The 72,089-nt window shown below is 48.1% G+C and overlaps 1 protein-coding gene across 1 annotated transcript; it reads left to right on the top strand.

Annotated features, from left to right (window-relative positions):
- The first annotated feature begins 6,501 nt into the window (after positions 1-6,501).
- LOC149440236 (uncharacterized) lies at positions 6,502-59,245 on the top strand. The gene is made up of 7 exons (XM_089658870.1): positions 6,502-6,635; positions 20,117-20,419; positions 23,608-23,884; positions 40,406-40,521; positions 49,262-49,293; positions 49,502-49,636; positions 58,934-59,245. The coding sequence occupies exons 1-7, from the start codon at positions 6,593-6,595 to the stop codon at positions 59,060-59,062; spliced, it is 1,035 nt and encodes a 344-aa protein (XP_089514996.1). The 5' UTR covers positions 6,502-6,592; the 3' UTR covers positions 59,063-59,245.
- The last annotated feature ends 12,844 nt before the right edge of the window (positions 59,246-72,089 follow it).

Raw genomic sequence — 72,089 nt, forward strand, 5'->3', positions numbered from 1 at the left:
GCAACATTTTGTGGACTGATGGAAGTAAGATTGTTCTTTTTGGGTCTAGTGGGCGGAGACAGTTTGTCAGACGACCCCCAAACACTGAATTCAAGCCACAGTATACTGTGAAGACCGTGAAGCATGGTGGTGCAAGCATCATGATATGGGGATGTTTCTCATACTACGGTGTTGGGCCTATTTATCACATACCAGGGATCATGGATCAGTTTGAATCCATCAGAATACTTGAAGAGGTCATGCTGCCTTATCCTGAAGAGGAAATGCCCTTGAAATGGGTGTTCCAACAAGACAACGACCCCAAACACACCAGTAAACGTGCAACATCTTGGTTCCAGACCAACAAGATGGACGTTATGGAGTGGCCAGCCCAATCCCCGGATCTTCATCCAATAGAAAACTTGTGGGGTGACATCAAAAATGCCGTTTCTGAGGCAAAACCAAGAAATCGAGAAGAACTGTGGAATGTGGTCCAATCATCCTGGGCTGGAATACCTGATCACAGGGGCCAGAAGTTGGGGGACTCCATGCAACACAGATGTACAGCAGTTCTCAGAAACAGTGCGACTACAACCAAATATTCATGAAGTCATTCAAAGGAAAGCAAAATCTTCAAACATTTCTCAGTTTATATAGTGAATGTTGGAGTTTGTAAAGAAGAATACAAACACGGCCATTTTTTTGAACCGTCTAATATTCACTTTTCTTCCATTTTTTTTAGAGGAACAACACAAATTTGATGTATTTTTCTTCATGTTGTGATTTGGAATAGAATGTGTCGTGTTCCCAATGCATTTGTGTGGATGGAAATAAAAGTATTAGAAGGATTTTCAGCTTTAGTCACTTTTTTCATCACACGGCTATTATTTTGAACACAACTGTATATGTACAAACAAAAATACACATGTCGGGGGGGGGGAGGGGGTCTACACACAAAAACGTTGATTGCGGTACGTATGTTACATATCGCCGTGTGCGCCGGAGTGAGACCGATAATTCTAGTCCGGTTAAACCGATGGCCTGTAGGGGGCAGTGATGATAGATATTGGGGAACAAAGTTTGTAGCCATTTCACAGGCGCACGCAATTTTAACCACTTCAGCCTCAGTTCCCTACTCATCCCGGTGAAGGGGTTATACCGGATGCCTGCAGCTATTTTTTCAGCTAGCGATGGGCCCTTTCATTGCTAGAGCCACTTTTGCATATTTTTTGCACAGGCCTGAAGATGACACAACCCTCCCCCCCACCAAACATGATATATTTTCTGAAAGAAGACACCCTAGAGCACGGGTGTCAAACTGGTGGCTCTCCAGCAGGGGCGGACTGACAACTCATGGGGCCCCAAGGCAATAGGGGATCATGGGGCCCCTGTGTCCTTGCCCAAATTCAAAGAAGCCTATGAAAAAGGTACCAAGGGCATCTTATGGGGCCCCCTACTGACCCCAGGCCCTCAGGCAGTGCCCAAGTTTCCAAATGGTCAGTCCGCCCCTGCTTTCCAGCTATTGCCAAACTACTCATGAGGCATTGGAAGGCTGACGGTTACAAGCATGACTCCCAAAGGCAGAGGCATGATGGGACTTGTAGTTTCAAAACAGCTGGAGGGCCGTCAGTTTGACAACCCTGCTCTAGAGAATAAAATAGCGGTAGTTCCAATTTTTGTACGTCGTACGATATTACCGCGAAGGTTTAGGAAACGCAAAATTTCAGGACAAACCACACCAAAGTAATCTTTAGGGCAAATAAATGCAATAAATTACCCACATTGTTGGTAAAACATAAAAGACGAGGTTGTGCCGAGTAAATAGATACCCAACATGCCAAACCTTAAATTTGTGTGCGCCTGTGAAATGGTGACAAACTCAGTCCCCTATATTATCTATAGGTGACGCTTTGAAAGCCCCCTACAGGTCATCGGTATAGTATACGGGTCTGCTGCTAGAATTCTCGCTCTCATCCTGGCATGCGCGGCGATATGTAACATATTGCAAGCGATGTTTTCATATACAACACCCATACGTTTGTATATGTGTATTTGTGGGGGTGGCTCAACATTTTTTTGGGGGGGGGAGGTAATGTGCTTGTGTGTAATTTTATTTTTTTGCAATTAAAAAAAAATTTACTTTTTTTTCATCACACAGGGAACATAAAGTCCCATATGTGATGATTTTTAGGTGACAGGTTCCCTTTAATGAGACATCAGGGTCTCAGGGCAGGGCATTATATATATATATAAAATCACAGTATCTCCCAGAAGTGAGCCCCCCCCCCTCCCCCGGACTGTATACAATGTGTGTGTATATATATATATATATATATATATATATACACAGTATCTCCCAGAAGTGAGTCCCCTCCCCCCCTCACATTGTTGTCAATATTCGATTCTCTCTTTTCATGTGACAACACTGAAGAAATGACACTTTGCTACAATGTGACGTAGTCAGTGTACAGCTTGTATAACATGTGAATTTGCTGTCCCCTCAAAATAACTCAACACACCGCCATTAATGTCTAAACTGCTGGCAACAAAAGTGAGTCCGCCCCTAAGTGACAAGGTCCGAATTGGGCCCAAAGTGTCAATATTTTGTGTGGCCGCCGTTATTTTCTAGCACTGCCTTAACCCTCTTGGACATGGAGGTCACCAGAGCTTCACAGGTTGCCACTGGAGTCCTCTTCCACTCCTCCATGACGTCATCACGTAGCTGGTGGATGTTAGAGACCTTGCGCTCCTCCACCTTCCGTTTGAGGAGGCCCCACAGGTGCTCAATAGGGTTTAGGTCTGGAGACATGCTTGGCCAGTCCATCACCTTTACCCTCAGCTTTTTTAGCAAGGCAGTGGTGGTCTTGGAGGTGTGTTGGGGTCGTTATGTTGGACTACTGCCCTGCGGCCCAGTCTCCGAAGGGAGGGGATCATGCTCTGTTTCAGTATGTCACAGTACATGTTGGCATTCATGGTTCCCTCAATGAACTGTAGCCCCCCCAGTGCCGGCAGTACTCATGCAGCCCCAGACCATGACACTCCCACCACCATGCTTGACTGTAGGCAAGACACACTTGTCTTTGTACTCCTCACCTGGTTGCCGCCAACTTGACGCTTGACACCATCTGAACCAAATACTTTTATCTTGGGGTCATCAGACCACAGGACGTGGTTCCAGTAATCCATGTCCTTAGTCTGTTTGTCTTCAGCAAACTGTTTGCGGCTTTCTTGTGCATCATCTTTAGAAGAGGCTTCCTTCTGGGATGACGGCCATGCAGACCAATTTGATGCAGTGTGTGGCGTATGGTCTGAGCACTGACAGGCTGACCCCCTCCCACCCCTTCACCCTCTGCAGCAATGCTGGCAGCACACATACGTCTATTTCCCAAAAACAACCTCTGGATATGACGCTGAGCACGTGCACTCAACTTCTTTGGTCAACCATGGCAAGGCCTGTTCTGAGTGGAACATGTCCTGTTAAACCGCTGTATGGTCTTGGCCACTGTGCTGCAGCTCAGTTTCAGGGTCTTGGCAATCTTCTTATAGCCTAGGACATCTTTATGTAGAACAACAATTCTTTTGTTCAGACCCTCAGAGGGTTCTTTGCCATGAGGTGCCATATTGAACTTCCAGTGACCAGTATGAGAGAGTGAGAGCGATAACACCAAATGTAACACACCTGATCCCCATGCACACCTGAGACCTTGTAACACCAACCAGTCACATGACACCGGGGAGGGAAAATGGTTATGTGCCATTGCCAGAAAGTTTGCTGTGTCTCCCAGCACAGTTTCAAGAGCATGGAGGAGATTCCAGGAGACAGGCAGTTCCTCTAGGAGGGCTGGACAGGGCCGTAGAAGGTCCTTAACCCATCAGCAGGACCGGTATCTGCTCCTTTGTACAAGGAGGAACAGGATGAGCCCTTCCAGAGCCCTACAAAATGACCTCCAGCAGGCCACTGGTGTGAATGTCTCTGACCAAACAATCAGAAACAGACTTCATGAGGGTGGCCTGAAAGCCCGACATCCTCTAGTGGGCCCTGTGCTCACTGCCCGGCACCATAGAGCTGGATTGGCATTGGCCATTGAACACCAGAATTGGCAGGTCCACCACTGGCACCCTGTGCTTTTCACAGATGAGAGCAGGTTCCCCCTGAGCACATGTGACAGACGTGAAAGGGTCTGGAGAAGCCATGGAGAACGTTCTGCTGCCTGTAACATGGTTCAGCATGACCGATTTGGTGGTGGGCCAGTGATGGTCTGGGGAGGCATATCCATGGAGGGACACACAGACCTCTGCAGGCTAGACAATGGCATGCTGACTACCATTAGGTATGGGGATGAAATCCTTGGACCCATTGTCAGACCCCACGCTGGTGCAGGGGGTCCTGAGTTCCTCCTGGTGCAGTTGGTCCTGGGTTCCTCCTGGTGCAGTTGGTCCTGGGTTCCTCCTGGTGCAGTGGGTCCTGGGTTCCTCCTGGTGCAGGAGGTCCTGGGTTCCTCCTGGTGCAGACAATGCCCGGTCTCATGTGGGGAGAGTATGCAGGCAGTTCCTGGAGGATGAAAGAATTGATACCATTGAAAGGCCTCCATGCTCGCCTAACCTAAATCCAATAGAACACCTCTGGGATGTCATGTTTCGGTCCAAACCTTCTCTGTGCAGCATCCCCCCTTAGCCCCCTCTAATACTCTCCTAAGCCCCCTCTCAATCCACTGATGTGCACTGGAGTCTCAGTTGTCTTGGGACATTGGCTCCCACTGCTGTCAATCACAGCCAGTGAGCCAATGAAAAGAGAGAGGGGGTGGGGCTGAACCACAGCTTCGTGTGTGAATGGACACATGGAGCAGTGGGTGCCCCACAGCAAGCTTCTTGCTGTGGGAGCACCCGACAGGAGGGAGGGGCCAGGAGCACCTGCAAGGGACCTGAGAAGAGAAGATTCCGGGCTGCTGTGTGCAAAACCATCACACAACAGGTAAGTATAGGCATGTTTGTTACTTTTTCTTAAAAAAAAAAAAAAAGATTTTAGGATCACTTTACGCCTTGACATGTTGGGTATCTGTTTACTCGGTGTAACCTCATCTTTTTTACCAAACAATTGGGTATTATACTGTGGTTTTTGTGCGCTAAAATTGACTACAGTGTATTTTTTCTCAAAAAAGTTCACTTCGCAAATACCGTGTGACATAAAAAAATTTAAATTCCAGCACCCTCCATTTTATTCTCTAAGGCCTCTTTTTTTTTTAAAAATGTACAAAATTCTGGGGGGTTTAAGTAGTTTTCTGACAAAAAAATTCTGATTGAGCAAAAAATGCTGATGAGAAGTGTCAGAATTGTCCCGGAGTTGAAGTGGCTGAAGTGACTACGCCTTGACATGTTGGGTATCTGTTTGCTTGGTGTCCCCTCATCTTCTATATTGTACAGACATTGGGTAATATATTGTGGCTGTGCACCCTAAAACTAACTTTAGTGTATTTTGTTCAACTGAAATTTGTCATTGCACTAATATTGTATTCTCTAGGGCACAGGTGTCAAAAACAAGGCCTGAGGGCCAAATCCGGCCCTCCAGACCATTTCATGTGACCCTCAGACTTCTGCTGCAGCTGTGGCACTCCCTCGTCTCCACCTTGTCTCAGCAGTCAACAGAAGAGAGGAGGACAGATCTCCTCCACCAGATCCTGCTCTTCTCCATGCAGCCACAGAGAGGCTCATTTCTGCAACTCTTGATCTCAGCAACTGGCAGCAGAGAGGAGGACAGAACTCCTCCTACAGATCCTGCATGTCTCTGTGCAGCCGCAGCACCCTCTTGTCTCCACCTCCCCTGCAGACTTCAGCAGCTGATTCCAGCCCTCCTTTGGTCCTTCTCCAGACACTGCACTTTCTTCTTCACGGCTCTGCCTCCAGCTTCACTCTAGCAGCAGCACAAGGTAAGGGGGGTGCACTGTGATGTAAGGGGGGTGGGGTGCTCTGGACATCTAGTGTTACAGATACAACTGGACCTTTGAGGGCAACAATATTGCTGATGCGGCCTGCCATGAAATTGAGTTCTAGGGTGTCAGTATATAAGGTTTTAAGTAAACCTCAGGCCTAAAATGATTTTTTTTAAAACGGACGCGAAAAAAAAAATGGCTCTGGCAGCAAAAGGGTCAAAATGAAGAACTTCAAGCAAAAGAAGATGGCGTGGATTTCTGGAGTGAACATTGTCCAGCATAAAGGATTAAGTGTAGATTTGATAATTGCTCTCTATGTATTCCTGGGATCTGAGGTCTGAGGAGGGAGCGGGCAGGAGGGCCCCCTAGGCAGAGGTGTACGGACCATGGAGGGGCCCCATAGGTGGCTACGGCGGTGGTTCCAACTGTGTCCTCTCTTGTTTGTATCCTTCACTTGAGAAAGGCTGTTCTTCGTTCTCAATGACTCCTCCAAAAGGGGAATTGTTTTGTCTTGTTGGTGTGACTCACAGGATCTTTCACAGTTCCTTTGTATATTTTGTAACTCTACCCCCACCGCACATCCTGTGTGGCCGCGGGGTGGTGTATCATGAGATGTTGTGTTCTGGTGGACAGAGTACGTTCTTCTCTCCTAGACGGGTCTACAGACTGATCTCTGAGGGACAACAATGGAGAACCTTCCCTTCCTTTCCCTTGTGCTGTGTGTATCAGGTGAGTCTCCACTCTGATCTCTTCATTGTTCTCGGTTCGGTTAGATTGCAATCTGTGTAAAAAGGAAGAATTTGGGCTTTAGAATGCTACAGTCACAGCACCAAATAATACCAGAACACTGAGGGGTCCAATCTGCTGTTTAGCTTTTTACCAGCCATATGTAATGGTGGATGATGAAGGAATTATATTTTTAGCACAGACTTATATTAGGAGGATTTTTCGACGTTGGCATTACCTAAATTCTACGATCTCTACACTTGGTATGCCAGATCCATCAGCATCGCGTCCAAAATAATTACAACACCTCCTGCGCTCAGAGACCCAGATCCGAAATCAGCGGGTGGAACAATACATGAAAGTTTGTCCAATAGCCGATCAACAGTTGTGCTCAGGGGCGGACTGACCCTTTGGAAACTTGGGCACTGCCCGAGAGCCCAGGGTCAGTAGGGGGCCCCATGAGATGCCCCTGGTACCTTTTTCATAGGCTTTTTTGAGTTTGGGTCAGGACACAGGGGCCCCATGATCCCCTATTGCCCGGGGGCCCCATGAGTTGTCAGTCCACCCCTGGTTGTGCTGCTCAACCAAAAAACCATATAAGTGAAAAACAGAAGAGTGAAGGACTTTAGAGGTGCTTGAATCCCCTCAGGATGAAGATGACTCTAATACATTGGTTTTCTTAAAACATTGTTTATTACATATATCAACATATAAAACATACATATTCTCCCAAAGAGTGAGCCTTTCAGCCTAGTGAGTCCCATAACCCACTATCCAGGGATTAACAGTACCGGACCATCAGTGTGGCAGATGGAGGTCCAGGACGGTGGCCTGATGTATGACCCCGGCGCGTTTCACCAGATTGGCTTCTTCAGGGGTTCAGAAAAAGGGAGATACTGTAGGTAAAGAAGGGATCAGAGTGCAACGTGTTCAAAGAGATATTACATTTATACCAAAACAGAAAAAGAAGTAACATCATAATCAAACTCTGTTACATTGACACAAATCTAAATATTAATGATGTTATGAATCGCCCATGCCAACAGTCGCTCAGACCGACAAGGCTTGGCTCTGAGAGGATGAGAGGAAGGTAAGACAGGGCAGGGCAAAGCCGGGAACCCCCCGGGGGAAGAACCAGGGTACATATAGAGGCATGCACACCACGCTGCCCAAAGAGGTAGAGGTTCCTATGGCGTAGCTATTCTCCTAGGGTTGGAGATAAAAGATATGAATGTCTCCAATAAACATTAACATACAACCACCTCCTGGCCCTTCCAGGTACCCCAGGTGAGACAACCACACCAAAAGCCCATTTTTTGTATTGTTGTACCTCCAAATCATGAGGATAACTGATCTCATAGAGATGCAAAAGGGGTTAATGTAGAGCTTGATGGACCTTAGCAGGATCTTTCAAAAGGTTAGTCCACCCTTCAAAGACAGACCAAAGACCACATTCAGATAAATAGTATCACTCTGTAATAAAACCAGAAAGGTAGATCCACTCAGACCCAGCTCTAATGAACAGAAGTCAAAGCCCCTCATCACACAGTCCAGCTTGTACACCACCAACCTCTATTGCCCTCTCGTGAGCGCCTCTCTACCATATCTCAACATCACAGAAAGGTAGATCCACTCAGACCCAACTCTAATGAATAGAAATCAAAGCCCCTCATCACACAGTCTAGCTTGTGCACCACCAACCTCTATTGCCCTCTCGTGAGCGCCTCTCTACCATATCTCAGCATCACAGAAAGGTAGATCCACTCAGACCCAACTCTACTGAACAGAAGTCAAAGCCCCTCATCACACAGTCCAGCTTGTACACCACCAACCTCTATTGCCCTCTCGTGAGCACCTCTCTACCATATCTCAGCATCACAGAAAGGTAGATCCACTCAGACCCAACTCTAATGAATAGAAATCAAAGCCCCTCATCACACAGTCCAGCTTGTGCACCACCAACCTCTATTGCCCTCTCGTGAGCGCCTCTCTACCATATCTCAGCATCACAGAAAGGTAGATCCACTCAGACCCAGCTCTAATGAATAGAAGTCAAAGCCCCTCATCACACAGTCCAGCTTGTGCACCACCAACCTCTATTGCCCTCTCGTGAGCGCTTCTCTACCATATCTCAGCATCACAGAAAGGTAGATCCACTCAGACCCAACTCTACTGAACAGAAGTCAAAGCCCCTCATCACACAGTCCAGCTTGTACACCACCAACCTCTATTGCCCTCTCGTGAGCACCTCTCTACCATATCTCAGCATCACAGAAAGGTAGATCCACTCAGACCCAACTCTAATGAATAGAAATCAAAGCCCCTCATCACACAGTCCAGCTTGTGCACCACCAACCTCTGTTGCCCTCTCGTGAGCGCCTCTCTACCATATCTCAGCATCACAGAAAGGTAGATCCACTCAGACCCAGCTCTAATGAATAGAAGTCAAAGCCCCTCATCACACAGTCCAGCTTGTGCACCACCATCCTCTATTGCCCTCTCGTGAGCGCCTCTCTACCATATCTCAGCATCACAGAAAGGTAGATCCACTCAGACCCAGCTCTAATGAATAGAAGTCAAAGCCCCTCATCACACAGTCCAGCTTGTGCACCACCAACCTTTATTGCCCTCTCGTGAGCACCTCTCTACCATATCTCAGCATCACAGAAAGGTATCTCCACTCATTCTGAGCTCGAATGAATGGAAGTCAAAGCCCCTCATCACACAGTCCAGCTTGTACACCACCAACCTCTATTGCCCTCTCGTAAGAGTCTCTCTACCATATCTCAGCATCACAGAAAGGTAGATCCACTCAGACCCAACTCTAATGAATAGAAGTCAAAGCCCCTCATCACACAGTCCAGCTTGTACACCACCAACCTCTATTGCCCTCTTGTAAGCACCTCTCTACTATATCTCAGCATCACAGAAAGGTGACGCCTAACCTGTGTTATATAAGGGACAAAATTGGGTTCCTCCTCCCCTCGTGGCAAACCACGCTGATTCCGATGTATAACACCAAAAAAAGATCATATCGGTGTGTAGAGATATGCCTCCGCGCATGCACCCCATGAAGAGGTGGCGGGGCAGGTCAAACCGCCCCAACCTCCATAAAGGAGGGCAGACACCCACCACAGGACCCCTTCCATCTCCTCCATGAAGACAACTAATGCAAGGACTGGCAAGCCCCAAAAAGGGAGCCGCCCAGAGGAGGTGGGGCAACATGATCCCCACCCCGCCAAGAATCCTCTTTACAGCCCAGCATCAATGGGAAGAACTACAATTTGAAGTTCACTATGAGGTGTGACAAGAGGTGGGTCACTTTTTTGGATATTCAGATTCTAGTTGATGGAGATGGTTATTTAATGTCAGATCTGTATCGTAAACCATCATCGGCTAACACGATCCTTCATGCTACCAGTGCCCGTCCGGCATCCCTCATAGAGAGTATTCCATATGGTCAGTATCTGAGAGGAGGAGTTTATTGTTCAGGCCAATGCATTACAGAAACGTCTGTTACAAAGGGGGTATAGTACAAAATGCCTCAAGAGGGCATATGAAAAAGCTCAATCTAGATTGCGAGATTCCCGAATTCACGCCTCTAGAAAAACCTCTCAGGTTAAGACAACACGCGTTATTACGCGCTTTTCCCAACATCATACATCAGTATCCCATATTTTAAATCAGCACTGGCATCCTCTAAGAGAAGACCTGGTGGTAGCTAAATATGTTAATGATAGGCCTCAACTGACCTTTAGAAGGGCCAGGTCCCTTAACCACTTCCCATCCGGCCCATGTAGATAAACGGCCGGACAGGAGCAGTGCTGGAACGGGTTGATATTTATAAATGACGTCTGCATTTACTGCCTGTGCGTGCTCCCTGGGAGCCGGAGGACACAGCGGAACACTGATCGCTGTACGGGACCTCTGTGTGAGGTCGCGATCATGTAATCCCTGATTGGCCAATCAGTGATCACATGAATAGTAGTAAGCAAGACGTCACTTCCTGACATCATGGCTTACTACCAGGGGTGGAATGACAACTTATGGGGCCCCCGGGCAATGGGGGGTCATGGGGCCCTTGTGTCCTTGCCCAAACTCAAAAAAGCCTATGAAAAAGGTACCAGGGGCATCTCATGGGGCCCCCTACTGACCGTGGGCCCTCGGGCGGTGCCCGAGTTTCAAAATGGTCAGTCCGCCCCTGCTGATTATGTGTGAAATCTGTGAATGATCACAGAGATCACATGGTACAGGGCTATTCACAACAGCCTGGTACCATGTGACAAGCTGTGACCAATCACAGCTCTCACAGTATTTCTCAATGGCTGCAGGAATGCAGCCAGAGAGAAGGAGAAATGATTGCTTACAGCCTTTATGGCTGTAAAAGCAATCAGTGTAAAAAAAAGAAAAAAAAATCTTCATCACCCCCCACAAGTAGAACGGTGTCACTATGGTAACACTGTACTGCTAGGGTGACAGTATGTAAAAATAAATAATATAAAAAAATAAAATAAATATGTAAAACAAATGTTTGAAAAATTATTTTTGGTTATAAACTAATATGGGTTATTTTTTTTGTACTAAATAGATAGCTGAATACATTTTGGCCAAGATTTATGAAGAAGGATTATTTATTTGCAAACTTTTATAAGAAAAACTCTTTTTTTTGCAAAATGTTTGGACTTTTTCATTTTTATAGCAAAAAAAAAAAATCCCAGCTGTGAATAAATACCAGCAAAATAAAGTTGTATCTGTCTAAAAAAATTCCAAAAAAATTCATATGGGTACAATGTTTCAAAGTGCGACAGCGCTGGAAGCTAAAAATTGGCCTGGACAGGAAGGGGAGTGTTCGGACTGGAAGGGGGATGAAAGTGTTCGGACTGGAAGGGGGATGAAAGTGTTCGGACTGGAAGGGGGATGAAAGTGTTCGGACTGGAAGGGGGATGAAAGTGTCCGGACTGGAAGGAGGGAAAAGTGTCCGGACTGGAAGGGGGGGAAAGTGTCCGGACTGGAAGGGGATGAAAGTGTCCGGACTGGAAGGGGGTGAAAGTGTCCGGACTGGAAGGGGGGGAAAGTGTCCGGACTGGAAGGGGATGAAAGTGTCCGGACTGGAAGGGGGTGAAAGTGTCCGGACTGGAAGGGGGGGAAAGTGTCCGGACTGGAAGGGGGGGGAAAGTGTCCGGACTGGAAGGGGATGAAAGTGTCCGGACTGGAAGGGGATGAAAGTGTCCAGACTGGAAGGGGATGAAAGTGTCCGGACTGGAAGGGGATGAAAGTGTCCGGACTGGAAGGGGATGAAAGTGTCCGGACTGGAAGGGGGTGAAAGTGTCCGGACTGGAAGGGGGTGAAAGTGTCCGGACTGGAAGGGGGGGAAAGTGTCCGGACTGGAAGGGGGGGAAAGTGTCCGGACTGGAAGGGGATGAAAGTGTCCGGACTGGAAGGGGGTGAAAGTGTCCGGACTGGAAGGGGGGAAAAGTGTCCGGACTGGAAGGGGGGAAAAGTGTCCGGACTGGAAGGGGGGAAAAGTGTCCGGACTGGAAGGGGGGGAAAGTGTCCGGACTGGAAGGGAGGGAAGTGTCCGGACTGGAAGGGGGGGAAAGTGTTCGGACTGGAAGGGGATGAAAGTGTTCGGACTGGAAGGGGGTGAAAGTGTCCGGACTGGAAGGGGGGTGAAAGTGTCCAGACTGGAAGCGGGTGAAAGTGTCCGGACTGGAAGGGGGGAAAGTGTCCGGACCGGAAGGGGGGGAAAGTGTCCGGACCGGAAGGGGGGGAAAGTGTCCGGACCAGAAAGGGGTGAAAGTGTCTGGACCAGGAAGGGGATGAAAGTGTCCGGACCAGGAAGGGGGTGAAAGTGTCCGGACTGGAAGGGGGGGAAAGTGTCCGGACTGGAAGGGGGGGAAAGTGTCCGGACTGGAAGGGGATGAAAGTGTCCGGACTGGAAGGGGATGAAAGTGTCCGGACTGGAAGGGGATGAAAGTGTCCGGACTGGAAGGGGATGAAAGTGTCCGGACTGGAAGGGGATGAAAGTGTCCGGACTGGAAGGGGGGGAAAGTGTTCGGACTGGAAGGGGATGAAAGTGTCCGGACTGGAAGGGGGTGAAAGTGTCCGGACTGGAAGGGGGTGAAAGTGTCCGGACTGGAAGCGGGTGAAAGTGTCCAGACTGGAAGCGGGTGAAAGTGTCCGGACTGGAAGGGGGGGAAAGTGTCCGGACCGGAAGGGGGGGAAAGTGTCTGGACCGGAAAGGGGTGAAAGTGTCTGGACCGGAAGGGGATGAAAGTGTCCGGACTGGAAGGGGGTGAAAGTGTCCGGACTGGAAGGGGAGGAAAGTTTCCGGACTGGAAGGGGGGGAAAGTGTCCGGACTGGAAGGGGGTGCAAGTGTCCGCACTGGAAGGGGGGGAAAGCGTCCGGACTGGAAGGGGGGGAAAGTGTTCGGACTGGAAGGGGGTGAAAGTGTCCGGACTGGAAGGGGGGTGAAAGTGTCCGGACTGGAAGCGGGTGAAAGTGTCCGGACTGGAAGGGGGGGGAAGTGTCCGGACTGGAAGGGGGGGAAGTGTCCGGACTGGAAGGGGGGAAAGTGTCCGGACTGGAAGGGGGGAAAGTGTCCGGACTGGAAGGGGGGAAAGTGTCCGGACTGGAAGGGGGGAAAGTGTCCGGACCGGAAGGGGGGGAAAGTGTCCAGGCCGGAAGGGGGGGAAAGTGTCTGGACCAGAAAGGGGTGAAAGTGTCTGGACTGGAAGGGGTGAAAGTGTCTGGACTGGAAGGGGATGAAAGTGTCCGGACTGGAAGGGGGGGAAAGTGTCCGGACTGGAAGGGGGGAAAGTGTCCGGACTGGAAGGGGGAGGAAAGTTTCCGGACTGGAAGGGGAGAAAAGTGTTCGGACTGGAAGGGGGGGAAAGTGTCCGGACTGGAAGGGGGGGAAAGTGTCCGGACTGGAAGGGGAGGAAAGTTTCCGGACTGGAAGGGGGGGAAAGTGTCCGGACTGGAAGTGGTTAAAGATGATCCGATGCATAGCCATTAGCAAACTAAGGCACCCCCAGCCATGATACGTAGGGGTACATTTCCATGTGGACGATGTGAATTCTGTCCTTGGATTCATGCAGGAAGAAGTGCTTCTTTACCCAATGGTAAAATCTGGGCCCCACAATATCCTACCCATTGTCAGCCGGTGGGAGTGGTTTACTGTATGCAATGTTGCTGTGCACCATTCTACATGGGCAAAACAAAAAGGTAAAATGGTCACATTGGTCAGTAAACATGTAGGCCTTTATCATAACTTCAGTCATGGATGCGATCAAATGTTTTGCCCTGGAACATGTCCCCCACTCCCTGCGAGGGGGGAACATTGATAGCCATCTCCTCCAGTTGGAAACCAAATGGATTTTCCAGCTTGAGGCTACTAAATCATTGAAGCTGAGTGAAAACATTCATTTTAAGCCTTTTTTTTGTAGAATTCGACATCTTCTGAGACGTGGGGGAACCACTACTTCCTGCCCGCAGGATCTGTCTGCCAGATTTCATTTAATCCTGACAATGTCTTTTTCTTCCCTTTTTTGCTGTGTTGGGTTTTCTCTCTTGTACACATGATGTATATATCTTTATGGTGATGTTTATTTAAGGAGAATCTACTAAGAGACTTCTGGTGTTGGGGGGACATGGATGCTGACCGTTGCCGGATCGATGGGGGGCCTGGGAGGATGATGGGATAGAGCAAGGAGGGGGGAGTACCGTTGTTGTGATGGGGGAGTGGGGACCCATTGGGGGGTCCCAGTCAGGGGCAGACCGACAACTCCTGGGGCCCCCAGACAATAGGGGATCATGGGGCCCCTGTGTCCTTGCCCACACTCAAACCACTCCCAAAAAAGTCTATGAAAGGTGCCAGGGGCATCTCATGGGTCCCCTACTGACCCCGGGCCCTCGGTCAGTGCCCAAGTGTCCGAATGGTCAGTCCGCCCCTGGTCCTAGTTGGCTGCTTTTGGGGGTGTCTGCACATTAGGAGATATGTGAATCACTCTCCCGATTTTGATGAATGAAGACTTTCATTTTTGTCTATATTGTGATGGATTTGAATCCTTTTGAGACATAGCCTCTTGAAGTATCCATGCTTGATCATGCTTGATGAACGTAAGTCTAAGTAGTGCTCTAGTATGTAAAAATGGAGATTCTTATTCTCAAGCCACATTTTGCATTTATGTCCACTACATGTTGTGATGTTCGATTGGTTTGGGCATCGATGCTGGGCTGTGGAGAGGATTCTTGGCAGGGCGGGGATCATGTTGCCCCACCTCCTTTGGACGGCTCCCTTTTTGGGGCTCGCATTAGTTGTCTTCATGGCGCAGATGGGAGGGGTCCTATGGTGGGTGTCTACCCTTCTTTATGGAGGTTGGGGCGGTTCGCCCAGCCCCACCACCTCTGCGCATGTGAGTCATCATGGGGTGCATGCGTGGAGGCATATCTCCACACGCTGATATGCTCTTTTCCAGTGTTATATACCGTAATCGGCGTGGTTTGCCACGAGGGGAGGAAGAACCCAATTTTGTCCCTTATATAACACAGATCGGGTGTCACCTTTCTGTGATGCTGAGATATGGTAGAGAGGTACTTACAAGAGGGCAATAGAGGTTGGTGGTGTACAAGCTGGACTGTGTGATGAGGGGCTTTGACTTCTGTTCATTAGAGTTGGGTCTGAGTGGATCTACCTTTGTCTGATGCTGAGATATGGTAGAGAGGCACTAACGAGAGGGCAATAGAGGTTTGTCTCCATCTCCCGTCTGATCAATGTTTATAAACAATGTTACTTTGTATCTCTCTATCTCCCGTCTGATCGATGTTTATAAACAATGTTACTTTGTATCTCTCCATCTCCTGTCTGATCGATGTTTATAAACAATGTTACTTTGTATTTATCTCCCGTCTGATGTTTATAAACAATGTTACTTTGTATTTCTCTATCTCCCGTCTGATCGATGTTTATAAGCAATGTTACTTTGTATCTCTCCGTCTCCCATCTGATCGATGTTTATAAACAATGTTACTTTGTATCTCTCTATCTCCCATCTGATCAATGTTTATAAACAATGTTACTTTGTATCTCTCTATTCCCCGTCTGATTGATGTTCATAAACAATACAATGAAACAAAAATATTTTGGCTTGGGTAGCGAATAAATAGATGTTTAATTTTAAACTCTCTTTTAGCATCAATGACCATAAGTCATTGATGCCTAGATGCCCAGCCCACATTTAGCTGGTTGGCATGTGATATACTTTTTTAACAACTAACACACACACACACACACACACACTTTTTTATTTTTAACTATAGGCTGCCAAATTATCAAAAAAGTGCTACTATTTGTCAGCCTATAGTTAAAAAGAAAAAAAAAGTTAAACATCCATTTATCAGCTACCCCAGCCAACATATTTTTGATAGACAGAGGTACTAATGAGCTGGGGATCTGCTGAACAGAGGTACTAATGAGCTGGGGATCTGCTGTGCAGAGGTACTAATGAGCTGGGGATCTGCTGTGCAGAGGTACTAATGAGCTGGGAATCTGCTGAACAGAGGTACTAATGAGCTGGGGATCTGCTAAACAGAGGTACTAATGAGCTGGGGATCTGCTGTGCAGAGGTACTAATGAGCTGGGAATCTGCTGAACAGAGGTACTAATGAGCTGGGGATTTGCTGATCAGAGGTACTAATGAGCTGGGGATTTGCTGATCAGAGGTACTAATGAGCTGGGGATTTGCTGATCAGAGGTACTAATGAGCTGGGGATCTGCTGAGCAGAGGTACTAATAAGCTGGGGACCTGCCGAACAGAGGTACTAATGAGCTGGGGATCTGCTGAACAGAGGTACTAATGAGCTTGGGATTTGCTGATCAGAGGTACTAATGAGCTGGGAATCTGCTAAACAGAGGTACTAATGAGCTGGGGATCAGCTGAACAGAGGTAGTAATGAGCTGGGGATCTGCCGAACAGAGGTACTAATGAGCTGGGGATCTGCTGAACAGAGGTACTAATGAGCTGGGGATCTGCTGAACAGAGGTACTAATGAGCTGGGGATCTGCTGAACAGAGGTACTAATGAGCTGGGGATCTGCCGAACAGAGGTACTAATGAGCTGGGGATCTGCTGAACAGAGGTACTAATGAGCTGGGGATCTGCCGAACAGAGGTACTAATGAGCTGGGGATCTGCTGAACAGAGGTACTAATGAGCTGGGGATCTGCCGAACAGAGGTACTAATGAGCTGGGGATCTGCTGAACAGAGGTACTAATGAGCTGGGGTTCTTCTGAGTGGGGGGTACTAATGAGCCGGGGATCTGCTAACCCTCCTGACCTCAACCCCATAGAACACCTTTGGGATGAATTAGAGCGGAGACTGCGAGCCAGGCCCCCTCCCCCGACATCAGTGCCTGACCTGACAAATGTGCTTCTGGAAGAATGGTCCAACCTTCCCATAGACACCCTCCTAAACCTTGTGGACGGCCTTCCCAGAAGAGGTGAAGCTGTTATAGCTGCAAAGGGCGGGGCCAACTCAATATTGAACCCTACGGACTAAGACTGGGAGGCCATTAACCACATGCCACCCAGCCACTGTAGAAACACGGTGGCAGGGTGGCACGGCTGGGCAAAACCACGTTTTAAAATGTGTGTTTGCAAAACAGGTAGGGGGCGTGCGCGAGGCGTGCCACCGCCCTACCTGTCCCGCTGATCACAGCTGCGGTTGTCAGTCGCCGGGTCACAGCCAGTCGTTACCAGCTGTGTCCCGCCGAATAGCGGCAATCATTGACAGAAAGCAGGGCTGCAGCTGCACAGAAAGTCAGTTCCCTGTCAGCTCCTGACATGCTGAGCCGGAGAGAAGAGTTTATCTCTCCCGATCAGCGTGTCCTCGCGTGCAGTACACACCCCCACCCCCTAGTAAAACACTCCCCTCACACAGTTAACCCTTTCAGTAAATAAAAGTTAACCCCTTCCTCCCCAGTGCCATTATTGCAGTGTCAGTGTTTTTTTTTTTGCACTGATCACTGTATTGGTGTCACTGGGGATGTCCGTGACCCCAAGTCAGTTCCCCCCAATGTCAGAATGTCCGCCGCAGTCCCGCCATAAGTCACTGATCACCGCCATAAGTCATTGATCACCGTCATAAGTTACTGATCACCGCCATAAGTCACTGATCACCGCCATAAGTCGCTGATCGCCGCCATAAGTTACTGATCGCCGCCATAAGTCCCTGATCGCTGCCATAAGTCACTGATTGCCGCCATAAGTCACTGATTGCCGCCATAAGTCCCTGATCACCGCCATAAGTCACTGATCACCGCCATAAGTCACTGATCACCGCCATAAGTCCCTGATCACTGCCATAAGTCACTGATCGCCGCCATAAGTCACTGATCGCCGCCATAAGTCACTGATCGCCGCCATTATTAGTATAAAAAATAATTAAAAATCCCAGTATCTTTCCCGCCATTTGTAAACGCTATAACTTTCACGTAAACCAATTAATTTACACGTATTGGGGTTTTTTTTTAGCAAAGACAAGGAGCAGAATGCATTTTGGCCGAAATTTATGATGAAATTTGATTTTGAAATTTTTTTTTACTGGACATGTTTTATAGCAAAAGGTCCAAAATATTGTTTTTTTTTCCCTCAAAATTGTCAGGCTTTTTTTATAGCGCAAAAAATCAAAAACACACAGGCGATCAAATACCACCAAAAGAAAGCTCAATTTGTGGGAAAAAAGTTACATACATTTCCTTTATGTACCGTATTGCATGACCGCGCAATTGTCCGTTAAACTAGCGCAGCGCTGTATAGCAGAAAAATGGTGTAAATTGCGGTATCTATCCCATAGTTTGTAGACGCTATAACTTCACACAAAGCAATCAATATACACTTATTGGGATTTTTTTCACCAAAAACATGGAGCAGAATACATTTTGGCCTAAATTTATAACCAACTTTGAGTTTACTATATATGTTTTATAGCTGAAAGTAAAAAATATAGTTTTTCTTCAAAATTTTTGGTCTTTTTTTGTTTATAGCGTGAAAAATAAAAAGCGCACAGGTGATCGAATACCACCGAAAGAAAGCTCTATTTGTGTGAAAAAAAGGACGTAAATTTTGTTTGGGTGCAGCATTGCATGACCGCGCAATTATCAGTTGAATTAGTGCAGCGCCGAGTAGCAAAAAGAGGCGTGGTCATCAAGAGGGGTCAATCCTCAGGAGGGCAAGTGGTTAAAGTTAATGTGCATGGAAAGGCCGGCGGCCCAATACTTTTGGTAATATAGTGTATATTTTTTAGATAGAAAGGCTAAGTAGCAGCCTGGACATGAGTTAGCAAGATCAAATTTAGGTCAGGGCTGAGAGCTCTGCAGATCAGTTCCCTGATACCACCCCTTGATCTATAGAATTGGAAAAGTCTCTAGGACTCAGTGGGTGGGGGTCAGGAGGGGCTGATTTTCATACTTAAGGGATACTGACCAATCCCCAAGAAGGAGGCTTGGCATGAGGTCAGGACAGGCCTTAAGTATGACTGAACCTGCAGGAGAATTTAGGTGGAAGATTGAGAGTGACAGGCTGGAATGCAGGAGCTTGGGAGGGGGCCCAGTGGGAAGAGGCCTACCTCCAGGCTGAAGTGGAAAGGAGGACCTCTCAACAACCTCAGTAGTCCCGTGAGAGAGGACCACTTGTACAGTAGGGAAGGAGTCAGCCCAGCAGAAGGCCTAAAGGCAGCCACCAACCCAACAAGCTCACAGGAGAGGAAGAGTAAGTACTCTTACACCCCCTGTGCCGGATAAGGGAAAGGGCATTTGGGTGGGAAATCTGACTAGCCCCATCTGGGACTGTTTGATCTAAAGAGACAGATTTTGGGTCCCCTTGCGCAGGGGTTTACCCAGTACAGCTGGATGAGGAGAGGATTCATCTGGGGTCTGGGGTGGTACATCAGGAAAGACTGGAGAGCTCTCCAGGAAGAAAAATCTTTTTTTTGTATAGATCCCATAGTTTGTAAGGAGTAGTCCTCAGTTAAAGTTCCCTTGGGCATCCCATACACCTCTTGACCCTATCCGTGTTCATTACCACTAATAAAAATCTAAAAACCAAGCTCAAAGACTATTTACTGTCTCCAGAATGCAAGTCGGTGAAAAATGCATGTTGCCTGGCTGTGAAGGACTATAGGGGGACCCAAAATTTTAGCGACTCCTAAGTGGTAGTGCTACATAAAACTTTTTTTTAGCAGAGCAGGTGAAGATAGTTGTTGTTATCTGTGCTGAGGAATCAGGTTGGGAGTTCATACTATACCCCATCTGTTTGTGGGTGTGACTGCTCAAATGAGAACACCTTGCACTATCCTCAGATGAAGATGTGGTCCCCATGTTGGGAGTTCGCCATGTGCTGACTACACTTGTAGGTATGTGGTAGGAATCCTCCTGCATTATACTTCTTGGTGGAGAAGGTGTTTTATCACAATCTTCTTTTCTAGGGCTCTTTGGAGTGGGAACAATGGAGGACCTCACAGGAAGACAGAACATCACAGTCATATGTACCAACGAGAGTAATCCAAACAACGAAATACAATTATGGTGCAACTTGGAGACCTTCAACTGCTCCTCTATGAACACAAGCCAGGAGAAATTTACCATCGACCAGTCTTCCATCCAACCATCAGACAGGAAATGTGTGTTCAGGGCAAGAGGGGAAAAAGTCCAGAACTCAACCCTTGCCAATTACAGCTGCCAGAGTAGAGACGGGGTCAACGCATCCGCCATCTTCTCCACTGTGCCAGGTAGGTCACATTTGGGGATGTCACTGTGGAAGGCCAGTAGAGGAAGATGCCCCTGGCAGAGCAAAGACAGGAGGTGCATTGCCACACAGGGAAGTAAGAAAACTTTTTTGAAAACTCCAAGAATTCTGGGAAGTTTAAAAGATAAATGAAGTAAAAACTACTGAAACAGTTCAATGTTTGGGGTGGGACATTGGGAAGTGTGATAATAGTGGCCTTTGCTTTGGTTTGGAGGATCAAATATTATGTATAGAAATGTATGCGCTAAGTGGAGGTTACAAATAACGTTGTCGATACCCTAGAACATCTCAGGTCTAACCAATCATTGAGCCCGCTGGGAGGGCTCTCCCCAGGGAACCACCTAGATGTCTCCACCCAAAGGCCTACATAAGAGATAATCATTAACATTGGAAATTGTGACATTAGTGGCCTTCAGTGTTGCTCGGAGGATCAGCTATTATGTATAGAAATGCCTGATATCTTTAAAATCTGGGCAGAGCTTGCAGTGGTACCCTTAGGGCTCATTCGGGCAACAGATTAGTGCCATCCTCCGTGCAGAGCTGCTGGCAGATGCATGTACCTGGGAGCTTCGTGCAGCCTATTAAAGTGGAAGGTGGAGGTTACAAATAACATTGCTGGTACCCAAGAACATCTCAGGTCTAACCAATCACTGAGAGGTACTCCCTGGGGAACCACCTAGATGTCTCCACCCAAAGGCCTACATAGGAATGTCTGCCAGAGATAACATTGGGAATTGTGATATTAGTGGCCTTTACTCTTGCTTGGAGGATCAGATATTATGTATAGAAACGCCTGAGGTAGGTGGAGGTTACGAATAACATTGCTGGTACCCCAGAACATCTCAGGTCAAACCAATCATTGAGCCCATTGAGAGTGTTCTTCTCAGGGAACCACCTAGATGTCTCCACCCAAAGGCCTACATAAGAATGTCTGCTGGAGATAACCAATAACATTGGGAATTGTGATATTAGTGGCCTTTACTCTTGCTTGGAGGATCAGATATTATGTATAGAAATGCCTGAGGTAGGTGGAGGTTACGAATAACATTGCTGGTACCCCAGAGCATCTCAGGTCAAACCAATCATTGAGCCCATTGAGAGTGTTCTTCTCAGGGAACCACCTAGATGTCTCCACCCAAAGGCCTACATAAGAATGTCTGCCAGAGATAACCAATAACATTGGGAATTGTGATATTAGTGGCCTTTACTCTTGCTTGGAGGATCAGATATTATGTATAGAAACACCTGAGGTAGGTGGAGGTTACGAATAACATTGCTGGTACCCAAGAGCATCTCAGGTCAAACCAATCATTGAGCCCATTGAGTGTTTTCTTCTCAGGGAACCACTTAGATGGCTCCAACTAAAGGTCTACATACAGTATGAATGGCTGGCAGAGGTAACCTTCAATGCTGGGAAGTGCCACAGAGCAGAGATGCTTGAGGGTGATAAGATCGGAACTGCTTGCACTTAAGAGTCTGATATCTGGTGGCAATAAAATTGCTTCCTTCTGGTCCATAGAAAACTGAGATAAGGTAGAGCTCCAGGAAATGTGACTGGAACAGAAAGCAGGAGGTATGTGTAGCATGTTACCTTCCAAATCAGGGTTTCTCAACTAGGGTTCCTCCAGAGGTTGCCAGGGGTTCCTTGACCAATGAGCAGTTTCTGTCTCTCAGATAAGTTTCCACTGACACCTTTGATCATTTTAGATATCTATATCTATTTTTAGCTATTCCCATTGACCATCACACCAATGTATCACGAGTTATAGATACAGTATTTTATAGCAGGGGTTCCCCAAGCCTGGAAAGTTATTTCAAGGGTTCCTCTGTGTTTGAAAAAGTTGAGAAGGTCTGTTCTAAATGGTATCTTAAAAATCTAAGTGGAGCTTGCAGGGGTACCCTTAGGGCTCATTCAGGCGGCAGATTAATGCCATCCTCTGTGCAGAGTACCAGGGAGCACACGCACCACTGGCATGGACACAGTCACATGTCGAAGTCTGACTTGTGTACAGGGGTGGGTACCCAGTGCTTGGTGTGCACAGATTTCTGTGGACGGCCTGCATGCAACACCAAGGTGGATGTGCGTCCATCTGCCAGCGGGTCTGCACAGAGGATGGTGCTAATATGCCATCTGAATGAACCCTTAGAGCTTGCGCACATTCACATCAGTACCGGCTTTTAAAGAACTTACAATCGAAGGACCCTATCACACACACATACTAGGGCCAATCTACACAGAACCAATTAACCTACCACCACATCTATGGAGTGTGGGAGAAAACCAGACTACCTGGAGAAATCACCGTCAATACATTCCCTAACCCTCCCCTCTGGTCAACATACAATTAAAACATTCCACTTAAAGAATTTTAATTTTCAAAAAATACCTCTTAAAAATACATCATCTCTGGGTCTCTTGGCTGGTCTTTGCTCCATAGTAAGGTCGAGTTTAGTAGGAGGGGCTGGAAGGCTTTTATACACATCACAGGACACACACATAACAGGACTCTGCCTCAAGCAGTATACAGTATGAAAGAACGCATCCCTGACGTCCCTTTAGACGTGCATGCTCTTACCAGCTAACCACTGAATGCAGACAACTTTAGCTGTGTAATCTGTTGATCAGATGCTTGAGCAGCAGAGTGATTAGCAGATTGCACAGGTAAAGTTGGTTGCACCATCCTGTGGCCATCAGGGAGTAGCGTACACAGCTAAAAACTGACCTAGAGGTCCAGGAAATGGGTCTGGAAAGGACAGTGGGAAGTAAGTGTAATGTGATACTTTCTGAATGATATCTCCAAATGTGGTGTGAACATGCAGTGATACCCTAACAGCAATGCTTCTAGTCGCTTAAAATGGCACTGTGTTAAAAGGGGGGAGGGGAGGCAGGGGCGAAGAACACTGAAAAAAGGGTGAAAGTTTGCTTTAAAGTCTAGCCAAAACACATTGTGAGAATATTGTTAAACTGTCTCTATGAGTAAAGCCTGCAATGGTTTCATTCATACTAGAATGGCTGTCGTCAATCCTGATGCACAGAATGGGACCCAGCTGTCACACTGACATCCGGGCCCCGCAGATTACCCCCCCCCCCCCCCCGAGATCAGGCTCCAGTGGGCTCCCTATCCCCTCCACTATAGCTCCTCTTCTAAAATCTTTGTCTTCTTCTTCTAGATCCAAATACCACAACCTCGCCAGTATCTCACCCCGGTATGAATTACTGGGATGAAAGCAGCAAGAAACAACAAAATAACACCAATTTGCCGGGAAAAGAGGAGAGAAAAAAGCCACAAAACCCCCCAAAATGTAAAGGAAACAAAAAAAAAGGCAAATGTCCAAATGATGAAGTCCGGAATGGCAGGGATGAACCTGAATGCTGTAGTGATGATGGTAAAGCTAAAGATGGTCATGAAGACCATGGAGAGGACTTCAATGAGGGACCTAAGGATGGGTAAGATGACGGCCACAGTGGAAGGACAATTCTTTACTCTATGGAGAAATGGAAACCATTGGCAATGTATGGAAATCACTGGGAAAAGTGTGAATGATAGAAATTAGACCCCTGGTGTCCAATTTAAAGGGGATCTCTCCCCCTTCGAGTCCTGCACAGTTATGATTATCACCTATTTAGGGGATCCAGCGTTATCCTGCTAAGATCCTCTTCTTTGCTGTCCCCCACTTGGTCCTGAACCTCCATCTTCTTGTGTGACATCATCAGGAAGCTGCTGGCCTTCAAGGTTCATCTGGTGGCTCTTCCAGTGATAAGCCGCTGGGCCTGCCCCCTCCTCCTTCCTCAGTGAAGGACTATTCCTCCTGGGATATGTGATGTGCATAGGCTCAGCGGGGGGCAAAGTGCATTCTCCTAGGTGAGTGACGTGCATGAGGAGGGCGGCTCAGAGCTTTGTTATTACAAAAAAGGTACATTTTAAAAAAGCCCTATTTACACATTGGAGGGGAGGAGGGGTGGAGAGGAGGCAACATCGAGGGTGAAGATCCACTTTATAAGGACCCAAAGGGCAACATTTGTCTCCAAATGTCTTGTGGAGGACTGAATCTAGTGAGGACACGGCGGGAACTGACAGTCTGTCATACTGTGTCAGAATGGGGGAAACACTGGTATGTATTAGGCTGTCATTAGATTAGGGTGTTTAAACACACCCTGCCCCCCCCCCCCTTATATCAGATGTGTCCCCATCAGAATCCCCTCCTAAATTAGGGTTTCCATCTGTTCCCCATTGCATCAAGGTCCCCATCAGAGTGCCCCCTTACATCAGGATACTCATCAGAGTGCCCCCTTACATCAGGGTCCTCATCAGGATGTCCCCTTACATCAGAATACTCATAAAAGTGCCCCCTTACATAAGGGTCCTCATCAGAATGCCCCCTTACATCAGGATATTCATCAGAGTGCCCCCTTACATCAGGATACTCATCAGAGTGCCCCCTTACATAAGGGTCCTCATAAGAATGCCCCCTTACATCAGAATACTCATAAAAGTGCCCCCTTACATAAGGGTCCTCATCAGAATGCCCCCTTACATCAGGATATTCATCAGAGTGCCCCCTTACATCAGGATACTCATCAGAATGTCCCCTTACATCAGGATACTCATTAGAATGTCCCCTTACATCAGGATACTCATCAGAGTGCCCCCTTACATCAGGATACTCATCAGAGTGCCCCCTTACATCAGGATACTCATCAGAGTGCCCCCTTACATCAGGATACTCATCAGAGTGCCCCCTTACATTAGGATACTCATCAGAATGCCCCCTTACATCAGGATACTCATCAGAGTGCCCCCTTACATCAGGATACTCATCAGAATGTCCCCTTACATCAGGATACTCATCAGAGTGCCCCCTTACATCAGGATACTCATCAGAGTGCCCCCTTACATAAGGGTCCTCATCAGAATGCCCCCTTACATCAGAATACTCATAAAAGTGCCCCCTTACATAAGGGTCCTCATCAGAATGCCCCCTTACATCAGGATATTCATCAGAGTGCCCCCTTACATCAGGATACTCATCAGAATGTCCCCTTACATCAGGATACTCATTAGAATGTCCCCTTACATCAGGATACTCATCAGAGTGCCCCCTTACATCAGGATACTCATCAGAGTGCCCCCTTACATCAGGATACTCATCAGAATGTCCCCTTACATCAGGATACTCATCAGAGTGCCCCCTTACATCAGGATACTCATCAGAGTGCCCCCTTACATCATGATACTCATCAGAATGTCCCCTTACATCAGGGTCCTCATCAGAGTGCCCCCTTACATCAGGATACTCATCAGAATGCCCCCTTACATCAGGGTCCTCATCAGAGTGCCCCCTTACATCAGGATACTCATCAGAATGTCCCCTTACATCAGGGTCCTCATCAGAGTGCCCCCTTACATCAGGATACTCATCAGAATGCCCCCTTACATCAGGATACTCATCAGAGTGCCCCCTTACATCAGGATACTCATCAGAATGCCCCCTTACATCAGGATACTCATTAGAATGTCCCCTTACATCAGGATACTCATCAGAGTGCCCCCTTACATCAGGATACTCATCAGAGTGCCCCCTTACATTAGGATACTCATCAGAATGCCCCCTTACATCAGGATACTCATCAGAGTGCCCCCTTACATCAGGATACTCATCAGAATGTCCCCTTACATCAGGATACTCATCAGAGTGCCCCCTTACATTAGGATACTCATCAGAATGCCCCCTTACATCAGGATACACATCAGAGTGCCCCCTTACATCAGGATACTCATCAGAGTGCCCCCTTACATCAGGATACTCATCAGAGTGCCCCCTTACATCATGATACTCATCAGAATGTCCCCTTACATCAGGGTCCTCATCAGAGTGCCCCCTTACATCAGGATACTCATCAGAGTGCCCCCTTACATTAGGATACTCATCAGAATGCCCCCTTACATCAGGATACTCATCAGAGTGCCCCCTTACATCAGGATACTCATCAGAATGTCCCCTTACATCAGGATACTCATCAGAGTGCCCCCTTACATTAGGATACTCATCAGAATGCCCCCTTACATCAGGATACACATCAGAGTGCCCCCTTACATCAGGATACTCATCAGAGTGCCCCCTTACATCAGGATACTCATCAGAGTGCCCCCTTACATCATGATACTCATCAGAATGTCCCCTTACATCAGGGTCCTCATCAGAGTGCCCCCTTACATCAGGATACTCATCAGAATGCCCCCTTACATCAGGGTCCTCATCAGAGTGCCCCCTTACATCAGGATACTCATCAGAATGTCCCCTTACATCAGGGTCCTCATCAGAGTGCCCCCTTACATCAGGATACTCATCAGAATGCCCCCTTACATCAGGATACTCATCAGAGTGCCCCCATACATCAGGATACTCATCAGAGTGCCCCCTTTCATCAGGATACTCATCAGAGTGCCCCCATACATCAGGATACTCATCAGAATGCCCCCTTTCATCAGGATACTCATCAGAGTGCCCCCTTACATCAGGATACTCATCAGAATGCCCCCTTACATCAGGATACTCATCAGAGTGCCCCCTTACATCAGGATACTCATTAGAATACCCCCTTACATCAGGATACTCATCAGAATGCCCCCTTACATCAGGATCCTCATCAGAATGCCCCCTTACATCAGGATTCCTGCCTTAACAGATCCACCAACCTAGCAGGTCAACCTGAGGACACAGTGTGTACGTCTACATTGAACGGGTTATTGTACATCGATGTTGTGATGGTTTAGTTGAACAAACCACGCAGTTGACACAGATAGCTTCAGAGCATCAGAGTCCGCACAGCAGAAAAACGTTAACCCTTTGGAGGCACCTGCTTACAAATGTGAGTCCCAAAGTGAATCAAATGAGAAAAAAAAGGGATGGGATACAAATCTTCGTATCCCAATACTGGATTGAGACTCCTCTGTGCACAAAACCCCAACACACTGTTCCCTGATCACAATCTGCTCACCCTCCATGTTGACGGTTGAGGTCAGACCGAGCCCAATTGGAAACCATGGTCAGATGTTGCCACACACCTCCACTTCCTCCATCTCCAACCACAAGGATTCCACAATATTCTCTGCTCAGTAATGCGAATGATCCAATCTCATGCTCTCTGTTTGCACAAATGTTTAATATATAAAGCACACCCGACCCTCACATTGTGACGGCAACCATGTCGGCATTTACCTGGTTAAACAAATCCTATGGATCGGAAAAAACAACGCTCAACCCCCAGACCGCTAATACACCACTGACACTTCCACTGTCTAGAGTGTAAGGGGGGCTTTGATTGGCTAGTTTTGTCCCTACCCCCACTTCTGTCCTGCTAGAACACCGCCCCTCCTGCTGAGGCTGTAACCCTCCACCATATTGGGCGCCACTCCATACCAGAGGCCTCCACACCACATTCCCGACCTTTGACCTTTATGTCCCATGGAAGGAATGTCCACACATGAATAGAGTTGCTGCACTTTACTGATCGAACTCTATACATGGCACAGCAGTCACATCACAAGACGCTACCTTGTCACTCGCATTAAGTGGACAGTCCACAGCAGTCACATGTGAAAGCATTGCAGCACTTTAAAGCGGATCTCCACCCTCATAGGCAAGTGTGCTCCTTTCCTCACCTTATTTACATTGAACGGCACTTTTTTTTTTCCTCTAGAAAAATGTTCAACCCCATCCCTCTGTGCCTGTCAACCCCACCCCTTTGTGCCTGTCAACCCCACCCCTCTGTGCCTGTCAACCCCACCCCTCTGTGCCTGTCAACCCCACCCCTCTGGGTCTGTCAACCCCACCCCTCTGTGCCTGTCAACCCCACCCCTCTGTGCCTGTCAACCCCACCCCTCTGGGTCTGTCAACCCCACCCCTCTGTGCCTGTCAACCCCACTCCACTGTGCCTGTCAACCCCACCCCTCTGGGCCTGTCAACCCCACCCCTCTGTGCCTGTCAACCCCACTCCTCTGTGCCTGTCAACCCCACTCCTCTGTGCCTGTCAACCCCACCCCTCTGGGCCTGTCAACTCCACCCCTCTGGGCCTGTCAACCCCACCCCTCTGTGCCTGTCAACCCCACCCCTCTGTGCCTGTCAACCCCACCCCTCTGGGCCTATCAACCCCACCCCTCTGTGCCTGTCAACCCCACCCCTCTGTGCCTGTCAACCCCACCCCTCTGGGCCTGTCAACCCCACCCCTCTGTGCCTGTCAACCCCACCCCTCTGTGCCTGTCAACCCCACTCCTCTGTGCCGGTCAACCCCACCCCTCTGGGCCTGTCAACCCCACCCCTCTTTGCCTGTCAACTCTACCCCTCTGTGCCTGTCAACCTCACCCCTCTGTGCCTGTCAACCCCACCCCTCTGTGCCTATCAACCCCACTCCTCTGTGCCTGTCAACCCCACCCCTCTGTGCCTGTCAACTCCACCCCTCTGTGCCTATCAACCCCACTCCTCTGTGCCTGTCAACCCCACCCCTCTGTGCCTATCAACCCCACTCCTCTGTGCCTGTCAACCTCACCCCTCTGTGCCTGTCAACCCCACCCCTCTGTGCCTATCAACCCCACTCCTCTGTGCCTGTCAACTCCACCCCTCTGTGCCTATCAACCCCACTCCTCTGTGCCTGTCAACCTCACCCCTCTGTGCCTGTCAACCCCACCCCTCTGTGCCTATCAACCCCACTCCTCTGTGCCTGTCAACCCCACCCCTCTGTGCCTGTCAACCCCACCCCTCTGTGCCTGTCAACTCCACCCCTCTGTGCCTGTCAACCCCACCCCTCTGTGCCTATCAACCCCACCCCTCTGGCCCTACCTTTGTGCTTGTCATTCCTCTCTTCTCAGTGCCTCTTGGGATACGTAGGAGGCACAGAGAAAAGAGGGGGGGATGGGCCTAGCAGCGCATCATCACGGGGCCCAGCGACTGAACCCAGAAGAGCTGGGAGGCCTCGTGAAGACACCATGTAAGAAGATGGCGGTGCTGGGCAGAATTCTGAGAAGTCTCTGGAGGACACCACTGGATCCTCTGGGCGGGTGAGTATCTGAAATGCTCAAAACCCCCATAAAGGTAGGTAGGGGTGTAGAAAAAAAAAATGGCGGGGGGGGAGCCTGGAGATCATCTCCCCCGAACACTCATCCTTAACCCGGGGTCATTACCGTAGTACTCACAGGGCCACTCTCTGGAGTCACTTCCTCCTTAGGTACAGCTCTCTGGGGACCCTCCAAGGAGAACAGGGAACACGTGGCCTGGCCTACAAGGGCTTTTGCCATTTCCCTAGTCCCCACCTCCATAAGGGCCAGGAAGTTCACACCCGACACCCCCTGCTGGTTCCATCTGTGCTAGTGGGGGGTGTTTGGCTCCCAAGTCCAGTCTGCTTGCTGGGCTCCCCCCAACCTGGCTTACATATGGCATGGACTTACCCATGACATCACTACAGGAGGGCTCTACATAAAAGGGGCCCAACACCTGATGACACTCTTCTGGTACAGAGCCACCTAGCGGCAACATCGCTTACTGCACCTACCTACAAGAAGTTACTCCGACAGAGTCATTATAGGCTCCAGTCAGGGCTTGGTTTCATGGGGAGCGTATGGGAGCGTGGGGGAATGTGGGGGAGCGTATGGGAGTGTGGGGGAATGTGGGGGAGCGTATAGGAGTGTGGGGGAATGTGGGGGAGCGTATGGGAGTGTGGGGGAATGTGGGGGAGCGTGGGGGAATGTGGGGGAGAGTGGGGGAATGTGGGGGAATGTGGGGGAGCGTATGGGAGTGTGGGGGAATGTGGGGGAGCGTGGGGGAATGTGGGGGAGAGTGGGGGAACGTGGTGGAGAGTGGGGGAATGTGGGGGAGCGTATGGGAGTGTGGGGGAATGTGGGGGAGCGTGGGGGAATGTGGGGGAATGTGGGGGAGCGTATGGGAGTGTGGGGGAATGTGGGGGAGCGTGGGGGAATCTGGGGGAATCTGGGGGAGCGTGGGGGAATGTGGGGGAGCGTATGGGAGTGTGGGGGAATGTGGGGGAATGTGGGGGAGCGTATGGGAGTGTGGGGGAATGTGGGGGAGAGTGGGGGAACGTGGTGGAGAGTGGGGGAATGTGGGGGAGCGTATGGGAGTGTGGGGGAATGTGGGGGAGCGTGGGGGAATGTGGGGGAGCGTATGGGAGTGTGGGGGAATGTGGGGGAGCGTATGGGAGTGTGGGGGAATGTGGGGGAGCGTATGGGAGTGTGGGGGAATGTGGGGGAGCGTATGGGAGTGTGGGGGAATGTGGGGGAGCGTGGGGGAATGTGGGGGAGAGTGGGGGAACGTGGTGGAGAGTGGGGGAGCATAGTTGCGGTACCTCCAGCACTGGATGTATAAAATGGCAAGGGGTTCTGGAGTGTGCTTGAAGGTCTATTGATGCTGGGGGATCTATTGTTGGTGGGGGATCTATTGTTTCCAGGGGTCGAGTGTTGCTGGGGGGATCTATTGTTTCCGGGGATCTATTGTTGCTGAGGGATCTATTGTTTTTGGGCGTTTATTGTTGCTGGAGGATCTATCGTTGATTGGGATATCTGTTGTTTCCAGGGGTCTATTGTTGCTGGGGTCTTTTGTTGCTGGGGGTCTATTGTTTCCAGGGGTCTTTTGTTGGTGGGGGATATATTGTTTCCAGGGGGCTATTGTTGCTGGGGGGTCTATTGTTCCCAGGGGTCTATTGTTGGTGGGGGATCTATTGTTTCCAGGGGTCTATTGGTGGGGGATCTATTGTTGGTGGGGGATCTACTGTTTCCAGGGTGTATTGCTGCTGGCTGAAGGGGATCTATTTTATTCCTTTATCTTTAACAAATTACTTAGCACAACAATTTGATATGTATTCTCTAAAAGGGGCGGTACCGGGAGGTGTGTAGGAGGTGGAGCCAATGAACAACTAGGGGGTGGATGTATAACCGGTTTGCTAAACGAATGTGACACTCCTCCGCTCAGCTGCAACGGGACTTGCTGTACTCCATGATATAGACCAGGGGTCTCCAAACTGGGGCCCTTTGCTTGCCTTTATCTGGCCCTTGAGGCATTATTCTTGCCACTGACACCATCTATGGGGTACTATTCCCTCCACTGACACCAACAATGGGGTACTATTCCCTCCACTGACACCAACAATGGGGTACTATTCCTTCCACTGACACCAACAATGGGGTACTATTCCTTCCACTGACACCAACAATGGGGCACTATTCCTTCCACTGACACCATGTATGGGGTACTATTCCCTCCACTGACACCAACAATGGGGTACTATTCCCTCCACTGACACCAACAATGGGGTACTATTCCCTCCACTGACACCAACAATGGGGTACTATTCCCTCCACTGACACCAACAATGGGGTACTATTCCCTCCACTGACACCATGTATGGGGTACTATTCCCTCCATTGACACCAACAATGGGGAACTATTCCCTCCACTGACACCATGTATGGGGTACTATTCCCTCCACTGACACCAACAATGGGGTACTATTCCCTCCACTGACACCATGTATGGGGTACTATTCCCTCCACTGACACCATGTATGGGGTACTATTCCCTCCATTGACACCAACAATGGGGTACTATTCCTTCCACTGACACCAACAATGGGGTACTATTCCCTCCACTGACACCAACAATGGGGAACTATTCCTTCCACTGACACCAACTATTTCTCCACCAATATCAAAGATGTGGCTATTGTTTACTCCCTCCGGGCACAGTCCGGTCCCCCTAAAGTCTGAAGGACAATAAACTGGCCCTTTCTTTGGGCCTCTTTCACCCGGACGTTCCGGATGTTCGTTTGTCATCTGTCCGTTTATGGATGAAATATGTACCCCCATGTATTTCTATGGACTATCAGATGTAAATGGATGATCATCCCCGACGGGGAGAGAAATGTTTTGTTTACTAACAGTCCTCCTCCCTGTCAGCTCAGGCACACAGCACAGCACAGCCATCCAGAGCAGTGTGAGTACAGTGAAGCACACAGACCCCGCCCCCTTGTAACACACTCCCAGCACACAGGTAACCCTTTGATTACCCCTCATATTAACCCCTTCCTGCCCAGTGCTATTGGTACCGGGGTATCGAATTAAAATTCACTGAGGTTCAAGAAGTAAAATTTGCATGCATCAGAGGTCCGAATCTCATGTAGGCCCCTGTAGTTCATTTTCGTGTGTGCCAAACTACGGAAAAACAAATATAAACTGATTTAAAAAATGGATGTAAACTGCTGAAAAAAATGGATGTAAACTGATGGAAAATAAAACTGATGAAAAAAAATGGATGTAAAGTGATGAAAAAAATGGATGTAAAGTGATGAAAAAAATGGATGTAAACTGGTGAAAAAAAACGGATGAAAAAATGGATGTAAACTGGTGAAAAAAAACGGATGAAAAAATGGATGTAAACTGATGAACAAAACGGATATAAACTAATGAAAAAAACGGATGTAAACTGAGGGAAAAAAAATGGATGTAAACTGATGAAAATAAAATGGATGTAAACTGATGAAAAAAAAACAGATGTAAACTGATGAAAAAAATGGATGTAAACTGATGAAAAAAAAAAAAACTGATATAAACTGATGTAAAAAACGGATATAAACTGATGAAAAAAAAATGGATATAAACTGTTGAAATAAACAAATGTAAACTTTTGAAAAAAATAGATGTAAACTGATTAAAAAACCCCCGGATGTAAACTGATGAAAAAATGGATTTAAATAGATGGGGAAAAAAAAGGATGTAAACTGATGAAAAAAAAAACAGATGTAAACAAGGGATGTAAACTGATGAAAGATAAAAGGATTTAAATTGATGAATAAAAAACAGATGTAAACAACGGATGTAAACTGATGAGAAACAACTGATGAAACTGATGAAAAATAAATGGATGTAAAATGATGAAAAATAAATGGATGTAAACTGCTGAAAAAAATAGATGTACACTGAAAAAAATAAAAAACGGATATAAACTGATGAAAAAAAACGGATATAAACTGATGAAATTAAAAAAAAAAATGGATATAAACTGATGAAATAAACGAATGTAAACTTTTGAAAAAAAAATAGATGTAAACTGATGAAAAAAATGGATTTTAATTGATGGGGAAAAAAAGGATGTAAACTGATGAAAAAAAAAAAAACAGATGTAAACAACGGATGTAAACTGATGAAAGATAAAAGGATGTAAACTGATGGGAAAAAACGGATGTAAACTGATGGGAAAAAACGGATGTAAACTGATGGGAAAAAACGGATGTAAACTGATGACAAAAAAAAAAGATGTAAACTGATGAAAACAACGGATGTAAACTGATGGGAAAAAACGGATGTAAACTGATGGGAAAAAACGGATGTAAACTGATGACAAAAAAAAAAGATGTAAACTGATGAAAACAACGGATGTAAACTGATGGGAAAAAACGGATGTAAACTGATGACAAAAAAAAAGATGTAAACTGATGAAAAAAAAACAGATGTAAACAAGGGATGTAAACTGATGAAAGATAAAAGGATTTAAATTGATGAATAAAAAACAGATGTAAACAACGGATGTAAACTGATGAGAAAAAACGGATGAAACTGATGAAAAATAAATGGATGTAAAATGATGAAAAATAAATGGATGTAAACTGCTGAAAAAAATAGATGTACACTGAAAAAAATAAAAAACGGATATAAACTGATGAAAAAAAACGGATATAAACTGATGAAATTTAAAAAAAATAAAAAAAATGGATATAAACTGATGAAATAAACGAATGTAAACTTTTGAAAAAAAAATAGATGTAAACTGATGAAAAAAATGGATTTTAATTGATGGGGAAAAAAGGATGTAAACTGATGAAAAAAAAAAAACAGATGTAAACAACGGATGTAAACTGATGAAAGATAAAAGGATGTAAACTGATGGGAAAAAACGGATGTAAACTGATGGGAAAAAACGGATGTAAACTGATGGGAAAAAACGGATGTAAACTGATGACAAAAAAAAAAGATGCAAACTGATGAAAACAACGGATGTAAACTGATGGGAAAAAACGGATGTAAACTGATGGGAAAAAACGGATGTAAACTGATGGGAAAAAACGGATGTAAACTGATGACAAAAAAAAAAAGATGTAAACTGATGAAAACAACGGATGTAAACTGATGGGAAAAAACGGATGTAAACTGATGACAAAAAAAAAGATGTAAACTGATGAAAACAACGGAATACCCGTGTGAAAGGGACCTTAGAAATGACCTCAATGTGTAAAACAAAAAGAAGGAATTTGGAGCGGTGGAAGGCTCTTCAATCATGGAAGATAATTGTAATTGATAGAATACGGCAGGTTTTGTTGCAGCCGATCGGACGGGTTACGTTCGATGATCTGTTTGAACATAGGCCCCCTGGTGTTACTTTGGAAGGAAATATCTGATTTTTCCCATTAACGATACAATTCTGGTTCTGCTACAAAGGATTGCAAAGTTATGTACAAATGACACGTAACAATAATAACGACTAGAAAAGCTCCAATTTCTGGGGATATTGTGTGAAGTGTTCATGTCTGCACCAGTAGTCTACAACTGGAGTGGGCGGAGTAACTGGGTGGAGTGGGCGGAGTAACTGGGTGGAGTGGGCGGAGTAACTGTGTAAAGGTTGTCCTGATTTTTCAGCTCACACTCTAGTTTTGAACATTGCGCCATTCATTCCTATGGGACCAATTTCACCACAAAAACGGCGATATTCCGTGAACCATTCGGCGAAACGTTCCACAAAGTAATAGCGCGCCAATCGGGAACAATCCGCACGTTTCCCTATATTACTGTCTATGTCGTGTAAAGACTGTGGGAGGAGTTAGGGGGGTAAATTTGGCTCTAATAATAAGAATATATATGTGAGATAACAGGAAGTGGTCGCCAGGCAACAACACTTAACAATAAAAATGTGACAATAAAAAAGGGAATATAACAAAATAAAAATATGGTTAAAAAAAATGTAACAAAAAGTATTTCAGGTCCTTCTATAGCGCCATCAATGTACGCAGCGCTTTACATATATTGTACATCACATCAGTCCCCGCCCCCGAGAAGCGTACAATCTAAGGTCCCTACCCCTCAAGGGGCGTAAAATCTAAGGTCCCTAACCCTCAAGGGGCGTACAATCTAAGCTCCCTAACCCCCAGGGGGCGTACAATCTAAGGTCCCTAACCCCCAGGGGGCGTACGATCTAAGGTCCCTAACCCCCAAGGGGTGTACAATTTAAGGTCCCTAACCCTCAAGGGGCGTACAATCTAAGGTCCCTAACCCTCAAGGGGCGTACAATCTAAGGTCCCTAACCCTCAAGGGGCGTACAATCTATGGGCCCTAACCCTCAAGGAGCGTACAATCTAAGGTCCCTAACCCTCAAGGAGTGTACAATCTAAGGTCCCTAACCCTCAAGGGGCGTACAATCTATGGGCCCTAACCCTCAAGGAGCGTACAATCTAAGGTCTCTAACCCCCAAGGGGCGTACAATCTAAGCTCCCGAACCCCCAAGGGGCGTACAATCTAAGGCTCTCTAACCCCCAAGGGGCGTACAATCTAAGCTCCCTAACCCCCAAGGGGCGTACAATCTAAGGCTCTCTAACCCCCAAGGGGCGTACAATCTAAGCTCCCTAACCCCCAAGGGGCGTACAATCTAAGGTCCCTAACCCTCAAGGGGCGTACAATCTAAGGTCCCTAACCCTCAAGGGGCGTACAATCTAAGGTCCCTAACCCTCAAGGGGCGTACAATCTAAGGGCCCTAACCCTCAAGGGGCGTACAATCTAAGGTCCCTAACCCTCAAGGGGCGTACAATCTAAGGTCCCTAACCCTCAAGGGGCGTACAATCTAAGGGCCCTAACCCTCAAGGGGGGTACAATCTAAGGTCCCTAACCCTCAAGGGGCGTACAATCTAAGGTCCCTAACCCTCAAGGGGGGTACGATCTAAGGTCCCTAACCCTCAAGGAGTGTACAATCTAAGGTCCCTAACCCCTCAAGGAGCGTACAATCTAAGGTCCATAACCCCGAGGGGGCGTACAATCTAAGGGCCCTAACCCTCAAGGGGCGTACAATCTAAGGTCCCTAACCCTCAAGGGGCGTACAATCTAAGGGCCCTAACCCTCAAGGGGGGTACAATCTAAGGTCCCTAACCCTCAAGGGGCGTACAATCTAAGGGCCCTAACCCTCAAGGGGCGTACAATCTAAGGTCCCTAACCCTCAAGGGGCGTACAATCTAAGGGCCCTAACCCTCAAGGGGGGTACAATCTAAGGTCCCTAACCCTCAAGGGGCATACAATCTATGGGCCCTAACCCTCAAGGAGCGTACAATCTAAGGTCCCTAACCCTCAAGGGGTGTACAATCTAAGGTCCCTAACCCCTCAAGGAGCGTACAATCTAAGGTCCCTAACCCCTCAAGGAGCGTACAATCTAAGGTCCCTAACCACATACACACTAGGACCGTACAACCTACCAGCATGTACCTTGGAGTGTGGGAGGAAGCTGACGTACCCAATGGCAACTCCTTCAATATCCTCCATTGCCCCCTCTCCCCTTCTGATCAACCTGCCATTAAAACCGTTCGATTACATGATGTCCTTTCCCCTGGTCATGTGATCGCTGGGCCTTTCTGCTGGGATTGGCTCCATAGTAAGATTGACTTTAATCGAAGGAGCCATCAAGGATCCTAAAAATGGAACCTTCCTCAGGAGTATTACTTGAGAGAACACATCCCTGGCATCCCTTTAGAAGTGCATGCTCTTATTTGCGGGGACCTTAGCTCTGCAATCTGCTGCTCGACGATGATTATTATTCAGGATTTATATAGTGCCAACAGTCAGCTCAGCGCTTTACAAAATGATCCAAGGGACTGATCAGCAGATTGCAAAGCTAAAGCCTGCACCGCCCAGCGGCCAGCAGGAAAGAGCATGCATGTCTAAAAGGATGCTGGGGACATGTTCTTTCACACAATGCTTGCAGCGACTGACAGCAGTCCTGAAGACAATACCAACACGTTGAGAAGAGAAAGCATGATTGATGGCAGAGAACTTGTCATAGGAACAGAGGGGAGATCTTCCAATGGGGACATCAGTTCCAATCACAACTAAGATGGACATTCGTTTGGTGACAATTTTGTTTCTTCCTGTTTCACCTCCGGAACAGGAAGTGGGAGGAGATCCCACCAACAGAGCAAAGACAACAATCACTAGAAACGGGGTTTCACCTTTCCCTACTCCATCCAATACTAATTGAAAAAAAAAAAAAGTCTTGACTGTAGATACACTTTAAGAGCCACGCCCATCTGTGGGCTGTTCCCAGACTGATACTGATTCTGTCACATGACTTGTGAAAATGGAGCCCCCAGCCTGTGACTGGACAGTGATGGGAGAAGCAGCACAGCGATGAGCTCATCCCTGCGTCACTCTGCTCTCTCCTCCTATCAGCAGGCTTCTTCGCAGTAACGCACCTGATATTGCGCATGCTCTGCACTTCAATGCACGTCCACCTGCAGGCATTCATCCACAGCAATGCATTCCATGTGTGTGGCGGTGCAACGGCCAGGAACCCTTTCTGTGCAGTGCGCTGCGAGAAAGGTGCCTCAGTGCATGGGGGGGCCATTCCATGCAGTCAGGCATGCAGCGTGAGCTATTGCGCATGTTTTACCGCAACCAGGGAGTGCAAATACGCCCCAATGGTGATGATTGGCTGCAAAATGAATTTCTTTCTATCTGAGTTCAGCCTCAAAGTGTTACTAAACCCCCAACAGTACAATCGGTCTGTAGATGCAGGAAAGCATGCTGGTTATACTCACTGTGGGACCTAAGGGGTTAATCCTCTGCATTGTGTAAAAAGGCTGTTTGATCCTGTCTTCTCTGATCCTCCCCTTCCAGTGTCCCCAATCCATCTGCTGATAGCACAGAACTCTAGGAGTCACTCTGCACATGCTCAGTTTGGTGTCTATGGCTAAAGAGGGTTTTTTTTTTTTGGGAGAGTGCATGTGATCAGAACAGGGCCAATCCAGACAGAGGTCAGTGGTCCTGCATCCTCCTAGAGCAGAAAGCAAAATCCTCCTACAAGCTTTAACACTGATAGAAGTCAGAGGACGGCAATATACTGCTGATGAGAAAAGGGATTTAGCAGTTTATATTTACTAATATAATTGCATTTCCATGTTGTGTGTACTGTGGGAGACCAGATATAGTGAATGCGGGGTCCGGGGAGAGCGGATATAGTGAATGCGGGGTCCGGGGAGAGCGGATATAGTGAATGCGGGGTCCGGGGAGAGCGGATATAGTGAATGCGGGGTCCGGGGAGAGCGGATATAGTGAATGCGGCGTCCGGGGAGAGCGGATATAGTGAATGCTGGGTCCGGGGAGAGTGAATATAGTGAATGCGGGGTCCGGGGAGAGCGGATATTGTGAATGCGGGGTCCGGGGAGAGCGGATATTGTGAATGCGGGGTCCGGGGAGAGCGGATATTGTGAATGCGGGGTCCGGGGAGAGCGGATATAGTGAATGCGGGGTCCGGGGAGAGCGGATACAGTGAATGCGGGGTCCGGGGAGAGCGGATATAGTGAATGCGGGGTCCGGGGAGAGCGGATATAGTGAATGCGGGGTCCGGGGAGAGCGGATATAGTGAATGCGGGGTCCGGGGAGAGCGGATATAGTGAATGCGGGGTCCGGGGAGAGCGGATATAGTGAATGCGGGGTCCGGGGAGAGCGGATATAGTGAATGCGGCGTCCGGGGAGAGCGGATATAGTGAATGCTGGGTCCGGGGAGAGTGAATATAGTGAATGCGGGGTCCGGGGAGAGCGGATATTGTGAATGCGGGGTCCGGGGAGAGCGGATATTGTGAATGCGGGGTCCGGGGAGAGCGGATATTGTGAATGCGGGGTCCGGGGAGAGCGGATATAGTGAATGCGGGGTCCGGGGAGAGCGGATACAGTGAATGCGGGGTCCGGGGAGAGCGGATATAGTGAATGCGGGGTCCGGGGAGACCGGATATAGGGAATGCGGGGTCCGGGGAGAGCGGATATAGTGAATGCGGGGTCCGGGGAGACTGGATATAGGGAATGCGGGGTCCGGGGAGAGCGGATATAGGGAATGCGGGGTCCGGGGAGAGCAGATATAGTGAATGCGGGGTCCGGGGAGAGTGAATATAGTGAATAGGGGTCCAGGGAGAGCGGATATAGTGAATGCGGGGTCCGGGGAGAGCGGATACAGTGAATGCGGGGTCCGGGGAGAGCGGATATAGTGAATGCGGGGTCCGGGGAGAGCGGATACAGTGAATGCGGGGTCCGGGGAGAGCGGATACAGTGAATGCGGGGTCGGGGGAGAGCGGATACAGTGAATGCGGGGTCCGGGGAGAGCGGATATAGTGAATGCGGGGTCCGGGGAGAGCGGATACAGTGAATGCGGGGTCCGGGGAGAGCGGATACAGTGAATGCGGGGTCCGGGGAGAGCGGATATAGTGAATGCTGGGTCCGGGGAGAGCGAATATAGTGAATAGGGGTCCGGGGAGAGTGAATATAGTGAATGCGGGGTCCGGGGAGAGCGGATATAGGGAATGCGGGGTCCGGGGAGAGCGGATATAGTGAATGCGGGGTCCGGGGAGAGCGGATATAGTAAATGCGGGGTCCGGGGAGAGCGGATATAGTGAATGCGGGGTCCGGGGAGAGCGGATATAGTGAATGCGGGGTCCGGGGAGAGCGGATACAGTGAATGCGGGGTCCGGGGAGAGCGGATACAGTGAATGCGGGGTCCGGGGAGAGCGGATACAGTGAATGCGGGGTCCGGGGAGAGCGGATACAGTGAATGCGGGGTCCGGGGAGAGCGGATATAGTGAATGCGGGGTCCGGGGAGAACGGTACAGTGAATGCGGGGTCCGGGGAGAGCAGATATAGTGAACGTTGTCCTCTTTCCTCTCTTTCAGCTACGTACGGCTGTACACCGCCATCGCCACCTTCGCCGCCATCGCCGCCATCTCTGTGCTCCTCCTCATGCTGGCCGCCTTCTTCCTCTGGAAATGGAAAAAGAGAATAGAACAACGTAAGGGGGAAATACGTGTTCGGTTCGTATTGTAGTGAATCAAACTTCAGAAATTTTAGTTATTCAAAGATTTGGATGTATCCAGATTTCCAGATTGCAATAGTAACAGATTCAACCACATCCGGCCCATGTGTATAAACGGCCGGACGGGGGCAGTGCAGGGGCGGGTTGCAGTACATAAACGGTGCCCGCCATTTTACCCTGCCCTCCCTGGTAGTGCGCGGCACCGATCGCTGTATGGGAAATGATGATAAATGAGACCTTCTGCGCGTAAATGGAAACCTACAGAAAACTGCTATCACCTGACCTGCCTTCACTGGGTAAAATGACAATATTAGAAAGAATGATGAAGCGCTACAAATAATAAGTAAAAAACACAAAAAAAGGCAACATATAAATAAATAAATATGTGTAACATGTGACGGTACAAAAGAACACTCAGTGTAATCATCCAATTGGATCTACACCCTGCTCCAAATTATTCTGCAAATTCTATTTAAGGTCACAAAGATGAAATCTTTTGTTTTTCAGTGTAACTCATGGATGGCATTGTGTGTCAGGGCTCTTTTGATCACTGAAAACAATCTGGGACATCTGTGATAATTAGATTGGCCGGGGAGCCCAATTGAAGGAAAAACTCCTAAAGGACGGCGTTCCACATTATTAAGCAGAGCGCCATTTTCAAGCAATGTGGGGAAGAAAAAGGATCTCTCTGCTGCTGAAAAGAGTGAAATAGTTCGATGCCTTGGACGAGGGATGAAAACATTCGATATTTCATGAAAACGTAAGCGTGATCATCGCACTATGAAGAGATTTGTGGCTGATTCAGAGCACAGACGGGTTGGTGCAGATAAAGGCACATTGAGGAAGATTTCTGCCAGATCCATGCATCGGATCAAGAGAGCAGCTGCTAAAATCCCATTACAGAGCAGCAAACAGATATTTGAAGCTGCTGGTGCCTCTGGAGTCCCACGGACATCAAGGTGTAGAGTCCTCCAGAGTCCTGCAACTGTGCAGAAACCTTGTATTCGGCCACCACTAACCAATGCTCACAAGCAGAAACGGCTGCATTGGGCAGAAAAATACATGAAGACTCATTTTCAAACAGTCCTGTTCACTGATGAGTGCCGTGCAACCCTGGATGGTCCAGATGGATGGAGTAGTGGATGGTTGGTGGACGGCCACCCTGTTCCAACAAGGCTGCGACGTCAGCAAGGCGGTGGTGGAGTCATGTTTTGGGCCGGAATCATGGGAACAGAGCTGGTCGGCCCCTTTAGAGCCCCCGAAGGTGTAAAGATGACCTCTGCAAAGTATGTGGAGTTTATGACTGACCACTTTCTTTCCTGGTACAGAAGGAAGAACTATGCTTTCCGTAATAAAATCATCTTCATGCATGACAATGCACCATCTCATGCTGCAAAGAATACCTCTGCATCAATGGCTGCTATGGGGATAAAAGGAGAGATAGTCATGGTGTGGCCTCCATCCTCCCCTGACCTCAATCCTATGGAGAACCTTTGGAGCATCCTCAAGCAAAAGATCTATGAGGGTGGGAGGCAGTTTACATCCAAACAGCAGCTCTGGGAGGCGATTCTGACATCTTGTAAACAAATTCAAGCAGAAACTGTCCAAAAACTCCCAAGTTCAATGGATGCGAGACTTGTGATCTGCTATCAGATAAGGGCTCCTATGTTACAATGTAACGTGACCGCTTCAAATGTTTACAAAGTTACAATGTTGGGAAAAGTTTGATTGAAATAGCTTTTGATTTCAGTAAATTTGCTGCAAACACAACAAATGACAATTTTCAACCTATAAAGTCGACCACCCCCTCCTCCTCAAAAAACTACACTCCTTCGGCCTCAGAGATTCTGCTCTCTCCTGGCTCTCATCCTACCTGTCACAACGCTCCTTCAGTGTTACCTATAATGCTACCACCTCCCCCTCACTCCCCCTCTCTGTTGGGGTCCCTCAAGGCTCTGTCCTCGGGCCCCTTCTCTTCTCCATCTACACCTCCTCCCTTGGCCAACTCATACACTCTCACGGCTTCAACTACCACCTATATGCCGACGACACACAAATCTATCTCTCAACCCCCCACCTCACCCCCTCAGTCTCCACCCGAATCACACACCTACTGAGCGACATATCAGACTGGATGTCGCTCCACTTCCTTAAACTGAACCTCTCCAAAACCGAGTTTCTTGTCTTCCCCCCCAGCCCGGACACCCCCCCCCATTGACTTCTCTATCACATCGAACAATGCCACCATCAAACCCGCCCCGCAGGCCAGAGTACTTGGTGTCATTCTGGACTCCAACCTATCCTTCCAGCCCCAAGTCCAATCACTAACAAACTCGTGCAGACTCCACCTCCGCAACATGCAGACTCCACCTCCGCAACATGCAGACTCCACCTCCACAACATCGCCAAAATCCGCACGTTCCTAACCCCAGAAACCACTAAACAGCTCATCCACTCCCTCATCATGTCACGACTCGACTACTGCAACTCCCTCCTCACTGGCCTGCCTCGCCGCTGGCTATCCCCGCTTCAGTCCATCCTGAATACGGCAGCCAGACTCATTCACCTTTCCAACCGCTCCGTTTCCGCCCCCCCTGCCAATCCCTCCACTGGCCTCCACTCAGTGTCCTCCACCCCTCTCTGCCAATCCCTCCACTGGCCTCCACTCAGTGTCCTCCACCCCCCTCTGCCAATCCCTCCACTGGCCTCCACTCAGTGTCCTCCACCCCTCTCTGCCAATCCCTCCACTGGCCTCCACTCAGTGTCCTCCACCCCTCTCTGCCAATCCCTCCACTGGCCTCCACTCAGTGTCCTCCACCCCCCTCTGCCAATCCCTCCACTGGCCTCCACTCAGTGTCCTCCTCCCCTCTCTGCCAATCCCTCCACTGGCTTCCGATTGCGCAACGGATCAAATTCAAAATCCTAACACTGACGTACAAAGCCGTCCACCATACTGCCCCGAACTACATCACTGACCTAATATCCAAGTACCGCCCAACACGCACACTCCGCTCCTCACAAGACCTCCTTCTCTCTAGTTCCCTGGTCTCCTCCTCCCATGCCCGCCTCCAGGACTTCTCCAGGGTGTCACCCATCCTCGGGAACTCCCTGCCCCAACCCATCAGATTATCACCTACTCTCCTCTCCTTTAGGCACACCCTGAAAACCCATCTCTTCAGGGAAGCCTACCCCACCCCTGCTAACTTGCCGACCTCCTCCACTCTTCCTACCACCCCATCCCCCACAGCTATCACCTCCTGTGCCACCATCCCCTCCCTCCTAGATTGTAAGCTCCAAGGAGCAGGGCCCTCGATCCCCTCATGTTTTGCATTGTATTGTTGTTCTGTCACATGTTCTGTCCCCCTCTGTAATGTACAGCGCTGAGCCAACTATCGGCACTTTATAAATACTGTATAATAATAATAATAATAATAAAGTGTTTTGAAACTTACCGTGTGGAATAATTTGGAACAAAAATCCTGTTATCATTAGGAGGTTTGTTCAATAAAATGTGAATTGTACTCTTCTAGTTGTAACCTGAGAATTCTGCCGACTGTTATTTACATCAATTATTGAGGGAAATGAGAAAAATATCATTTGCAGAATAATTTGGAACACGGTGTAATAAAGTGCTGATTGAAGTGAACAGGTGATGCCTGTAGCAATAAAATAGTGTGAACCCTTTTTCCTGATGGAAAAAATACACAAAAAACAACAAAAACCTCCCCCTGCCCACATAGGGGACTAATGATCAATATTGTGTGACCCCTCAGGGGGTGAAAACACGACACAATGTGACCAGTGCCAGTAGTGAATAGCTCAAAATTCCAATACGAATAAATACATAAACATGCATAAAATCAAAGAAATGAATGTCCAAACACTCTAAATGCCACCATACGGGTGCATGTAATCAGTAAAAATGTCCCAAAAACACAGGCTAATGACTGCAAGCCAACAAACTGCTGCTCGGGTTAAGATGATCTTCAAAACAGGTGACAGGAATCCTAAATGGCAGAAATGCCCCCTCACCTCCGGAGACCACAAGGGCCGCTCGCCTTATAAATCTCACCACGATCCCAGAGACACAGGCCTCGCCCAGGCAGAGATGTTACATAAGATCCTTCCCAATAAGACGTTCAGGTCACAGCCCCATCCACATCGTCAGAAACATCAGCAAAAAAAACATCCTCCATTGGGACTTCAGATAATAAAAGTACAATTGCCCACTCACATAAAAAAACTGGTTAAAACAGCATTGCCACCACTTAGTATGGGTGTACTGCATGGGTCTTCAGAACATGTCCAAAATGGCGTCCAAACGGAAGTGCGTCACCGGAACTGGCGTGCTGACACGTTGCGTTACGATCACGTGACTTCCTCAGGGTATGATAAGCGGGTGCGGGTGGGGCGTGGTTTAGGGATCATGATCGGGAAAGGTCCCAATTGAAAGAGCGGACCGGGACCTTTCCATGAGTACCGCACATGTGTGCTGGGAGCACGCAGGGCGCGCGCTCTCAGCACACACGTTTTTTGTTACATGAACGCAAATGTGCGGCCACTCGGCGTCTAGGCCCAGATGCCGGGAGGCCACACATTTGTGTGCAGCCGGTGTAAAGGGTTAAGGACGCATAGAGCAGTGGATCGGGTACGAGCAAAGAGAAAACTAACTTCCACCATCCCTGCACCATTCCCAGCTCTGTACACCCACTGTGCCCATTAGGAGGGGTTCCCACCATCCCTGTGCTGAGTTCCCGGGTCTGTACACCCGCTGTGCCCATTATGAAGGGTTCCCACCATCCCTGTGCTGAGTTCCCAGCTCTGTACACCCGCTGTGCCCATTATGAGGGGATCCCACCATCCCCGTGCCGAGTTCCCGGGTCTGTACGCCCGCTGTGCCCATTATGTGGGGTTCCCACCATCCCCGTGCCGAGTTCCCGGGTCTGTACACCCGCTGTGCCCATTATGTGGGGTTCCCACCATCCCCGTGCCGAGTTCCCGGGTCTGTACACCCGCTGTGCCCATTATGATGGGTTCCCACCATCCCTGTGCCGAGTTCCCAGCTCTGTACACCCGCTGTGCCTATTATGAGAGGTTCCCACCATCCCGTGCTGAGTTCCTGACTCTGTACACCCGCTGTGCCCATTATGAGGGGTTCCCACCATCCTGTGCTGAGTTCCCGGCTCTGTACACCCGCTGTGCCCATTACGAGGGGTTCCCGCCATCCCTGTGCTGAGTTCCTGGGTCTGTACACCCGCTTTGCCCATTATGAGGGGTTCCTGCCATTCCTGTGCCAAGTTCCCGGGTCTGTACCTCCGCTTTGCCCATTAAGAGGGGTTGCCGCCATCCCTGTGCTGAGTTCCCGGCTCTGTACACCTGCTGTGCCCATTATGAGGGGTTCCTGCCTTCCCCGTGTATAATACTCCAAAGGTCCCCCCACAAGCACACATTAAAGAAGAGAGCTCCCTCAGATGCCAGGGCCATGGTCAGTAGGCAAGAGGCTAGCCTGCAGTCCCCTCCAAAAGCCCCTTTTCCGGTGTGGTCTGTCACAACCTCCTTCTGATCTCCATTTGATTTCCTCCTAATCTTCATTTGACCTTCTTTTGACCTCCTTCTGACCTTTGTTTGACCTCCTTCTGACCTTTGTTTGACCTCCTTCTGACTTGGAATTGGTGTAATACTGACCTTTTTCTGATTTGCAATGTACCTGCTGACCTTCATTTGACCTCCTGTTGACCTCCTTCTGTCCTGAAACGTACCTCTTTCTGCCCATTGTTCAGTCTCCTGTTGACTTATTCTGACCCCCCTTCTGACATACAATTGGCTTACTACTGACCTTTTGTTTGACCTCCTTCTGATTTGCAATTTACCTCCTTCTGACCTTCATTTAACCTCCTGTTGACCTCCTTCTGACCTGAAACTTACCTCTTTATGACCTTCATTCAGTCTCCTTTGTTTGACCCCCTTCTGATTTGCAATTTACCTCCTTAAGACCTCCTTTGACCTGCACTTAACCTTCTTCTGACTTGCATTTGACCTGCTTCAAGCAGGTTTTGCATTGCCAGACTTGAATGGGTGTCACCTGGTGTAGATGGAACTGGAGAGGGGGGCTTCTCTGGAACCTCTTTGCCAATACCCATGGTAGTAATGACAGGGGGTGTGAGGACATAGAGTGACATGAGGGCCGGTGTAAGGAGCAGTGCCAGTTGATGCTTGCAGAGAGCAGATGACCGTAGTGCACCACGCAGGAACCAGGGACTAGAAAACAGTGGCGCGTGATCGGCAGACAGGTGCATGGCCAGAACACAAGACAAAAGGTCATCAATAGTTGGGCAGTGAGGTACAGGAACATCAGTCAGAGACGGAGTCAGGATACAAGCCGGGATCAGTACACAACCGGGCAGAAAGTTACAGGAACATCAGGCAGAGGCAGAGTCAGGATACAAGCCGGGATCAGTACACAGCCGGGCAGGGAGGTACAGGAACATCAGGCAGAGACGGAGTCAGGATACAAGCCGGGATCAGTACACAGCCGGGCAGGAAAGTACAGGAACATCAGGCAGAGGCAGAGTCAGGATACAAGCCAGGATCAGTACACAGCCGGGCCGGGAGGTACAGGAACATCAGGCAGAGGCAGAGTCAGGATACAAGCCAGGATCAGTACACAGCCGGGCCGGGAGGTACAGGAACATCAGGCAGAGACGGAGTCAGGATACAAGCCGGGATCAGTACACAGCCGGGCAGGAAAGTACAGGAACATCAGGCAGAGGCAGAGTCAGGATACAAGCCAGGATCAGTACACAGCCGGGCCGGGAGGTACAGGAACATCAGGCAGAGTCAGGATACAAACCAGGATCAGTACACAGCCGGGCCGGGAGGTACAGGAACATCAGGCAGAGACGGAGTCAGGATACAAGCCGGGATCAGTACACAGCCGGGCAGGAAGGTACAGGAACATCAGGCAGAGGCAGAGTCAGGATACAAGCCAGGATCAGTACACAGCCGGGCATGAAGGTACAGGAGCATCAGGCAGAGGCAGAGTCAGGATACAAGCCGGGATCAGTACACAGCCGGGCAGGGAGGTACTGGAACATCAGGCAGAGACAGAGTCAGGATACAAGCCAGGATCAGTACACAGCCAGGCAGGGAGGTACAAGAACATCAGGCAGAGGCAGAGTCAGGATACAAGCCGGGATCAGTACACAGCCGGGCAGGGAGGTACAGGAACATCAGGCAGAGGCAGAGTCAGGATATCATCCAGGATCAGTACACAGCCGGGCAGGGAGGTACAGGAACATCAGGCAGAGGCAGAGTCAGGATACGAGCCGGGATCAGCACACAGCCGGGCAGGGAGGTACAGGGACATCAGGCAGAGGCAGAGTCAGGATACAAGCCGGGATCAGTACACAGCCGGGCAGGGAGGTACAGGAGCATCAGGCAGAGGCAGATTCAGGATACAAGCCGGGATCAGTACACAGCCTGGGCAGGGAGGTACAGGAACATCAAGCAGAGACGGAGTAAGGATACCATCCAGAATCAGTACACAGCCGGGCAGGGAGGTACAGGAACATCAAGCAGAGAAGGAGTCAGGATACAAGCCGGGATCAATACATAGCCGGGCAGGGAGGTACAGGAGCATCAGGCAGAGGCACAGTCAGGATACGAGCCGGGATCAGTACACAGCCAGGCAGGGAGGTACAGGAGCATCAGGCAGAGGCAGAGTCAGGATACAAGCCGGGATCAGTACAAAGCCGGGCAGGAAGGTACAGGGACATCAGGCAGAGGCAGAGTCAGGATACAAGCCGGGATCAGTACACAGCCGGGCAGGGAGGTACAGGAACATCAGGCAGAGGCAGAGTCAGGATATGAGCCAGGATCAGTACGCAACTGGGCAGCAAGGTACAGGAACATCAGGCAGAGGCAGAGTCAGGATATGAGCCAGGATCAGTACGCAACTGGGCAGCAAGGTTCAGGAGCATCAGGCAGAGTCAGGATACAATTTGGGATCAGTACACAGCTAGGCAGCAAGCTACAGGAACATCAGGCAGAGGCAGAGTCAGGATACCAGCCAGGATTGGTACACAGCCGGGCAGGGAGGTACAGGAACATTAGGCAGAGGTAGAGTCAGGATACCAGCCAGGATTGGTACACAGCCGGGCAGTGAGGTACAGGAACATCAGGCAAAGGCAGAGTCAGGATACGAGTTTGGCACCAGTTCCAATACCTGGCATGCCATTCCATTTTGCGTGCATATTAATATGTTTGTGCATGCGTGCGTGTAAATGCCTGTCTTGAAGTGAACCTTTGCTCAGAATTATGAGCATGCGCATAGGCATGAGCATGAAACAGCCGTCTGGTTTCAATATGTACTGAGCTTCTCTTACAACGGGGTTGCAAAGCCCTCTTGAAGCAAACATAAGCCATTGACACAGGTCTTTAATAACTTAATTAGGACATGTTAGCCAATACAGGGGATCACTTAAACCGTGAAACCTTCTGTAAGAAAAGTAAAGTTGAGATTGAACGGCTGCAAATTTTCCATTGTGCTCTGACATTTAGCAGTTACCCAACCGTAATCCAACCGTCTTATTTACGCTCACTGAATTCTGGTTTCTCCACCCTGCAATTTCCTCTAAGGAATATTTCGGAATACTTGTTGTTTTAGTGGTTCCTCATTCTTCAATCACACACACACATTGTCTGAATGTTTTTCCAGGTACCTTGAAAGAAGGGGGCGCCAGTGCTCAGGTAAGAAAAATATTTCTGCTCTACTCTGAGATGGATTATGTATCATAGGCGCAACTCTTTATTTAAGATATAAAGATTGTATACAGATAGTAAAAACAAGATAAAAAATGAAACAATGTTTAAAAAAATGTGGAATGTTTCAAAAACGAGATTTATAGTTTTCTTTGCACTGTCCTGCTTTCTAATGCTATATCCTCCTATTTTATAGAAATTACAGGAAAGAGATTGTGAGAAGAAAGTGGTCACAGTCTATGCTAAGGCCACAGATTCAGGGAACGCATCACTTGCTCCCGTCTACAACCCAACCGGTCACATCTATCAGGAAATAGCGGACACACCGCAGGTGAGCTACAATTCCTGGACAATGGAGTAGAGTGATTTCTGGGGATACATTAAATGTAAAAAAAATGAAGTTCTTGTGTTACTCTAAGTCCGGGGTCCTCAAACTACGGCCTGCGGGCCACATGCGGCCTGCCGAGGACATTTATCCGGCCCGCCAGGTGTTTTGTAATATTTGTGATCCACGGCGGCATCCCCTTACGTACTTTCACAGTGGTATCCCCTGTGTACTTTCACTTTCATTCCAGCAGCATCACCACGCTTAACTGGCTCTGCCTCTCCCTCCCTCAGCTCCCTCACCTGCCCCTCGGCTCCACCCCTAGTGATATTCCTGTGTGCTGGAGATGTAGATCCGGCCGGCGAAGCAAGTAAATGATAGAGGGGTGGTGTCTGTGATCTCTGGAGGGGCTGCCTGCAGTTCTTCCGTGCTGGGCAGTGACAGACAGCCGAGGAGAAGGACACTGATCAGACTGCATTGATGGGCATTGGTGAGGCTGCATTGTTGGGCACTGGTGAGGCTGCATTGATGGGCACTGGTGAGGCTGCATTGATGGGCACTGATCAGACTGCATTGATGGGCACTGGTGAGGCTGCAGTGTTGGGCACTGGCGAGGCTGCATTGATGGGCACTGGTGAAGCTGCATTGATGGGCGCTGGTGAGGCTGCATTGATGGGCACTGATCAGACTGCATTGATGGGCACTGATCAGACTGCATTGATGGGCACTGGTGAGGCTGCATTGATGGGCGCTGGTGAGGCTGCATTGATGGGCACTGATCAGACTGCATTGATGGGCACTGATCAGACTGCATTGATGGACACTGGTGAGGCTGCATTGATGGGCACTGGAGAGGCTGCATTGATGGGCACTGATCAGACTGCATTGGTGTGCAGTGCAGTCTGTATGTCTCTGTGTGGGCAAAGTTATTGCTGGTATATTGATGATTATCTGATAGTGATCTGTATAGTCTAGATGGTTTAAACCACAATAATGGTGTGTGTAGAGGAAGAGATATATCGACGATTATCCGATAGGGAACTGTATAGTCTATGAGCAGTTTAAACCACAATAATGTAGCATATAGAGGAAGAGATATGTTGATTATTATCTGATAGTAATCTGTATAGTCTATGAGCAGTTTAAACCACAATAATGTAGCATATAGAGGAAGAGATATGTTGATTATTATCTGATAGTAATCTGTATAGTCTATGAGCAGTTTAAACCACAATAATAGAGTATTTAGAGGAAGAGATATATTGGTGATTATCTGATAGTGATCTGTATAGTCTAGACCAGGGGTGTCAAACTGGTGGCCCTCCAGCTGTTGCAAAACTGCAAGTCCCATCATGCCTCTGTCTTTGGGAGTCATGCTTGTATCTGTCAGCTTTGCAATGCCTCATGGGACTTGAAATTTGACAACAGCTGGAAGGCCACCAGTTTGACACCCCTGGTCTAGACAGTTTAAACCACAATAATGGAGTGTGTAGAGGAAGAGATATATTGATGATTATCTGATAGTGATCTGTATAGTTTAGACGGTTTAAACCACAAAATGGAATGTGTAGAAGAAGAGATATATCGATGATTATCTGATAGTCCTCTCTATAATCCTGACAGTTTAAAACCACAGCAATAGAGTGTGTAGAGGAAGAGATATATTAATGATTAGTGAAAGTGACTGATAGTGACCTGTATAGTCTAGGTCACATGTTAAACACAATGCCCGTGGGCCAAATCTGGCCCACCAGGTCATTTCATGTGGCCCTTGCACCTGTCCTCCAGCTGTGGCACCCCCTTTGTCCCCTCCCCCACCTTTTCTCAGCAGTCTAGAGCAGAGAGGACAGAATTCCTCCACCAGATCCTGTGTTTCTCTGTGAAGTCATGGAGAGGCTTGTCTCTACACCCCCCTCCCCAATCTCAGCAGTCGGCAGCAGAAAGGACAGAACTCCTCTGCCAGATTCTGTACTTCTCTGTGCAGTCATGGAGATGCTCTCCTCCCTTTCCACCCTCCATCTCAGCAGTCAACAGAAGAGAGGAGTACAGAACTCCTACAGATCCTGTGCCTCTTTGTGCAGCCGCAGCACCCCCTCATCTCTGCCTCCCCTGGCCTTAACATTCAGCAGACTCCGGCAGCTGTGTCCAGCCCTCCTCTGGTCCTCCACCAAATAAACCACAATAACGGAGTATTTAGAGGAAGAGATATATCAATGATAGTGATCTGTATAGTGTAGACAGTGTGATCTGACTAATGTCATGTATAGAAGAAATAATTTGCCAATTATGTGATAATGACATAATTGTAAGGATAGCAGTGATCTACAGGCCTCCCGGATCCATAGCCCGCTTCCTGGATGACTTCGCCGCCTGGCTTCCCTTCTTCCTCTCCTCTGAGCTACCGACCATCATCCTTGGGGACTTCAATATCCCCATCAACGACAACAGCCCGGCTACTTCCCAACTGCTCCACCTAACCTCTTCCTTCACACTCACACAGCACACTCAATCCTCCACCCACATCAATGGGAACACCCTGGACCTCGTCTTCTCCCACCTCTGTACCCTCAACCATTTCACTAACACCCCCTTCCCTCTCTCCGACCACCACCTCCTCACGTTCTCCATCTCCCCTTCCCCTAACTCCCCCCCCCAGAGCGCCAAACCATCACCAGCCGCAACCTCCGCAACCTGAACCCGGCCCCCCTCCACTCAGCTGCCGCCTACACGACAGCATCCTTCCACTGTCATGTCCTGACCTAGCCACCACCACGTACAACGACTCACTATCAGCTACCCTAGACTCTCTGGCACCCCTAACCACACGCTACATCAAACCTAGACCGCTCCAACCATGGCAGAACGACCACACTAAATGCCTCAAACGCCGCAGTCGCGCTCTAGAGAGACTATGGCGCAAAACCAGGTCCCCCCGTGCATTCTCCCTCTACAAATCCGCCTTCCTCACCTACACCTCCTCCCTCCACGCCGCCAAGCAGGCTTACTTCGTAAACCTGATCAACACCCTCTCCTCCTGCCCTCGCCGACTCTTCTCCACCTTCAACTCCCTACTCTCTCCCCCCCTCCTCCACTCAGTACCTCACTCACTGCCCGCGAGATTGCCACTCATTTCCACAACAAGATTGATGCAATCCACAAGGACGTAGTCAACTCGCAATCTACCTCCCCACCTAGCCTCCCCCCCCCATCTCCCCCTCATCTCTTCCCTCCTCTGACCTCGCAACCGCACACCCAAGACCCCGCTTACTGTAACCCCCCCCAGCTCTGCACTCCTTCAGCCCCGCTACCACTGATGAAGTCACCAGGGTCTTCTCAGAAGCCCGCCTCACTACCTGCCCCCTGGACCCTATCCCCTCTCGACTCCTCCGGTCACCCCCCTCTTCCCTCATCTGCTCCCTCACCCACATCTTCAATCTCTCCCTCTCTACCGGCGTATTCCCCTCCCCCCTAAAGCATGCGCACATCACCCCCATACTCAAAAAGCCCTCCCTGGACCCCACTGACCCAAACAACCTCAGACCCATCTCCCTGCTGCCACTCACTTCCAAACTCCTGGAGCGCTTAGTCTACGACCACCTAAGCGCCCACCTAACTGACAACAACCTCCTTGATCCACTACAGTCCGGCTTCCGCCCACTACACTCCACCGAAACCGCCCTCCTCAAAATCACCAACGACCTACTAACCGCCAAAGCCAAAGGCGACTACTCTGTCCTCCTCCTCCTGGACCTCTCCGTGGCCTTCGACACAGTTGACCACCCCCTCCTCCTTAATAAACTACTCTCCCTTGGCATCAGAGACACCGCTCTTTCCTGGTTCTCCTCTTATCTATCCCGATGCTCCTTCAGCGTTTCCTACAACGGTGCCACCTCCCCTTCCCTCCCCCTCTCTGTTGGGGTCCCCCAGGGCTCTGTCCTTGGACCCCTTCTCTTCTCCATCTACACCTCCTCCCTTGGCAAACTCATACACTCCCACGGCTTCAACTACCACCTCTACGCTGATGACACTCAAATTTACCTCTCCACCCCCCACCTCACCCCCACTTTCTCCGCCCGCATCACTCACCTCCTAAACGACATCTCTGACTGGATGTCGCTCCATTTCCTCAAGCTTAACCTCTCCAAAACCAAGCTTCTCGTCTTCCCCCCTGCCCGCGCCCCCCGCCATCCTATCCATCACTACTAACAACACCACCATCAATCCCGCCCCGCAAGCCAAAGTCCTTGGCGTCATCCTGGACTCAAACCTCTCCTTCCAACCTCAAGTCAAATCACTTACAAACACATGCAGGCTCCACCTCCGCAACATCGCCAAAATACGCTCCTTCCTTACCCCAGACACCACTAAACTACTCGTACACTCCCCGATTATCTCACGCCTTGACTACTGCAACTCCCTCCTCACCGGCCTACCCCGGTGCAAGCTCTCCCCGCTTCAGACCACCCTGAACTCAGCGGCTAGACTCATCCACCTCATTAACCGCTCCACCTCTGCCACCCCCCTCTGCCTATCCCTCCACTGGCTCCCTATTGCCCAACACATCAAATTCAAACTACTCACTCTGACCTACAAATCCATTCACAACACTGCCCCTAACTACCTCACCAACCTGATTCCCAGGTATCACCCTACCCGTACCCTTCTCTCTTCACAGGACCTCCTATCTTGCCCCCTGGTCTCCTCCTCCCACGCACGTCTGCAAGACTTCTCCAGGTCCTCCCCCATCCTCTGGAACTCACTACCCCAATCCATCAGACTGTCACCTTCCCTCCTCACCTTCAGGCGCTCCCTGAAAACCCACCTCTTCAGGGAAGCCTACCCCACCCTCACCTAACAGCTGTCCTCCTTCATTCCTCCTACCACTCCATCCCCCACAGCCACTTCCTCCTGTACCACTACCCCCTCCCTCCTAGATTGTAAGCTCGAAAGAGTAGGGCCCTCTAACCCCTCGTATGCTGTTTGTAGTTGCTGTAATGTTTCATGTATTGTCCCCCCCTCTATTGTACAGCGCTGAGCAAACCCTTTGGCGCTATATAAACTTGATGTAATGTAATGACATCTACAGTGTAGGCGGTGTAATAGCATGTATAGTGAAAGAGATATATTGATGATTATCTGATAGTCCTATTGTCTAGGTGCTATTGTCCATCTTCTAATCTAATATAATGGCATATGTATATATATATATATACAGTTGCAAGAAAAAGTATGTGAACCCCTTGGGATTACGTGGAGTTTTGCAGGAATTGGGCATAAAATGTGCTCTGAACGTCATCTAAGTCACAACAATAGAAGAACACAGTCTGCTGAACATAATACTACACAAACATTAGATGTTGCCATGGTTTAATTGCACATAACATGTAAACATTCACAGTGCAGGGAGGAAAAAGTATGTGAACCTTTGGACTTAATAACTGGTTGACCCTCCTTTGGCAGCAATAACCTCAACCAAACGTTTCCTGTAGTTGCAGATCAGACCTGCACAACGATCTGGAGTCATTTTGGACCACTCCTCTTCACAAAACTGTTTCAGTGTAGCAATATTCTTGGGATGTCTGGTGTGAATCGCTCTCTTAAGGTCATGCCACAGCATTTCAGTCGGGTTGAGGTCAGGACTCTGACTGGGCCACTCCAGAAGGCGTATTCTGTGCTGTTGCAGCCATTGTTTTGTTGAATTACTTGTATGCTTTGGGTCATTGTCCTGTTGCATCACCCATCCTCTGCGGAGCTTCAGTTGGCGGACAGATGGTCGTACGTTTTCCTGCAAAATGTCTTGATAAACTCTGCAATTCATTTTCCCATCAATGACAACAATCCGTCCAGGCCCTGAGGCAGCAAAGCAGCCCCAAACCATGATGCTCCCTCCGCCATGTTTCACAGTGGGGATGAGGTTTGATGTTGGTGTGCTGTGCCTTTTTTTCTCCACACATAGTGTTGTGTGTTCTTCCCAAACAACTCAATCTTGGTTTCATCTGTCCACAGTATATTTTGCCAGTAGTGCCGTGGAACATCCAGGTGCTCTTTTGCAAACTTCAAATGTGCTGCAATATTCTTTTTGGACAGCAATGGCTTCCTCCGTGGTGTCCTCCCATGTACTCCATTCTTGTTTAATGTTTTCCTTATTGTAGATGTGTCAACAAAAATGTTAGCATGTGCCAGAGATTTCTGTAGGTCTTTAGCTGACACTCTGGGATTCTTCTTTACCTCATGCAGCATTCTGCGCTGTGCTCTTGCAGTCATTTTTACAGGACGACCTCGCCTAGGGAGAGTAGCAACAGTGCTAAACTTTCTCCATTTGTAGACAGTCTGTCTCACCGTGGACACATGAACATCAAGGCTTTTGGAGATACTTTTGTAACCCTTTCCAGCTTCATGCAAGTCAACAATTCTTGATCGTAGGTCTTCTGAGAGCTCTTTTCTGAGAGGCATGGTTCACATCAGACAGTGCTTCTTGAAACCAGTAAACCCAAAACAGGTGTGTGTTTTTTAAGGGCAGGACAGCTGTCAGCAACACATCCAATATCATCACACTAATTGGAGTCAAGGTTGGCTCACTCCTGGCTCCAATTAGCTCTGGGAGAAGCCATTAAGCTAGGGCCTCACATACTTTTTCCTCCCTGCACTGTGAATGTTTACATGTTATGTGCAATTAAACCATGGCAACATCTAATGTTTGTGTAGTATTATGTTTAGCAGACTGTGTTCTTCTATTGTTGTGACTTAGATGACGTTCAGAGCACATTTTATGCCCAATTCCTGCAAAACTCCACGTAATCCCAAGGGGTTCACATACTTTTTCTTGCAACTGTATATATATATGCATATACACGAGGGGCGACTCAAAAGTTCTCAGCCTACCAATGAAAGGATGTCGGAAGCTCAATCGTTCATGGCTTTTCAACATAGTTCCCTTTCAGCACCACAAACTTTTGCCACCGGTGCTGCAGGCCCAATATTCCTTCCTTGTAGAACGTATCATCCTGCATGTCAAAAAACAGCTCCACTGCAGCCATGACATCATCATCTAATGGAAAGTGGGTTCCAGCTAGATGTTGCTTGAGCTTAGGGAACAGATGAAAATCCAAGGGAGCCAAATCTGGCGAGTAGGGAAGGTGTGGAAGCAGTTTGAAGCGACAGGACTCAATGGCCGACATTGCAATGGTGGACTTGTGCGCTGGTGCGTTGTCTTGGTGGAAAAGGACATGCTTCTTCAACATTCCATGGCGTTTCACCTTGATGGCCTCCCGCAAATGCTTCAGTTGAGCAGCATAATATGCACTTGTTCACAGTTTCACCCTTTTTGAGGTACTCAGCCAAGATGACACCCCTCGCATCCCAAAAAACAGAGACCATAACCTTGCCAGCTGATGGGACTGACTTTAACTTTAGGGGTGGGGGAGGAGGGGTGTTTCCACTGTTTTGATTGCACCTTGGACTCTGGCTGAAAGTGGTGAACCCATGCTTCGTCCATGGTCACAAAACGTTTGAGAAATTTCACAAGATCTGCCTCAAGGAGGGTCAAGTTTGCGGCAGTCATGACGTGTCTGTGGTGTTTGTTTTCAATAGTCAACATTCTCGGGACCCACTGACTTGACATCTTGTGCATGTCCAGCACTACTGTTAAAATGTGTCCAACACATTCTTGGGATATGCCCACTTTCTCTGCGATGACACATTTTGTCACACACCTGTCTGCCATTATGAGATCCTGGGTTGCTGTGATGTTTTCCTCCGTACAGGCAGTTGCTGGCCTTCCAATGCGAAGGGCATCTTGGACAGAGGGGTTCCCCCTCTTGAATTCCGCCACCCACTTTTTAATGGTGGAATAGGAAGAGGCATTCTCTCCTAATGTTTCCATCATGTCCTTGTCAATGTCCTGTCCACTCATTCCCTTTTTCAGCAGGTATTGGATAACAGCACGTTTGCTCACTTTCTCCGTCTTTCAGACAATGATGACCTTCTGCGCGTCAGTCTTTAATAACTGAAATAAAGAAAAAGCTATTTGTGAGAAATTTGGTATGGAACCTTGCAAAGATATGTACTATGAGTAGCAAAAATAAAATTGGGCTAAGACAAATGCTTCATGGGTAGGCCGATAACTTTTCAGTCACCCCTCGTATATATATATATATATATATATATATATACTGTATGTATATATTTATATATATATAGAGAGAGAGAGATCCCTAATTATATGATAGTGATGTTTATTATCTGGGTAGAGTGATCCAGGATAACTGAGTGTACAGAGAAAGAGATATATAAATCATGATCGAATTGTGAGTCTATAGGGTAGGCTGTGGTTTGAAGTAATATCATTCATGGAGGAAGAGTGTCACGATATGGGTCTCTGCCAGTCCCAGGTATTAATTCCTTGTTCCTAATCCCTCCTGGAAGAGCTTCCTCCAATTAGTATTCACTCCTGTGTGCCAAAGACCCCTAGCTGTAATTAACTCGCCCCTCCACAAAAGGTCCCAAATTAAATTAGTGTATACATCCCTAATTAGTGCCTTACTTTTGTATTAATGTATTTCCCCCACTAATTATCCTGCCCAACCAGTCCTTTCTGTGTACAGCCACAAATTAAATTACTGTAGTTCCATTCTCTTCATTGTCACCTGCTAATGACCCCCCTCTGCCTCTCTTCCTGCTCAGGGGGTTAAGAGGTCAGTGCTGGTCTCTCTTGTTGTGCCATTCTGCTGGGCAACCAATGAGGGGTCCAGCTGGACTCTAGTGGCCCCCTGGCTCTGCCTAAACCCCATTGGAGGAAAGGGGATCCCAAAAGCTACATCAGCCCTGCCTGAAACGCTGTCAGCTCTGCCTGGGACTATCACATCAGCTTTGCTTGAGTGTATGCTCCCCTTGTGCTATCTGACTGCTTATGAACTGCCTCTTGGATTACAAATTGCTGTAGAGCCTTTAACTTTGCCCACCGGGGCTGGATTACAAGTATTTTGGACTCTTTCTCCCTGCACTACTCCCCATTGAGTGACTGTTGTCTGTTTTAATAAAGCTTTAAGTGTTTGCCGTCTGCCTTGTGTGTTCTTTCCTGCTTACCCTCCGTTACAAAGAGATATATTGATGATTATCTGATAGTGATCTGTATAGTGTAGGTGATGTCATTCAGGATAAGGGAGCATGGAGGGTCTAGGGCCTAGACTAAAATCATCACTATTGGATAATCATCGATGTATCTCTTCCACGGCAGGGTGTAATCCAGGATAACTATTTAAAGGCATATACCAAATGACACTGGATGTCTTTTTTCCCTTTTAGAATTCGGCTGAGGTCATGCACAATCCTCTCTACATACCTGATAAGGACCCTTCCCAGGAGCAGCAGTTGGAGTCACAGGGTCAGCCTCCATCCCATGGACAATACAGCCTCCTCCAATTACCAGTCTAGCAGTGATAGCAGTGCAGAGAGATATAGAAGATGGAAGAGTTTATGTTATTTAGAATAAAGATAATTGTGTTGGGAAACTTTGGATCTTTACTGCTACCTTTTCCTTTTTTAACAAATTTTTATTGAAAATACTATAAAGTTCTGATAAAGCTGACAAATGCCAAATCCGCAACAGTGCCGATAGATGACTATCTTTTTTGTCTTTTTTGTCTCTGATATATTTGATGTTGTACTCAAACAACCTGTCAGACCATCACTTCATGCTGTAGATGGAATCGTGTGGTTAGAATAAAAAAACTCCCCAATCATAGCTAAGGAGTTTCAGAAATGACTCCCAAATGAGCACATATTGGTAGGTTTGGATTCTGGTAGTCTCCTTCAATTCCTAATTTTATTGATTTAAGCAGTAAAAAAACAAGCATTACCTTTTAGGCGTAGAATTAGATTTTTCCACAGAATTCATGAAGGACTAATTAGCTGGTATCATTTAAAATGTCAAATTAATTTATTAATTCCCTGCACTAAACACCAGCTAAATGACATCATATGGATCCTAAGGCCATACCCAATGTCCTAGGGGTGCTGACACATGTCATCTGTGTTGGATACCCACCTGGGCTTTCATGCCTAAAGGGCCCCTGAAGTTTGTGTTCAAGGCATTCTAACTTAATTCCAAGCCTAATTGGAAAAAATAATTGCTCCCCTAACTTTGCAATCTTTTGACAAGTGAATTCAGAATTCCCCCCAAAACTAAATAATCTATACTGCTGGGGTCTGTCCCACTATATTTATATTGAGCGTCCTTTTGTTCTTAGCACTATAATGCCTTTAACTAAAGGGATCTTGTTGATTTGCTGCCCATTGGACATTCTTGGTCCTCAGCATAGATCACACTTGATCTTCTTAGCATCATAGGTCCTCTACCTATATGAGCCTTTTGGATGCAAGAAGGACTGCCCATTGGACATTCTTGGTTCTCAGGATAGATTGCATGTGATCTTCTTAGCATTATAGGTCCTCTACCTATATGAGTCTTGTGGATGCAAGAAGGACTTCCCATTGGACATTCTTGGTCCTCAGGATAGATCACACCTGATCCTCTTAGCACTATAGGTTTTCTACCTATATGAGTCTTGTGGATGCAAGAAGGACTGCCCATTGGACATTCTTGGTCCTCAGGATAGGTCACAATTTATCTTCTTAGCACTATAGACCCTCTACCTATATGTGTCTTGTGGATGCAAGAAGGACAGCCCATTGGACATTCTTGGTTCTCAGGATAGATTGCATGTGATCTTCTTAGCATTATAGGTCCTCTACGTATATATGTCTTGTGGATGCAAGAAGGACTTCCCATTGGACATTCTTGGTCCTCAGGATAGGTCACAATTTATCTTCTTAGCACTATAGACCCTCTACCTATATGAGTCTTGTGGATGCAAGAAGGACTGCCCATTGGACATTCTTGGTCCTCAGGATAGGTCACATCTGATCTTCTTAGCACTATAATTTCTCTACCTAGTTTTGTGGATGCAAGAAGGACTGCCCATTGGACATTCTTGGTCCTCAGGATAGATCACACCTGATCTTCTTAGCACTATAGGTCCTCTACCTAGTCTAGTGGATGCAAGAAGGACTGCCAATTGGACATTCTTGGTCCTCAGGATTGGTGACATCTGATCTTCTTAGCACTATAAGTCCTCTACCTAGTCTTGTGGATGCAAGAAGGACTGCCCATTGGACATTCTTGGTCCTCAGGATAGTTCACATTTGATCTTCTTAGCACTCTAGGTCCTCTCCCTAGTCTTGTGGATACAAGAAGGACTGCCCATTGGACATTCTTGGTCCTCAGGATAGTTCACAACTGATCTTCTTAGCACTATAGGTTTTCTACCTATCTGAGTCTTGTAGATGCAAGAAGGACTGTCCATTGGAAATTCTTGGTCCTCAGGATAACTCATGCTTATTTTCCCAATACAGCAAAGTAGGTCCACACTTGAAGGCAGTTTCAATGCTTTACTTCAACTTAATGCGGCAGGAGAAGAAAGAGGAATACTGAAAACTCTCACAGGAGGACTTACAGCTCCTTAGCTAGTAGTCGCCGGGTAGATCTCAGCATCCGGGAGCATCCAATAGCTACCTCTAAAGCACTAAACTGTTCTCTGTTCCATTGATCAAGATGACCCCAGGCATACAGCTTTTTAGCCATGGGTTCCAGCCTTGGGGACCTACTGTATTCCAGGCACCCATCATTCTCTCAGGAACCTCACAAGCACAAGAAAGACCATTTCAGAATATTGCCTCCTGTTTTTGTCAAAGTTAGTTCCAACCGCCTGATAACACACTGACCAGAGATTTGCCAGCTGACAGAACAGGCAGGACTCTCCATAATGGCCCCTCACAAAGGGATTCCTAAGCCTCCTCAACAGAGTGACCATTGGGTGATGTAATACGGAGCACCTCTGGGTGCAATGCTTTTCAAGAACAGTAAGACATCCCTACAAATCTTTCCGACATTGAGGACTAGGCTTTGTAGGTACATTCTAGCACCTCATATACATCAGAGAACGCAGCACCCCCTACCACCTGAGGAAGGATTAGAACCCCTGTCAGATTTGTACTGTTATTGGGGCTCCATTAGAGACATTCTCCCAAATTACTGCTACTGACAATGTTTTAGGAGACAGGAAATGAGGTGAACTCTTCAAAGTTAAAGAAAACAGACACGTTCGAGCACTTCCTGTTAGAGGGTGACAAAGCTGTGTTCCTGTCTGCCAACTGTGCTCCTGTGTTGTCACCCTGTCACACAGGCTTCCAATAGAGACAACAAATGTCCATTTCAACAAAGATTACTTGGTCCACCGTTGTCATCATAAGGAAACCTCAAACTGAAGAATGCCAGCAGCCATCGCTGGCGTGCATGCAGACATGAAGTGGCAGCAAAGAGGTGGCAGGAGATCAGCAGGACTGAGACATTGCAAAAATGGAACAAAAGGTGAAAACAGGATTTTATTAGAAAAAAAGGCTTGGTAATTGTTTATGATACACAAAGCTTTAGCAAACAAATGTCATCAATTTAGGGGTCTATTTATCAGATACTCGATGGCTGAATGCCAGAAACATTAATGCAAGCTGGCTGAAACTTTCCAGTATTTTTTCTAATAGATAAATTCCCCATCTTTTCAGCTCCATCTACTGGCCAAAATGCTGTAAAGCTTTCTGAAATAATTCATTGAAAAATATACCGCATTTTGGCTACTAGATGGAGCTTACAATGTAGGAAGTCATCTATTAGAAAAAATACAGGGAAATTTTGGCAAGCTTCTGTGAATGCTTCTGACATTCATTCATTGAATGTTTTATAAATAAATCCTTTAGTGTTTACATCTTATTTTAAGGTGTGGACAGCTCAGTGCTGAACACCCCAATTCCTGCAACTTCACCCCACAAATCACCCCAATTCCTACAGCTTTACACCCCAGATTGCCCCAAATTCTACACCTTCACATCTCAGTTCACCCCAAACTCAGAGCAAACGTATACACAGATTCATTGGATGAATAGCTATGCAATTTTCTTTACAAATAGATCCCTATATATTAGAAGTGGCCACCTGCTCTGGATTCCTAATGCACATGTGCAGATCATAATCAATAAAGTCCTATCAGATCTCCTCTGGAAAGATACGTATATTTTACAGACCTCCAGCTCAATCTCCTTGCATTGGCCATTCTATAGACCTTTGGGTCTCTTTCCAAGCACTGGCCATTCTATCGACCGCCAGGTCATTCTCCTGCCGTTGGCCATTCTATAGACCTACAGGTAACTCATGGTATTGGCCATTCTATAGACCTTTGGGTCACTCTCCTAGAATTGGCCATTCTGTAGACCTCCAAGTCACTCTCCTGGCATTGGCCATTCTATAGACCTATAGGTAATACATGGTATTGGCCATTCTATAGACCTTTGGGTCTCTCTCCTAGCATTGGCCATTCTATAGACCTCCAAGTCACTCTCCTGGCATTGGCCATTTTATAGACTTATAGGTAACACATGGTATTGGCCATTCTATAGACCTTTGGGTCTCTCTCCTAGCATTGGCCATTCTATAGACCTCCAAGTCACTCTCGTGGCATTGGCCATTCTATAGACCTCTTGACCACATTCCCGGCATTGGCCATTCTATAAACCTTTGAGTCTCTTTCCTAGCACTGGCCATTTTATCGACCGCCAAGTCATTCTCCTGCCATTGGCCATTCTATAGACCTTTGGGTCACTCTCTTAGCATTGGCCATTCTATAGACCGCCAGGTCACTCTCCTGGCATTGGCCATTCTGTAGGCCTCCAAGTCACTCTCCTGGCATTGGCCATTCTATAGAACCCAAAGTCACTCTTCTGGCATTGGCCATCCTATAGACCTCCAGGTCACTCTCCTGGCATTGACCATTCTATAGACCCTTGTGTCTCTCTCCAAGCATTAGCAGTACACCGGTGTCCAAACAGTTTATGAAACTTTGCCTCTTCTGATGGCTTTTACTGTATGACAGATAAAGTGAACGTTGTCCTGTTCAGTTAAAATGTTTGTGTAACACAATTCTGATATGATGTTGGCACCTCGCCAACAGTATTGGGCAATGTTCCTTCCTGTACTACCTCCTATGTCCTAGCAGACCACTTGCTCCTTTCTCAGTCACGTATTGGTGTAGACTGTGCTGTGTTCCTCCATCCATTCACTGCCAGACGGACCTCCCTGAGGACAAATATGATGAACTGCTATTTCTGGGTCCTCATTGTGTGTGCAATGGGTAAGTCTCCAACACTATAAGTTAAAGGGAACCTGTTGGCACAGAATTATGGGAGCTTACATTGCTGACTTGTTTCTAAATCTGCAGCATTCATGGCTGTCATTCCAGCTTCATTGAATGGTCTAGGGTTGTCAGTGGGGTACCCCAGGGTTCAGTGTTGGGACCCTTAATTTTTAATATATTTATAAATAATATGGGGTCTGGGATTATAAATCCCATTTCAGTCTTTGCAGATGACACCAAGCTGTGCCGGGAATAACGTCCTTACAGGGGGATATGAACTCCATGTATAATACATGAGGGGGATATGATCTCCATGTATAATACATAAGGGGGATATGATCACCATGTATAATACATAAGGGGGGATATGATCTCCATGTATAATACATAAGGGGGGATATGATCTCCATGTATAATACATAAGGGGGGATATGATCTCCATGTATAATACATAAGGGGGGGGGGATATGATCTCCATGTATAATACATAAGGGGGATATGATCACCATGTATAATACATAAGGGGGATATGATCTCCATGTATAATACATAAGGGGGGATATGATCTCCATGTATAATACATAAGGGGGATATGATCTCCATGTATAATACATAAGGGGGGGATATGATCTCCATGTATAATACATAAGGGGGGATATGATCTCCATGTATAATACATAAGGGGGGATATGATCTCCATGTATAATACATAAGGGGAGATATGATCTCCATGTATAATACATAAGGGGGGATATGATCTCCATGTATAATACATAAGGGGGGATATGATCTCCATTTGTAATACATAAGGGGGGATATGATCTCCATGTATAATACATAAGGGGGGGATATGATCTCCATGTGTAATACATAAGGGGGGGATATGATCACCATGTGTAATACATAAGGGGGGATATGATCACCTTGTATAATACATAAGGGGAGATATGATCTCCATGTGTAATACATAAGGGGGGATATGATCTCCATGTATAATACATAAGGGGGATATGATCTCCATGTACAATACATAAGGGGGGATATGATCTCCATGTATAATACATAAGGGGGATATGATCTCCATGTATAATACATAAGGGGGATATGATCTCCATGTATAATACATAAGGGGGGATATGATCTCCATGTATAATACATAAGGGGGGATATGATCTCCATGTATAATACATAAGGGGGATATGATCTCCATGTATAATACATAAGGGGGGATATGATCTCCATGTATAATACATATGGGGGAATATGATCTCCATGTATAATACATAAGGGGGGATATGATCTCCATGTATAATACATATGGGGGGATATGATCTCCATGTATAATACATAAGGGGGGATATGATCTCCATGTATAATACATAAGGGGGGATATGATCTCCATGTATAATACATAAGGGGGGGATATGATCTCCATGTATAATACATAAGGGGGATATGATCTCCATGTATAATACATAAGGGGGGATATGATCTCCATGTATAATACATAAGGGGGGATATGATCTCCATGTATAATACATAAGGGGGGATATGATCTCCATGTATAATACATAAGGGGGATATGATCTCCATGTATAATACATAAGGGGGGATATGATCACCATGTATAATACATAAGGGGGGGTATGATCTCCATGTGTAATACATAAGGGGGGATATGATCTCCATGTGTAATACATAAGGGGGGATATGATCTCCATGTATAATACATAAGGGGGGATATGATCTCCATGTATAATACATAAGGGGGGATATGATCTCCATGTATAATACATAAGGGGGGGGATATGATCTCCATGTATAATACATAAGGGGGGATATGATCTCCATGTATAATACATAAGGGGGGATATGATCTCCATGTATAATACATAAGGGGGGATATGATCTCCATGTATAATACATAAGGGGGGATATGATCTCCATGTATAATACATAAGGGGGGATATGATCTCCATGTATAATACATAAGGGGGGATATGATCTCCATGTATAATACATAAGGGGGGATATGATCTCCATGTATAATACATAAGGGGGGGGGGTATGTTTTCCATGTATAATACATAGGGGGGATATGATCTCCATGTATAATACATAAGGGGGGATATGATCTCCATGTATAATACATAAGGGGGATATGATCTCCATATATAATACATAAGGGGGGATATGATCTCACAATAACAATACAATGCAAAACATGAGGGGATTGAGGGCCCTGCTCTTTCGAGCTTACAATCTAGGAGGGAGGGGATGGTGGCACAGGAGGAGATAGCTATGGGGGATGGAGTGGTGGGAGGAGTGGAGGAGGTCGGCAAGTTAGCAGGGGGTGGGGTAGGCTTCCCTGAAGAGATGGGTTTTCAGGGTGCGCCTAAAGGAGAGGAGAGTAGGTGATAGTCTGATGGGTTGGGGCAGGGAGTTCCAGAGGATGGGTGACACCCTGGAGAAGTCCTGGAGGTGGGCATGGGAGGAGGAGACCAGGGAACTAGAGAGAAGGAGGTCTTGTGAGGAGCGGAGTGTGCGTGTTGGGTGGTACTTGGATATTAGGTCAGTGATGTAGTAAGGGGCAGTATGATGGACGGCTTTGTACGTCAGTGTTAGGATTTTGAATTTGATCCGTTGGGCAATCGGAAGCCAGTGGAGGGATTGGCAGAGGGGGGTGGCGGAGATGGAGCGGTTGGAAAGGTGAATGAGTCTGGCTGCCGTATTCAGGATGGACTGAAGCGGGGACAGCCTGTGGCGAGGCAGGCCAGTGAGGAGGGAGTTGCAGTAGTCGAGTCGTAATATGATGAGGGAGTGGATGAGCTGTTTAGTGGTTTCTGGGGTTAGGAACGTGAAGATTTTGGCGATGTTGCGGAGGTGAAATCTGCACGAGTTTGTTAAAGATTGGACTTGGGGCTGGAAGGATAGGTTGGAGTCCAGAATGACACCAAGTACTCTGGCCTGCGGGGCGGGTTTGATGGTGGTGTTGTTGGACGTGATGGAGAAGTCAGTGGGGGGTGGGGTCCGGGCTGGGGGGAAGACAAGAAACTTGATTTTGGAGAGGTTCAGTTTAAGGAAGTGGAGCGACATCCAGTCTATGTCGCTCAGTAGGTGTGTGATACGGGCGGAGACTGAGGGGGTGAGGTGGGGGGTTGAGAGATAGATTTGTGTGTCCTCGGCAAATAGGTGGTAGTTGAAGCCATGAGAGTGTATGAGTTGGCCAAGGGAGGAGGTGTAGATGGAGAAGAGAAGGGGCCCGAGGACGGACCCCAACAGAGAGGGGGAGGTGGTAACATTATAGGTAACGCTGAAAGAGCGTTGGGATAGGTAGGATGAGAGCCAGGAGAGAGCGGAATCTCTGATGCCGAGGGAGTGTAGTTTTTTGAGGAGGAGGGGGTGGTCGACTGTGTCGAAGGCCGCAGAGAGGTCGAGGAGTAGGAGGACTGAGTAGTGGCCATTAGCTTCGGAGGTTAGCAGGTCGTTGGAGAGTTTGAGTAAGGCAATTTTGGTGGAGTGTAGGGGACGGAAGCCGGACTGTAGGGGGTCGAGGAGGTTGTTGTCCCTGAGGTGAGAGCATAGGCGGGTGTAGACTAGGCGCTCGAGGAGATTGGATGTGAATGGGAGCAGGGAGATGGGTCTGAGGTTGTTCGGGTCATTGGTCTTTTCTCTGGGAAAATCTCCTATCTCCACTCTTAACTAGGAAAACGCATTGACTCCTGCTGCTTTTCTCTGGGTAAATGCACCAATCTCCTATCTCCACTCTTAAATAGCCCCAGTCCATATGACTCTTCCCATCTCTTTCCATCATTCCAGTCCATGTCTATATCCCTTCTCCTTGATCATCTCTTCCTACACTTTCTCTTCTTGCCATTCTTTCTTTCCCTCCAGCCTTTCTTTTCCCTTTTCCTATTTCTGCTACGGCAGAAAATGTTCCATTCAATTCTCCTACCTCAGATCACTTGGGACTCCCACTACTTCCATTTATTTTTCAGATGTCTTGAAGGCGTACCATCTACCCCAGTCCTTTCTAAATTATTCTATTTTATCTTCATCTATATTATATAACTCCTCCATCCTATTTATATATTCAACCCTGTCTATCCAATCCCTCATTGTTGGACCTGCCGGAATTTGGGAATAAGTCCCTTAGCCGCGCTAATTAGGTGGCATAATACACAATTTTTATACTGCTTCACTGATATCTCTGACCTATAAAATAAACAAACCCACGGATCCTTCTGTAGAGTGGTCCCCAATATCTCTTGTATAAATTTGATTATATCTTGCCAAGACCCCTGTATTTTTGGACAATCCCACCCTATATGCGCCATTGTTCCCTTAGCTCCACTTCTCCTCCAACATAGCGGTGAGACTTCTGCTCGTTGTCTATGTGCAACATTCGGTGTCAGATACCATCTCGTTAAACATTTATAATTCATTTCAACTGTGTTCATGTTCATCACCCCATGTGTTAGTGTAACCTCCCTGGCGGTATTCCCGAGTGTAGCTCGGGGTAAAGTTTCAGTACCACAAGCGGTAACCCCGAGCTACACTCGGGTTTACCATGCGGCGTTGCTCCGGGATCTGTTCTTCTCTTACCTTGTCCTGCGTTCCTGCGATGTCCCTCCTGCAGTGTCCCCAGCAATGTCCTCCGACGGATGCCGGGATCTGTCATCTGCTTTCGCCCCCTTGCGAGCGTCGGGACGTACGGGGGATGGAACGGCGGGAAATTTGAAAATGACATATTGTGACATTCACTAAATACACTAAAATCACATAGTATAACATTCCTGTATCATCCATTTCACATACATTTTGTCCCGAGTGCTTTGTCCGGCGCCCTGCCTACATTTTTACTGTTCTTTCTGCCTGAAAACTGAGAAACGTCCATGGCGTCCAAAAAGCATCCCCTTAGGTCAAAATCGGTTTTAGACCGGCTAGAGAACAGCGATAGTAAATCAGAACCACTTGCAGAATTGAGTGATAATGATTCGTGGGGGAAACACGTCATCAGACACTGAAAACGATTCTGCGACTGAGCTCAACGATGTGCGAACTTGGCGCTCTGTTTCACATTTCAGTGTTTTTGGTTTGATTATATTATTGAATTACATTTATTATTGTATTATTATTTTTTATGATTATTTATTAAATTATAATTTATGATTTCGTGTTTCAAATTTTAACATCCCCGGGAAGTTTACTAGACTCATCCACAGATACTGCCCAAATCGCCCACTCTGCTCCTCCCATGATATCCTCCTCTCTAGCTCCCTCATCATCTCCTCCCACTCTCGCCTCCAGGATTTCTCCAGAGCCTCTCCCATTCTCAGGAACTCCCTACCACAGCATTTCCAGTCAGCCCCCACCCTGTCTGCCTTTAGGCGATCTTTGAAAACTCACTTCTTCGGGGAAGCCTACCGCACCTCCACATAAGAACTGTACTTGAATCACTTCCACCAGATCATCCGCCGCAGCTATCACCTTTTGTATCACCTCCACCTTCCTTTAGATTGTAAGCTCCACGAGCCGGGCCCTCACATTCCTTCTGTACTGAAAGTATTGTAATTGTATTGTCTCCCGTATATTGTAAAGCACTGCGCAAACTGTTGGCGCTATATAAATCCTTAATAATAATAATAATGGACATCGCTGTCTGGTGCCATTATACATCTTAAAAAAACCCTGAAAGGGACCCATTTACCTTAACCGCTGCTGACAGATTATTATAGAGCTCCTTTATCCACCTTAACATCTTAATCCCTATTCCTAAGACCTATAGGGTATTTATAATGAACCCCCAGTCTACCATGTCAAAACCTTATTCGGCATCACTCAACAGTAAAATTGTCAGTAACTTTTCTCTCTTTGCCTTTTGTAGAAGGGGCTGCATTCTTAGACCATTATCCCTCCCTTCCCTACCTGGGACAAAACGCACTTGGTCTAAATGTATCCATTCCAGCATCAGCTCTTTTAGCCTAGTAGCTAACAGATTTGTGTCTGTATTTAATAATGATATAGGTCCATAGCTGGCCCACAACATCCACCTGCGCTGCTCACCTCACCCACGGACACTGAGCCAGACTGCGACTAACCCACTCCACTTCCAGACGTTGGTCCTCACCACCTCCTGCCAACGGCCCCTCTACACCGCCTAACGCCGGTCCCTTCCTACACCACCTGATGCCGGGCCCTTCAGCACCATCAGCGCCTCTTGACGCCGATTCCTCAGCGCCTGGCCCTCAACATCCGCCTGCGCCGGCTCACTTCGTTCATGGACGCTGAGCCTACTACAGCTGCCAACGCCTAGCCTACTCCACCTCCAGACGTCGATCCATACCACCTCCTGACGACGACCCTTCCACTCCTCCCGACGTCGGGCTCTTCAGCACCCTCAGCGCCTCCCGACGTCAAGCCCTCAACACCTGGCCTCAATTTCTCCGGTCTCCAAGCCGCCAGCATCACCAGATGCCGCGCCTACTGCACCCCAGACGTCGCGCCCTACGACCCCTCCGCTCAACGAACCACCGCACCCACTGATGACATGCCGCCGCACCCATGGGCACCAACCTACTTCACCTGCAGACTGCTACCAAGCAGCTGCTATCCTTGCTGCCCTCCACTCTCCCTCTCCCCTCCCAGAAGAACTCTTGAGTCTCCTCCACAGCGCTTCAGACTCTCTGCTTCACCATCCCGGTCTTGCACCCCCTCACCTCCCACGGCGTATCGGACACTTCGCTTTGCCATCCCTGACCAGCACCCCTTCACCCCCCTGACCTTTCCAGCACCCCGCTCACCCCAACATGCCGCCCGCGCTCCTCCTCCTCGTCCTCCTCTCCTCCATCCTTAAAACTGCCTCCCTCTACCCGCCCACCCCCACTAAGCAGCTCTATATCGCCCCCTCGCTTCTCCTCTCTCCCCATTATGGCACCCACCACCTCCTCCTGCTACTCCACTTCCCCGCTGACCCACTTGCCACCACTTCCAGACCCACACGCTCCTACACCTCCCGTTCCCATGCCACCTTCCTCACCCTCCTCCTTCTTATATCATCTGGGGACATCTCCCCGAACCCTGGCCCCTCACCACCTCATTCCCCCCCTAGAGCCCCCCCTGCTCACGCCAGCCGACGCGACCCCCTCAACCTCATACATGTACCCCTCCTCCCCATACCTATCCCCCCTCTCTCGGTTGCAATCCTGAATGCTCGTTCGGTTTGCAACAAACTTACCGCCATCCACGACCTCTTCATCTCCCGCTCCCTAAACCTCCTAGCAGTCACCGAAACCTGGGTACAGGCCACCGACTCCACTTCCCCTGCGGCACTCACCCATGGAGGTCTCATCTGGACCCATTCGCCAAGACTGAGCGATCGCAGAGGTGGTGGTGTCGGCCTGCTCCTTTCACCGCTGAGCACCTTCCAGGTCCTCCCTAACCCACCCTCTCTATCCTTCCCCTCCTTTGAGGCGCACTGCATCCGACTCTTCTCACCCACCCCCCTAAGGATCGCAGTGATCTACAGACCTCCTGGGTCCATACCCCACTTCCTGGACAACTTCGCCGCCTGGCTCCCCTTCTTCCTCTCCTCTGAGCTACCGACCATCATCCTCGGGGACTTCAACATCCCCATCAATGACAACAACCCGGCCACTTCCCAATTCCTCCACCTAACCTCCTCCTTCGCGCTCACACAGCACACGCAATCCTCCACCCACATCGGAGGGAACACCCTGGACCTCGTCTTCTCCCACCTCTGTACCCTCAACCAGTTCTCTAACACCCCCTTCCCTCTCTCTGACCACCACCTCATCACGTTCTCCATCTCCCCTTCCCCCAACTCCCCCCCCCAAAAACGCCAAACCATCACCAGCCGCAATCTACGCAACCTGAACCCGGCCCCCCTCCACTCAGCCGCCGACCGCCTACACGACAGCATCCTCCCACTATCATGTCCTGACATAGCCACCACCTTGTACAACCACTCACTGTCAGCTGCCCTAGACTCTCTGGCACCCCTAACCACACGCATCATGAAACCCAGGCCGCTTCAACCATGGCAGAATGACAGCACTAAACGCCTCAAACGTCGCAGTCGCGCACTGGAGAGACTGTGGCGCAAAACCAGGTCCCCTCATGCATTCTCCCTCTACAAATCTGCCTTCCTCACTTACACCTCCTCCCTCCACGCCGCTAAGCAGGCCTACTTTGTTAAC

The sequence above is a fragment of the Staurois parvus genome, unplaced genomic scaffold, assembly GCF_062004578.1.
Source record: "Staurois parvus isolate SC_StPar_1 unplaced genomic scaffold, SC_StPar_1.0 ptg001108l, whole genome shotgun sequence".
In the NCBI taxonomy this organism is placed as follows: domain Eukaryota; kingdom Metazoa; phylum Chordata; class Amphibia; order Anura; family Ranidae; genus Staurois; species Staurois parvus.

Bases quoted from the DNA above. Each gene is read 5' to 3' on its own strand.
- LOC149440236 (XM_089658870.1), top strand. From the start codon at position 6,593: ATGGAGAACCTTCCCTTCCTTTCCCTTGTGCTGTGTGTATCAG. The intron at 20,420-23,607 runs GTAGGTCACATT...TTCTTCTTCTAG, and splicing joins CATCTTCTCCACTGTGCCAG to ATCCAAATACCACAACCTCG. The intron at 49,637-58,933 runs GTGAGCTACAAT...TTTCCCTTTTAG, and splicing joins AAATAGCGGACACACCGCAG to AATTCGGCTGAGGTCATGCA.